The 71,414-nt window shown below is 45.9% G+C and overlaps 1 protein-coding gene and 2 long non-coding RNA genes across 4 annotated transcripts in view; all 3 read left to right on the top strand.

The window, feature by feature from the left end:
• The window catches only part of CD34 (CD34 molecule), a 22,748-nt gene extending 12,171 nt beyond the window's left edge, over positions 1 to 10,577 (top strand). The window contains exons 4-8 of one of the 2 annotated variants that reach the window (XM_081024572.1): positions 1 to 54; positions 7,556 to 7,706; positions 7,956 to 8,008; positions 8,324 to 8,491; positions 9,096 to 10,577. The exon at positions 1 to 54 is cut by the window's left edge and continues 27 nt beyond it. In XM_081024572.1, the coding sequence (XP_080880698.1) occupies positions 1 to 54; positions 7,556 to 7,706; positions 7,956 to 8,008; positions 8,324 to 8,491; positions 9,096 to 9,281 (612 nt within the window). In that variant the 3' untranslated portion in view covers positions 9,282 to 10,577. Of the gene's footprint in view, positions 55 to 7,555; positions 7,707 to 7,955; positions 8,009 to 8,323; positions 8,492 to 8,947 lie in introns of both variants that reach the window. The other variant, XM_081024573.1, reaches the window with a different exon arrangement.
• Positions 10,578 to 24,895: 14,318 nt separating this feature from the next.
• Positions 24,896 to 67,418, top strand: LOC308487798. The gene is made up of 4 exons (XR_013991759.1): positions 24,896 to 25,024; positions 26,080 to 26,361; positions 45,578 to 45,714; positions 66,374 to 67,418. It is a non-coding gene; the product is annotated as an uncharacterized lncRNA (long non-coding RNA).
• Positions 67,419 to 69,970: 2,552 nt separating this feature from the next.
• The window catches only part of LOC308487797, a 12,896-nt gene continuing 11,452 nt past the window's right edge, over positions 69,971 to 71,414 (top strand). Inside the window, exon 1 of the long non-coding RNA XR_013991758.1 lies at positions 69,971 to 70,504. This is a non-coding gene — a long non-coding RNA (uncharacterized lncRNA). The remainder of the gene's footprint in view (positions 70,505 to 71,414) is intronic.

Below are 71,414 nucleotides of genomic sequence, written 5' to 3'. Positions count from 1 at the left end.
GAAGTGAACTTGACACAAGGTATCTGCCTGGAGCTAAATAAGAACTCCTCTTGTGTAAGTCAAACTTCCCCCACCCCATCTCTATTCCTTTTCCCTCCCTCTCCTCCCCACAGATGCCTTCTGAACCTCCTGAAGTCATCTTGGACTGAATATACTTTGGTGGGTGGAGGACTTAAGCTTGGTCAGGCTGCTTCCAATACTGAGCTTTGGGTTTAGGGAGTAAGAAGCCCCATCTGGTGGACAAAGAGGAAAAAGACTATTTAAATTTATTAAATAGTTATTTTTTCCCCTCCTCTGAAGTGCGTTTAATATATACAGTCAAGTTTAAGTTTCCTTTTATGTTAAGAAAGTCCTTTGTGAAATATAAATTAGTCACCTAAAATATTAATTTATTTGTTGTTTTTATTTACATGTAATTCTTTAATCCATACAGAATTTCTTTTGCTGTAATGCTGTATTTTCCATATAACCATTTTTCCTAACATTATTTATTGAGTGGCCCTTTCCTTTGTTGATTGGAATGCTTCTTTTAGCTTACATTAAGTTTTCATATGTCCCTGGGAATATTCTTTAGAGCTTTTTTTATTTGTTCAGTTTGTCTTATTTTTTGGCCAGTTTTAAATTTAAAAAAATATATTCTACCTTTACATTATAATACTTTTAATATCTAGCCAGGAAGGTCTTTGCTCATTATATTATACAAAATGTAAAGTATTTTCATCTATTCTTTTAGAAAAACTTTAGGAACATCTTGTCCAGACAGAAAAAAAATAATTAAAATTTTAATTGAACTACTCTAAAATTCCTCCATTTTTCCTGATCTTCTCTTGTATTGTTGAGCATCCTGTTTTTTTTCAGTTTTAACATTTTTTCCTTATAGGTTTTATAGATTTCTTAAAGTTATGTATGATATAGATTTCCCATTATATATTCCAATTAATTGTTGCTAGCATATTAGAAAGTTCATTAGGTTTTACATTTTTATCTGAGGTTTAGCCATTTTCTTTAACTTGCTTATTAATTCCAGAAGCTTTTTAGTTGATTCTTTTCTGTTTTTAAGGTAAGCTATCATGTTATCTACTACAATATGTTGTCTTTCCCCTCCTTTTTAGTAGTTATGCCTCTTGTTTCAGTTTTATGTCTTATTGCATTGGTAATAATGTACAGCAAGTGTTAATTTTTAATGATGATAGCAGACCTCCTTGCTTTGTTTCAATAAATTCCAATTTCCTGACAGTAACAAGGCTCTAGGTGAAGGATGGGACAAGAAGAAGAGCAGTATTTACTTATAGAAAAAGAAAGAAAAGAAAACATTTTCTTACAAGTTGAGAATACATTTAAGGGAATGATATGTATGCTCTGTGACATACATAGATTGGAAAGGTCCTGGGTAAAGACTAGTCTGTAGAGGGCATTAAGTTACTTATTTTGTCCATTCTAACTATTAATATCGTACCTGCAATTATCAGTTGGGTGACTCTGACTCAAAGATCTTTTAAAACTATACCTAAGAGAAGAATTTAACCTGAGACTTTAAAAAACAACAGAAATTGTGAAGATATAGCTCACACGATGGAATAACTAAATACAATTTGCAAAACAGTTAACTTAAACATTAACATACAATGTGCAAGAAATACTGTGTGTTTCTCATGCTGATTTTCAACTCCAGTCATTAAAAAATATTGCCAAACCCTTTGCCAATTGTAGCCAAGGAAACTGACCATCTATTTTTTCTTCTATTTCTGCCATCTTGGTTGAGCATGTATTTTCTTGTGTATCACACAGGTCTGATCCAGAATGCTAATTCTTTGTGCCAACAATTTAGAGCTAATTGCAGTGTCTGTCTATTGCTCTTCAAAGCTCACGTTTAACTAGGGTCATCATATAAAACAAGTGCCAGAAATTTACTGTTACTCCAGAAAGAGTTCCTCTTGTGTTGCTGTGGGCTCTTTCACGCTGTCGTCTTTACTGTCTAATCTATGTGTATTTTGTGCCACAGATGAAAAGGTCTTCACTCTCCTCTGAAATTTGGGGAGGATCTGTGAGTAGTGATAGGGAAAGAGGGCAGTTTCCCCAGTGCCCTAAATAAGGCTCTGCACTGCCCCCAGTGAAGCAACTCTGGTAGCACCAGGGTAGTGCTATTGCTTCATTGTCCTTCCACCACTTTTGATCCTCTTTTCTTCCTGAGGGCTCCTCTTCCTCAGACCCAAGCAGCAGTGCCTCGTAGGACTCCCCAAGGTCATTTTTCCTCAGTCAGCCATACTTGTTCCAGAATTTTTAGCCACAGCTCCTGATTGTGTCTCAGATTCCTTTTCCTTGAGTCCTACTGCGTGATTGTCTGATAACCAATCTGTTCCAAAGACTGTAAGTAGTGTAGCATTAATTTTCCTTAGGTCGCATTTGTACTTTTGGTGTCAGAAGGCTTTCAAGTACTGGTTCTAACCGTGGAAAACTCAGGCCCTACTCACAATGTCATGAGAAATCCAATCTCATGAGAATTTGGATTTCCCTATCATCACATCCTTGAGTACTTATGGAATGTTAGCATGCTCCTACATCTATATTCCCATAATAGAAATATGCGTGCATTGTTCTCAGCTCTCCAGATACTCGTTCTGCGTTGGTACCTACTGAGCATCCAACAAGTTAGCTCCCATTCTGTAGATTCTTTAGACCTTTTTTCTGTACCTGCTTTCCGTAGACATTTGTATTCCAACCACTCCTTTTGTTCCCCATCCTTCATCACTAGGCAGAAGTCACCTATTTCATCCAGGGAGAGAAAGGAAAGACAATCCCAGACTTTTCTCAAGCCCCTGGTGCCACATGTCAAAACGTTCACTAGCAGAACGTGTCACTCTAAGTCTAACTTTCATTTTCTCTGCCACAATGTCAAGTTAATTAAGTTTTTGTGCTTGTGGTTTCTCAACTAGTCTATAAAATGTGCGAGTACCTTATTCTCTTATGCTATACCCATTATACCCATATAGTCCAAGGGAATCCACACACACACAAAAGTTTAGTCGCAGTAAAATACACATAACATAAAATTTACCACCTTAACCATTTTTTAAGTGTACCGTTCAGTAGTGTTATGTACATTCACATTGTTGGGAAGCCAATCTTCAGAACTCTTTTCATCTTCCAGAACTGAAACTCTACCCCTATTAAACAATTCTCCATCCCCCATCCTCCTAGCTCCTTGACAACCACTGTTCTACTTTCTGTCACTATGAATTTAATTACTCTGGTACCTCATATGAGTGGGATCATACAGTGTTTACCTTGTTGTGACTGGCTTATATCACTTAGTATAATGCCTCCAAATTCCATCCATGTTGTAGCATGTGTCAGAATTTCCTTCTTTTTTAAGGCTCAGTAATCTTCCATTGCATGTGTATACCCCATTTTGTTTATCCATTCATACACTGATGCACACTTGGGCTGCTTCCACATTTTAGCTATTATGAGGAATGCTGTTATGAACATAGGTGTATAAATGTCTTTTCACACCCTGATTTCATTTCTTTTGGTTATATACCCAGAAGTGGAACTGCTGGATCATATGGTAATTCTTATTTTTAAGTTTGAGGAACTGCAATACTGTTTTCCATAGCAGGTACACCATTTTACACTCCCATCGACAGTGCAAAAGGGTTCGAATTTCTCCACATCCTTGCCAACACTTGTTATTATTATTATTTTTTTAATACAGTAGCCATCCTAGTGGGCATGAAGTAGTATCTCATTGTGGTTTTGGTTGATATTTCTTAATGATTAATGCTGTTGAACATCTTTTCATGTGTTTATTGGCCATTTGTATGTCTTGGAGAAATCTCTATTCAAATTCTTTGCCCACCAATTTGGTTTTTAGAACTACCTTTCTTTGGAACCACCTCTGTTTATATGCAGAGGCTTTATTTACTCAGCTAGCTCACATCACATTTGTTCTGTCACACTGACTTCATCTGAGGCAGGCTCCCTCCAGCCTCCAGATTATATCCTCCAGGCCTACGCCTTCCTTGCCCTATGCCCAAACACTAAAGGTCAGTTTCCATGCAGAAAAAATAACTTACAGATGGAGGACTAATGAAGATAGTGTGTCTCCTGGAAAGAGCCTGAGATCTGGAGACAGTATAACCTCACCCTCGGTCAGCTGCCCACTTTTTGTGTAGCAGGTCCTTTAATTATTCCATACCCTATATGAACATAGAGGTTGTGCCTGCACTTTCAAATTCACACTAAAGTAAACCAAATTATTGAGAGAGAAAGAGAAAGAGGGAGAGAGAGAAGAAGAAAGCGAGGGAGAGGGAGAGAGAGAGAGAGAATGGGGGCAAGAAATAGTCAGGATTGGGAAATATCTTAAAGGTCATTTAGAAAAAAATACCTGTCTTTCTCTCCCCACTCCAATGCTTAACATTCTTCCTTAATATGTTAAGAGTCTTTGCACAGTTTGAGGGTTGCTAGAAAGTTTGCATAGTTTTATTATTGTGGTTATTCTTTTTGCAAAGTAATGTGTGCTAGCAGATGTCGTTAGGGGCTCGCAAATCTGATTCTCATGAGCAAAATGGCGAGGCTGTGAGTTCCTCCTGCCCACTCTCCATGATGTCTGCCCACAACCTCTCTTGGGGGAGGATGTTTATTTCAAGCATCCGGAGAAGCATTGTGCTTTGTTCAGGATCCACCTGCTCCTCTCCAGGCCCAAACACAATTCACTGATGCCGTTGGATTCCAGAGTGGGAGGCTGGCTGCTGTTATTCCCTTGAATTTAGTCCAAGAAGCTAAGCAAGGGGTGGAGGGACTTTGTGTGAAGGCCAAACCAGTTGGGATGTTAGCTTGAACAACAATTCACCGAGTTCTTGTGTTTATTTGGTGCTGTGCTTCGTGCAGTCTGGGTTCCAAATTATATAATGTACATCCACTCCCCACACTAAGGAGGTTTACAGTTTAGTCAGAGAGAAATCACAACAACAATAAGGCAGAATATGATTAAACACCAACATGTGGATTCTAGATGATACAGTATATAAGGTATTGCGATTATTCATAGTAATAATTGCCATTCATCCAGTACTCATTAGGTTCCAAACACCTTGTTGGGACTCTTCATACAACACCTCCTTACTCACCACAACAGCTCAGTCTTCAGCTGAAGAATCTGACACTCAGACAAGTTGCATGACATGCAAAGAATCTAGTAAATAGCAGAGCTAAGGTTGATGCCCAATCTGATGGGCAATAGGACCAGCCTCAGGAGGAGGTGAGATTTGAGTGGAGTCTTGAAGAATGGGAATCCAAAGGAGAAGGCCGTGTTCTTCATTCTCCTGTCACAGGCTCCCACACCCTGGGCTTCCTCACTGTGGTGCCCACAGTCAAAGGCCTCTCCCGCCACCCCTGGCTTCTCCTGCACACATTCTGCCCATTCTTCAAGGCCTATATTGAGATGTTTCTGATAACCTCAAACCAGATGTATGCTCACCCTCCTTTGAATGTCCATAGCGCTTTAGTTGTACCTTTCTTTGGTACTTGCCATGTAACTAGCTCTGTGACCTCTTAGTCTCTTTGTGCCTCAGTTTCTTCATCTATAAAATAGGCAGGATGATAGTACCTATCTCATAGGGTTGTGTAAGGCCTAAATGAGTCAATATGTGTACACACTTAGAGCAGTGCATGAGACAGTAAACACCATTTATTTTCATTGCCATGCACACACACTGAGAGCTTGAACCATGGGGAATTCATAGCTAACACACACACACACACACACACACACACACACACACGCCACCATGACACACACACAGAGGTTTTCACACAGTGTCTTATATTCAGGGCTTGATACATGTCAGGACAGCTGAATCTGGTTGAGGTGCAGCTTCTTAAGACTCAGCAGAGTGAGGGAGGTGCCACTTCGTTTGGCTTGTTTACATTGTGCAGGGTCCCTGTCCCTCTGCCCCTCTCAGGAAAGGGACATATTTCAACCAGAGACTGTCAGAAACCCAGAGTCATCCAGGCAGGTCTTCCATCCTTATTCAGGTGGCATGGTGTTAAGGAAGGTGTAGTGCTCAAAGAGAAGCCATGTAAGTCTCTGAAGAAAAATGGGCCTAGAGAGGAAGGTGACTATTGATCATAGCCAATGTAGTGTGCGGACTACCTACAGAAAATGCAGTTTTAAAGACGCAGATTTCTCTAGAATCAGAGCCTTTATCCAAGGGAGACCTGAAGAATCAATCCTTTTCCTGAGGGGTGAAGCAGCAGTGGCCTGAGAATTCATTTCTCTGAGACCTCGGCTCTTAGGGACCTTCTGAGGCTACCGTTGGACTCATCCTTCCGTGACTTGGAGGTTATGTAGCCCTGCTCCCCTAGCCTCATCCAAGCCCAGTGAGTTTCACTCAGCTCCCTGATATTCCAGCTGATGGAAGAAAGCTGGCATCTGAGGCCAATGTTGACCTTGCCTTGTGCAGAAGCAAAGAAGCCTGGGTTTTCCTGCCTTGGGCCACAGCAGTAGGAAAGTACCCAGGCTGCTTTCCAAACTAGGAGGGCCCTCTGGCCTTGCCCATGAAGCAGTCCTGCCAATAAACAGGAAGCTTTCTCTTCCATGGAGCCTCAGTTCTTATGGCCCTCACATACCTCAGGAGTTTTCCCCTAACAGGAAAGTTGTCAGAGCTGTTCAGGCATTTCCTCCTCCACCATCTGCCATCTGGACAGAGGAGAGAGTCTTGGTTTCCATTCCTTTCCTGTGCAGGGGAGGCCACTCTGGTTGGAGGCTGCTGGAATAAATCCTGAGAGGTATGAGAACAACATATTGGAAAGGCACAGCTAGTGTTTCTAGTTCATCCATTTCCTGGGGCTCAATGTTGAGGAATGATCAGAGTTTATCCTCTGAGTTGGGTTCCTGAGTCCTATTGTCCAGTCAGCAACCTGGAGGAAGATCTATGAACTTTAAAAACATGGGTTCCATGCTTTTAATGGAAAAGGGGAATGGAGGACTAAACAAAAACACCATTTCCATTTGAGCCATAATCTTTGTGAGATCCCCTTGGAAAGTAAGAGGAAAGGGACCGAGGATCCCACTGAGTCTATCGTCATGGATTTGATCTCTACTCATCACTTTTCTTGGCTCTCCTTCAATATTTGGAAATACTGTAATGTTGAAACAAAGAATTTTCTCCTTATTAGTATTACACTATTAAGATTTTCTGTTATTTGCAATTTGTTCTGAATTAATTTGAATAGTATATGTGTACATGGAAATCCCTAAATAAGAAATTTCCTAAATTTGTTCTCTGGCGTCTTATAGATGCCATCTTACACATAAGACACTAGCAGACATGGTTTGGTACAGAGACATTTTTGAGTTTTTTTTTCTTATTATGTTCTTTCACATATGTAATTCGTGATTTTTTTTTTCTAGTTGGAATTTTATAAAAAGGATCCTTCTTGTTGAGGAGATAACAGTGTGAATTTAACCAGAATTATTGTCAAGACTCTGAATGCAGTTTAGGACATCCTAGTAACTTCATCTCTTGCTCGTCATTTTTCTCTGTCTTCACAGGAGGACTTTAAGAGGGACCATGGAGAGGAACTGATCCGAGTCCTGTGTGGGAAGGATCAGGCTGAGGCTGAAACCAGGAGGTGTTCCTTGCCCTTTACCCTGTCTGAGGTGAGGCCTCGCTGCCTGCTGCTGGTCTTGACCAACAGAGCAGGTAAGGTACATATTTGTCTTGGGGGCTAGGAAGGGAGTGGGGCTAAGGTTAGAGGATGCTGAGTAGAAATCAGGCATCTTAGTTCAGAGAGTGCAGGTGCCAGGGAGAAAGGCTGGGCTGACTTCGGTAGAGGCCCTCCTGAGATGAACCACCCTGGTCATAAGAGCATCTTCTAGAACAACATAGGAGGGTAGAGTAGGATGAGCTGGTCCAACTTCGAGATTCAGTACCTCCTGTTTCTAATTCTAGAACTTTCCAACAAGCTCCAACTTCTGAAACAGCACCAGTCTGACCTGAGAAAGGTAAGTTTTCTAAGATGATGTGTCGGGCATTCACTGAAGTAAGGGGGAAAATCATTATCTTCTCCAGACCTGCCCTTCCTACCTCTGTATTCTTCTCCAGCAGTCTTCACCTTTCTATGATTGAAACAAACTTTTACAGTGCACGTTAGTTAAGATGTGTCAGCCTTGAATCCTATTTAGAAAATCCTGGAGGTCAATGTCTTCTTGTGTTTGTGCACTCTTGAGTCATACCCAGGGGTCTAGTATAGGATGAATTCTTTTCTAAAACTCACATTCCACAAGTAACTAGGCTCTCTTTTCTGTCTTCTCTTCAAGCTGGGGATCCAAGACTTCACTGAACAAGATGTTAGAATCCTCCAGACTGATTCCCCCCGCAAGATCCTGATTGCACTGGTCACCTCGGGGGTCCTGCTGGCTGTCTTGTGCACCATTTGCTATTTCCTGATGAACCGCCGTAGTTGGAGCCCCACAGGAGAAAGGCTGGTCAGTCTTGGGGTTTAGGCCAAGGGAGTATGGAAAATAGTGGTGGTCTGGGGAGGTCCATGGACAAGTCAAAAACATATAAAGCAGATTGGAAAGGGGGCACTAATTGGGGCCAACCCACATCACTGTGGTAACAGATGGTTCGTGTCAACTATTTGTTATTTTCCCTGGGATAGTTCACCTGGGTACAATCAGAACAGGCTGCTAAATCAGCCACTTATTTGCAAGCACATTAAATGGCCACAGGTACCACTTGGCTCACAAGAAGGGGACATGTGGAGGGAAAAATCTGCTCTTGCAGTGTTCTGGATGAGGAAGGACAAGGCTGGGGTTTGACTCTTGGTTCTGGGCTGGGGAGGTTGTGATACCCTGGGGACTGCCTGGTTTCTGGCGGGAGCTGGCTATTGAGCGGCAGTGGCATGGTGTGGTGCCTCTCCTCTGTCCTTTCTCCTCTAGGAGCTGGAACCCTGACTGCTCTTCAGGAAGAAAGGAGTCTACACATGCAGTTTCAAGGCCCCCTCTCCCTCCAACTCCCTTTCTTTTCCCACCAGTGTCTCACTCCCCTGCTTACTAGATAATGCTCCTTTATTTATATACCGTTTAGGGTGAAGACCCTTATTACACGGAGAACGGTGGAGGCCAGGGCTATAGCTCAGGCCCTGGGGCCTCCCCTGAAGCTCAGGGAAAGGCCAGTGTGAACCGAGGGGCTCAGGAGAACGGGACCGGCCAGGCCACATCCAGAAACGGCCATTCAGCGAGACAACAAGTTGTGGCTGACACCGAATTGTGACTCAGCTGGGTGGGGCAAGGCTGGGCAATGTCTGGGGAAGGGACCCTCCCAGCATCTGACCACTGCTTCCCTGCTGGAGGTGCCATCCCTTACCTTCTCCCTTTTCCACTGCACACACCCTCCGAGGCTTTTACTAGGGCCCTGTACTGCACCACCTCGGGGTTCTCTCCACCTTGGGGAGAGGCAAGTAACCCTACCCTTTACACATTCAGCAATCTGACCCCAGATTTGGGTCTTCTTTGAGTAAAGGCATGATGGGGAAAAGCCAAGGTTCAGAGAAGCTCCCAGTGGGGGTTGATGATCTTGCAGCATTCACACATGACCCCTGCTCTCTCTGCCTTATTACAGAAACTCCCAGGGGAAAGCATAGGTTTTTCTGGGCTACAATGTCCTCCCAGGAGTCTCTGTCATTTCTGTTACTTCCTTATATTTTTGTTCTCTACTTTAGGGAAACCAAACCCACCCATTGCACTTGCTCCTTTGCAATGATATAACCAGAAGAACTTGGTCTTATGTCATGTCCCTTATGTTCCCTCCAAGTCACTGTGGATTCAGTCATCAGCTTCCCTCTGGCTCTCCAAGTTCCCCCCGAGCTCCACAGGTTCCCCTCGCATCTGTGTATAGAGAGCTACCCAGGTTTCTGGCTGAGCCTGGAACTGGGCTCTGAGGTTTAGAACAATGTCCTGGGTCTCTGTGTTTGGGAGAAAAGGTGGAGCTGAATGAACACACATGTTGACACTCATGGGGACAAATGGGAGAGAGTATACGGCTCAGTCTTGGTCTTTCTGGAGCTTTGCAGGGCTTCTGTTTGGGCTCCTCTTTCTCCCTGTGGTTAGACTGGACAGGAACATGGGACCAGATCTTTGAACCAAGCCTCTTGAGCTGTGTGTATCTGAGGAATCCTCTTCTTCTTAAGCTAGGTCTTGGCCCTGTCCTCTGATCTTGATGGCTTCCTCCTTCTTCCCCCTGATTCCTGGGGTGAGCTGTGTCCTCAGTTCCCCGGTAGATTCTTCTGTCTCTGCCTTCCCCACCCTGACCCCCTTCACTGCCCTGCACCCCATGTGTTCAGGGCCTTGGGATATCTCCAGAGAACCCTCACCACAAGCCTCCTCCTCTGTGGGTGAGCAGGTTCTCTTTTGTTTTTGTTTTGTTTTTTCCAGAGGGGGGAGCAGGGATCCTGGTTTCAATGACGGTTGGAAATAGAACTTTCCAGAGATAGGAAGATTGGGTGGATTTTTTTTTTCTGAATAAAAAATGCTGTGTAAATACTGTAATTAAAGTGATAGTGAAACACATTTGTTCTGTGGCTCTGTCCCAACTGAATATGTCTAAATGCCACAGCAGTGTGTCTCTCCAACAGATCTGGCTGCACTGTGCAGTGATGTGGTAGGGAGGGGCTAGCCAGGGAAGGGGTGGGACTATGTCAGAGGACCCAGGTACCAACCAGGATGCTGCCCCTTGGGCTAAGTCTGCGAACTACTCCCCTCTCTGCGGGGAGACAGAAGAGGCTGACATAGTAGCTGGACGACCCTAATCATAGAAAAAAGGCAGACCAGAATGCAGCAGGGGCCTTCAGGATGGGGGATGGTATGCTGAGAACTTAAGAGCCATACCCTTGTGAAGACCTTTCAGAGAAGAGTCACATTCTGGTAACTGTATGCAAAAAAATGCAAAACAAAGAGAAGGCGCCATGCCTATGGACCCTCTATTATTGCAGTCATCCCCTGCCCCTAGCTGGGAGCAAAACAGTGAAGGACAATGTGGGGAACTTCTGCTTTAGAGATCTGGTTACCAACTCCAGGAAGGGGTGGTCTCCTCCCTCAGCCTTTAAACAGCTGGCCTAACTGCAAAACCTTCTGTACCCACACCACCTCCAAGGCCTAGACATCCCCACCCCCACCCCAGACCATAGGAAGTGGGGGAGGGCATGCTGACGGACACAACTGAGTAGCTTCAGGAAACACTCCGGAGTGTGTCAACAGTGGCAGAGGCAGTTGGGGCCAAACAAAGGACCCTTCCATTCTTATCTCACCAAAGCCAGACCTTCCCCTTTAGCACTGCCCCACCCCCACATCCCCCTAGCTTTCTCCAAAGCTCTAACCAGAGGTTCCTCCCTAGGAGGTGAAGAGACATCTAAAGGCTTCCCTGGAAGGTGATGGCTGATTGTGGAAGGGTGGAAAAAGAAAAGATGGTAATCCGGAAAAAGAAGTCAGGTTGGCCTACATCTATCTAGTCACACATCCTGCCGCGAGAGTGACAAGATGAGGGTCTGGCCAGTTAGGGGTGACAGGGAAAAGGGATGAGTACAGGGTACAGACTCCCAGGAAACGTGGGAAGAGGAGAAAAAGCAACTGGGTCTTTGAACCGCCTCCAGCCTGAGGCCCAATAACCTCAGGGTATTTTACCCCGAGTATGTCAGAGTGTACAGACTTTGGGAGGAAGGGGTGCATGTGTGTATATTTAAGGGGTGGTAGGGTGGTGACTAGTTCTCTCTGATGGCTGGACTACTTGTTTTCTAGAAAATCAAACTTTCCCCTTTGGCCTGAACATCATGGTGTGGCAATAGCTCCACCTGCTGGTCTTCCTGGGCTCCTACCGCTCAGCTTCAGTTCAATTGCCTCCATGTTGGGTTTCTCCACCCTTGAACAGCCTAGTCCAATTCATCCCATAAACGAAGCTCATATAACTACAGAAATGCACCGCTGGAGAGGACTTCAAAGATGCATTCAACTCAACTCCTTATGGTATAGTTAAAGACAAACTAAGATGCAGAGAGGGCATGTGGCTTGCCCAGATCACCTGGAATTCAAGTATCCTGAATCCAAAGTGCTCCCTTTCCTCATATCATCCCCACTCTTCTCCTGGGGCCTCAGGGTGCCTCCAGTTGGCTGTCATGAAGCTGGTGAGGACAGTGTCAAAATACTTTAGGGGCTTAACCTCTGGAGCATTTCATCAATGTGTGCTCTTCCAGGCCTGGCCAGCCAAGCAGGACCTGAAGCTTTGGGACAAAGGAGAGGCTGAAGATGCTGAAGACTGGGAGGCTCAGCCCCATCTGCTGTGCCTGCAGCCCTCTCCAGAGAATTAATTCTGGAACGCATATCTGGAAGTATCTTCTGCTAGGTTTTCATCTATGTGGATAAATCAGAAAATTCTGTAAGTCTGGGAAATAGGTATTCTCCATCCCATCCTCTCTAGGTAGATCAATCCCACACCTCCTCTTCACACAAGCTCAGTAACAGGTAAGCAGTTGTGTGCAACTTCAGGATGCTGCTTCTGTTCCTAAAGTCCCCATTTGAGGAGTTCACAGCCAGCATTTAGTCATTCAGCCAGTCTTAGGGAACACCTACTGTTCTAGAGACTGGGGACAGAGCAGTGGACAAGTCCTCAGAGAGCTTACAATTCTAGTGGAGAAGAAAGATAATAAACAAACATTTATCTAAGTAAATATGCTCGTGTGTTTTCAGGTTGTATTAAGAGCTATGAAAAATATAAAATAGATTAAGAGTAATGGTTGGTATTTCATACATACCAAGGAGATAAGAACTGAGAGCATGGCTCCTTTGAATGAATGAAGTGAGGAAGAGACTATGCTACACATGGGAAATAGCAAGTTCAAAGCCCTGTGATGCAAAGCCTGGCAAGTGCAAGAAGTATAGCTGATGAAGGTGGACAAGAAGGCCCTTGAGGCTGCATCAGAATGAGTGAGGGCAAGAATGACACAGGTCAGATCACATTAGGCCTTCCAGGCCTTGGTAAGGAGTTTGGGTTTTATTAGGAGATCAGGAAACCATTAAAGGGTTTCGAGCAGGGAAGTAATATGAGCTTCTTTATGTTTTAAAAATATCTTGCTGGCTTCTGAGTGCAGAATAGAGTTAGAGAGGCAAGAGATTGGAAGGAAGGTGAACAGGTAGACGGCAAAAATAATATCAAAAGTAATATTCATGGCCGGGGCAGGGTGATGATAGTGGAAGCAATGAGATGAAGCAGAATTTAAAGATGTTTGGAAGGTAGGGCTAATGGATTTGCTCCATTCATTTATTCCTTCCAATAATAATAATGACCACAATAATAGCTAACATTTACTGAGTACTTAACATATCAAAATGAAATGCTATACCAAAATTTAAATAGTGTGTTTTATTTAATATTCACAGAAACCTTATGAAGTAGGTATCATTATCTCAGAACAAGAAACTGAAACTTGGGGTGGCCGCCTAGATCGGTTGGTTAGAGAGTGGTGCTGGTCACACCAAGGTTGCCGGTTCGATCCCAGTATCGGCCACTGTGAGCTGCACCCTCCTTAAAAAAAGAAAAAAAAGAAACTGAAACTCAGAGTAACAAAGGGCTGTGCCAGCAGGTCAGTGGCAGAGGCAAAGATCAGTAAGACATGAGTTTATTGGAACCCAGAACACGACAAGGGCATGAATACAAACAAAAACAACAAAAACAAATGCAAGGCAGAAAGTGAGAAATAACACAACACTAAACGTGTATCCAGAGGTTGGCAGGACTCCTTCTAGCTGGGGAGATCTGGGGCTGGGTCATGGAGAAGTGATATCTGAGTGGGGCTGTACAAAAGGATAAAATTTGGATGATGAAAATGGGTGAGGACATTTAAGGCTGATAAAAGAGCATACATGATATGTAGAGAGGGGAAGTATAAGCTACTTTCAAAATACAATGTGTTTTCCAGTATGGCAGAGAAGTAGGATGCGTGCAGAGAAGCTGAGTCCAAAAAGGTGTGTGTCAATTTGTGTAGGGCATTTAATGTCAGGCCACAGAATTTAATTTTATTAAATAGAAAAGAGAAAATCACTGAAGAGTTTACATTTATTCATTGATTTATTCATTTATTCAACAAATATTTTTGAGTGCTTATTATGAGCCAGGCACCTGGGATAAGACACAGTCCCTTCTGTCAATTCTTTACACTAATGGTGGGAGGGCCAGATGACAGAACAATTAGCATTGAGTGTAAGTACAATGGTGTAGGAAGCTTTGAGTGGGAGGGACATGGAAGCCACGTAAGGATTCCTAGAAGAGGTGACATCTCAGCTGACCCTAAGGAACATGCAGATTTAAAAAGGAGAAGAGGACAGAGATGGGTGTTCCAGGAAGAGGAAGGAGCCTTGGCCCAGGTGCAAAATGAAGGTTGTCGTTCCCGAAATGTGGATTGTTGTTTTAAGGCCCAAACAAAGAACATAATTCTTTCCTATGTCTTCTATTTCTGTGCTGAGAGTTTCTATTTGTTCTTTTATTTCAAGCGTGTTATAATTGCTCATTGAAGCATTTTTATGACAGCTGTTTTAAAATCCTTGTCAGGTAATTTCAAAATCTCTGTCATCTCAATGTTGGCGTCTGTTAATTATCTTTTCTCATTCAAGTTGAGATTTTCCTGGTTCTTGCTATTATGAGTGATTTTAAATTGTGTCTTGGACATTTAACATGTTATGAGATGCTAGAGCTTATTTACATTTTCTGTTTTAGCAGTCCCTCTTTGATACTGCATTGGTGGGGTACCTCCTGGTTACCACTAGGTTGGTGTGGAAATCCAGGCTTCCCATTCAGCTGTTGACTGTTCACTGTTGAGGGAGGGGTACCTCATAATTTTGGGGCCAGAGAGAAAGTTCAGGCTCCCCACTAGGTCTCTGCTGATACCACCCTGGTGAGGTGTTATTCCTTGAGTTATGAACTAACTCCACAGCCGCCTTCTCTTTACCGTTCAGCATCTTCTTATGTTTGTCTTATAGATAATGTCCAGGGCTTTTAGAGGTACTTAGCCAGAGAAAAAGGAAGAAGTATATCTGCTTTATCTTGTCTGGAACTGGAAGTTCATGCAAAAGAATATGAGGGGGAGAGGAATCACTAGCCATGAGGCTGGAGAGGTAGGCAGGCCCTAGACCAGCTGTTCTCAAAGCCCTCCTACAGCATTAAAAGTTACTGAAGACTTCTGAGAGCTTTTGATTTTGAACGTTATGTCTATCAATAATTATTGTATCGAAATTAAAACTAAGGAAAATTTAAATTATTCATCAAAACGAATATTCATTTAAAAATAATATTATCTCATTATGTGAGTATATAAGTAGCACATATTTTAATGAAAAATAATGGTATTTTCCAAAACAAAATCAATGAGGGAGAAGAATGACATTGTTTTACATCTTGGCAAATCTCTTCAATATCTGGCTTAACGGAAAACTGCTGATTCTCGTATGTTTCTGTGTTTAATCTGTTGTCATGTTCCATGTCATGTACCTCTGGAACATTACACTATAAATTTGTGAGAGAACAAAAGTAAAGAAAGCAAATAACATTTTACTGTTGTATGAAGATAGTTTTGACCTTACAGACCCTTTGGAAATGTTTTGGGGAACCCCAGGGAGACCCTGGATCACATTGGAAGAACTGGTGCTCTAGAGGTGCACTCTTTCCATAGCCATCAGCCACATGTGACTACTGAGCACTTGAAATGTAGCTAGTGTGAATGAGGAACAGAACTTTCAATTTTAGTTAATTTTAGTTAATTTCAAAATTTAAAACTGGAATAGTATAATTTAAAAAAATATATATAACCTTGTTTGGTAAGAATAAGTTTCACTTTAACCCTTGAAAATGTAGCATCTTTATTGGTATGTGCTATACATGTTAAATACAGAGCAGACTTTGAGGACTTAGAAAAAAGAACATAAGACATCGCACTTAACTTTTTTTTTTATTAGTTTCAGGTGCACAAGACAAAGTAATACTTAGATGTTTATCATTTATATCCCTCACACTGTGGACCCCCTCCCCCCATCCACTGTCTCTCTGACATTGCACACAGCCATCACATTTCCACTGTCTCTATTCCTAATGCTGTACTCCGCCTCTTGTAAGTATATACATACATATATATACATATATATATATATATACATATATATATATATAAAATTATAGTTGACATTCATTATTGTTCAGCTTCAGGTGTACAGTGCAGTGATCAGGCATCTACATCATCCCTGAGGTGGTCTCCCAAATGGGACATGTGTCCATCGGATACCCTACAAAATCTTTACAACATTATTGATTACGTTCCCCAAATTAATTTTCAAAACCCCATGGCCATCTTGTGGTTACCGACTGTTTTCTAATCCCCTCACCTTCCCCCTTATCCCCACCCCGCTGCCCATCTAGCAACCCTCAGTTTTTCCTCTTTGTCTCCAAAACTGTTTCCGATTAGTTCAGTCACTTATTCTTTTCTTTAGATTCCGTATATAAGTGAGATAATATGGTATTTGTCTTTCTCTGTCTGACTTATTTCACTTAACATAATGTTCTCTAGGTCCATCCATGTTGTTGCAAATGGTAAGATTTCTTTCTTTTTTATGCCTGCATAATACTCCATTGTATAAATGTACCACAGTTTCTTAATCCAGTCATCTACCGATGGGCATTTTGGTTGTTTCCATGTCTTGGCTATTGTGTATAGTGCTGCAATACACATAGGAGTGCATAAAGATTTTTGAGTTCGAGTTTTAGATTTCTCCGGATAGATACCTAGTAGTGGAATTGCTGGATCATAAAGTAGTTCCATTTTCAGATTTTTGAGATACCTTCATTTAACATTTTTCATATTGGGTTTATATTGCTATGATAATATTTTAAATATATTGGATTAAATACAATGTATTTTTAAAACTATTTTCATATATATGTATATATATTTACTTCTTAAAATGTGGCTACATTAAAGTTACATGTATAGCTCATATTCTAGTTCTACTGGGCCTTGCTGCTCTAGCTGAACTAGATGATGGAGTATGTTTTTTATTTTGAAGGTTATAAATGGTAATGTGGAGCCATTGAGAAGCCTGAAGTAGGGAAGTGACATAATCAGATAGAAAGTTCACTTTGGTAGAAGTTTGGGCATGGATTAAAGGACGAACCAGCTAGGAGGTGACTGAGCTATGGCAGAAAAGGGAAACTTGTGGCCTGAAGAAAGTGGCTAACTTGGAGACAAAGTGGGAAGATGTAATCAATTGTTTTTAGTTCTTAGGTGTAATAATGGCTTTGTGGTTATATAGAGGCATGTCCTTACTCTTAGGGGAAGCATGCGGAAATCTTCATGGATGTCATATCATAATATCTACAACTTACTTTATCTATCTATCTATTTTTTTATTTATTTAAATTCCACTGAGAACATTTTACTGGCCTTCTGGATAGAAACGGGAATTTATTTACCTGGAAGAATGAACCCATCATCCTTCTGCTGGAACCGGCTCACAGCCACCTCTTTGCTGTCTGTATTTGGCCCCAATGTAGCCTGTTCTGTGTTTCTTGATGAGATGCCGAAACCTACCACAACTTAGTTTTAAATACATCATGTTCACATAGAAACTTCATACATATACACATTGTACATCCATGAGAAAATGAGAGTGAAAAGGCAAATAACATCTTCGTATTATTTTGAAAAAAATATTTGTATATGGAGAGAGGAGGAACAGAAAGCAAATGTGACATAATGTTAGCAATTATGAATCTAGATGAAGTAATAAATAAAAGATCATTTTACTCTTCTTTTAACTTTTCTGTAGGTTTGAAATTTTTCAAAATAGAAAGATGGGAAATACAATGAAAAAACAGAGAACCTGAGTACACTGATTGAATATGAGAGAAAGGGGAAAGGGTATTGAAAAATGATTTTCTGGTTTCTCACTTGCCAACACAGACAGTGTTTTCATTCTTGAGATGGAAACACAGGAGATGAAACAGGATGGTGAGGATGATGGTAAATTCAGTAGTATGGAAAGTGTGTGCTTTGAGGAACCTTTGGGATACAATAGGCATTGTACAAGCTGAAGTTTCCAAGAGATGCAGACTGGGTGTCTTTAGAACAAGACCGAAATTGGAGGTATTGGAGAGCGCTATGGTGTCAAGTGTGTGTGTGGAGAATATGAAGAAAGGAGGTGTGAGGATGCAACCCAAGGGAACACTGACTTTGAAGGGTCAGCTAGACAGCCTCCAGGAGGACCCCCAGTACTGCCCTCTTGTATTCACACCCTTGGGTAGTCCCCCTCTCCCTCATTATACCCACCTTGGTCTGTGTGACAAGGGCAGAAGTGATATTATGTCACTCCTGAGATTAGGTTATAAAAGACACTGTGGCTTTCATTTTGGCCACATATGCTTTTGGGTGGGGAGGGGTGGGTGATAGGTGGGGAAATCACTCACTCCGTGGGAAGCCATCTGTCATGCCCTGAGCAGCCCTGTGGAGAGGTCCATGTGGTGAAGAACTGAAACTTCCTGCCAATAGCCATGTGAAGGAACTTGACAGAGCTTGGATCAGGTTCATCAGAAGTGAATGAATGAGTAAAACTACAATGTCATGAGACATCCAGAGCCAGAAGAACACAGCTGAGCTGCTCTGCCCAGCTAAAGTGTTCCCAAATACCTGACCCTAAGAAACTATATGAGATAATACTGCTTTAAGCTGCTAAATATGGAGGTAATTTGTCATGCAGCAATAGATAACTAATATGGATGCCTCAATGGACACTTAGAAGGGTGGTCAAGGAGATATGAAAACATTGAGACCGGTCCTGAGAAATCAGGGAAGAGGATATTTTATGGAGGAAGGCCTGGTATACAGTGCCAAATGCTACTAAGCAGTAGAGGAATGGAATTGTCAATGAAAAGATGGTTGGTAACCTTGGTGAAAGCAATCAGTAGAATGTGAGAGGGCAGAAACCAGATTATAGTAGAATGAAGAATGAGTAATAATAAAAGCTATAATTTTTCCATTATCATACTCAATTGGGGGAAAAACGTGTGCTTGTGCTAAGTATCATAATCCCCATTTTAGGCATGAAAAACACAAAGTCACATTGCTACTTTGTGGTAAAATCTGCATCCCTCACCCCCTCCATTTCGGTAAGCTCCTTCCATTTCCAGTGATGTTTTTGCATCACTTATAATTTGGTGCCTCAGCCAGTTACCCAGCTGGAATGGATGGTCTTTCATCTGCTTCTACCTAGCTCACCCCTCTAGCCTTAGGTAAGGTCTCGGGAAGAGAACTAACAAATTAAAGTGAGTGATGAGCATTCTTTCATTCAGTCCAGAGTTATTTACTGAGGTCTTTGTAAGAGCCTCAGCTACCTGGCCAGCCTTCTTAATTAAATACAGATGGGCTACCAATGTGATGTTTTACAAATAAAATCAGCACTCCAGAAGCAAAAGAAAATCAGCCTTGTCTTTCTAGAGAGGGGGCCCCTACCCCAGGTTGAATGAAGCACAGCAAAAGTCAGCGACTGCAGCATCAACGAGTGAGGCAATGAGAGTCGTCATTCAGTGGTGATTAATAGCAACAACTCCTCTTGGGTCTCATACATGAAGCTATCGATATGTATCTGTTTCTAGCTCTAACTCTGTTTTTTAATGGTTTTGGCTTTCAGTCAATCAACTCACCTTCCTATGACCCACACTGGCTCCCCCACAGAAAGATTCCCTGAGAAAGGTTTGCCCTGTAAGTAGAAACTACCTCAGACCTGCTTGAGCTGCATTAAGTCACCGCATGGTGTCATAGTCAATCTTTCTGGCTTTGCAATCAGGCAGGCCTGCTTTGGGAGTCCAGCTCTGACGTGAACTATGTCACTTTGAGTGGGTTAGTTTTCTAAAATCTTTTTCAATTCTCAGCTCCTTGTCTGGGAAAAAAATAAAACAGGGATAATAATATCTATCTCATAGCATTACCACAAGTATAACAGGAAAAAAATTTTGTGTTCAAATATGACTGACATATCTCTTCATTCTAGGATAAGGCAGGACTCATGTCAGAAGTTCCTGGCTCATTTGACAAGGAAAACACTTTGGTAAACTTTTGTGGCTAAGAAAAGCAGCTGACATTCATCTATATCTTTAGATTCTTCTCTGACCCCAAACTAAGAATAGGCCAGAATGGAGACGTTTGTTCAAAAGACATACATTTCTCTGTGTAATAAAGTAATAGCAATTCGATGTTTTTAGGTAGAGGTGAGAAAAAGTGGAGAGTTGGAGGGAAAAGTGGCTGCAGTCAGGGCTCTGGGTAGCAGAAGAGCCAGGAGAGAGAGAGCGCTGGGAGAGGGAGGTGGAGAGCTTCAGTGTGGTGATTTCCAGTTATCACTTGCTTTGAGCGGTGCTATAACTGTCCTACATTGCCTCAGACCATCAGCAAAAGTCTTCCATGCAAAATTGTCCTATGTTCTGGGGGCTTTAGGGATAGAAGGAAGAAAGGAAGGGGTTCAGCTTGCTATGAGTGAGAATGATGGGACAAGAGGATGGCACTGTCAGGTGAAAGAAATTGAATTTAGCTGGAGCAGGAATTCATAAGGAAAATTGATTGTGAAATGTCAGCACATCCCCCAGTAGTCCTTGGAAATCTTGGGGAGAAGACAGACATCTCACAAAATTTGGTATGGGGACTGGAACTTTTCAAGAAAACATGTTCCAAGAAGGCTGGTAAAAATCAGGTTACATAGGATTAAATGAGAAAACAATTAGCTCACAGCCCAGCCTGGAGTTAAGCACTCAGCTAAAGGTAGCTTCCTTTGATTTAGGGAGCAATTTACTCTTTTCTTCATCTATTTGAACTTCAAGGGCTCACCACCTACTTGAAAATTATTATATAGCCATTCTTTTATTCTACTAACATTTATCAAGTTCCTTCTATGTATTATGTAAGAGAAATAATTTCAAGCAGTAATGATTATCATAGCTAATGTTACTGAGGGTTTAGCATGTGCTGGGTACTGTGCTGAGTGCTTTACCTGGCTTGTTTCATTTCATCCTCGCAACAGTCCTAGGGAGGAACAATTATACTCCCATATCCCCAACGACGAAACTGAGGCACAGTGAAGTTAGGTGACTTGCCCAGCCCACGTAGCTAGCCAGTTGGAAAGCCAAGGTTTGAACGCAGGCAGTCAATTTCAGTGCATGCTTTCAAACTCCACGCTACACTGTTTGAGTGCAACTGACGCACGTGTGAATTATGGCATACCAAGAAGGAGTGGTCATGGGGGGGGGAGGATCACGGCGAGGTAAGCCTACACTTACGGGTAGGATTCTCTTGCCTTCTTTTTCCTCCTACCTCCCATTCCCTTTCCAGCTCTGAGTTCTCAAGATGGGGTGCCATTAGGATCCCAACACTTAGTATCTGGGCAGAGCTGCTCATCAGCTGGTTTGAGTTCTCTCATTCTGCCTGTGAAGATCACTAGCAAGTGGAAGGAAGAGAAAGAAGAGAAGGAAATGGCCCATTTGAAACAACAAATAGATCATTAGAAGCTGACTATTGTACCATAATGCAGCACAACAGCAATAAATAAATCAATCATTTTGGGGGGTGGCAAATGACTTTCCTATAATTGACTATTAAAGGCTTACACCACTAATTAGTCTATCAACTACAACTGTTCTTGTCCTTCCGCAAGTTATCAGCCTGCCAAGACAGAGAAAACTCAGCCCCCAGGGCAAGAGATAAGAGAAGTAAGGAGCAGCAGATTCAAACAGCTGGGCATGTGTATGTTTTAAAAGCACAGTGCTCGTTCCCCGGGGCAAATCCACCTGCTAGTAGGAAAGGAACGTTTATCAAAAACCAAAGGGCTGTTGTCTTTGTTGAGCAGAAAGGGAAAAATATGATTTAATCTTTAAAGAGAAAAACCACCATAACCACATACGGGGATCTGTGAAGGGCAGTTCCACGGGGTGTTCCCTGGGGCACTGGACACAGTGAGAAACAAACATGCTTTGTGTGAATGCAGTGTTACCAGAAGACCCAGGCGCATGGGGGCTCCACGCCCGACATCAAAGACTGCACATCTTAAGGAACTAAGACATATTGAGTTCCTACTATGTGCCAGACACCACCTTTGTTCTTTATGTTGATGACTTCATCAACATTCTTAGAGTGCCCTAAGTTATTTCTGGGAGTCCCCCAAAAGGAGCCTCATATGAACCTTCACGGCTGTGGTCTGCAAAACATGGCTGCTCTGCTCTTCTCTTCTCCTCCTTCCTGGCTCCCAGTGGTCCAAGTCCCCTCCCTACCAAGAACTTGGAAAAGCTTCTCATCACTGCGGCTGACCATTGCATACAAACTCAAAGGGTCCAGTAACTCATAAGTCACTCTTGAACAGTTCAAACAGGCTCTGAGCCCCACAGCTCTCCCACATCCTCGGGAGTGGCATGATGGGGAGGACTGTGGCCTTTGTACTCTGTTCCTCTTTTTTCCAGCCCTTCAGCTCCTCTCTACCCTCCCGTGGTTACCAAGCAGACATTCCCATGCACTTGAATGAAAAGTAGCAGATACAAGTTGGGGTGTTGGAGGCAGGTGTCTCCACTAGCAATGGCCTACCGACAGCTGTTAGGTTCTCTTGTTTAATCCTCACAACAGCCATGTGATGGCCGATTATCAATCCCATTTTGCAAAATGGGGAAACTGCAGCTCAGAGAGGTTAAATCATTTGGCCAGGCTTCCACAGGCAGGGATAAAGCACTTAACAAGAGCTCAGGAAATATTTGCTGACAGACAGAATTGGAAATATCAGGCAATAGAAGATCTCCAGTTTCTGGGAAACTCAGAGCCCAGAAGAGTCCAATTATGTGGTGAAAGGGGGCTGTCCATCAACGTAACACCTCTATGGTGGGAGAAGGAGCTGGGATAGGGAGTATAGTGTGAACCCCAAGGTCAATTTTTCCCAACCCCACTCCTTCCTGCCCTGATACCTGTTACATAGTTCACTCCTACACTACCCTACACCCTCCCCAAAGAAAACCCTTCAAAAATGGTAAGCAGTGATATTTATGAGCTACATGATCCATAGTATGCCAACATTGCTTCCTACTTTGGAGATGGAAGGGAGGGGCATGGTGATGTGTGGAGAGAGCCTGGGCTTGGAACCCAATGACAAACCTCTGTTCCCTGGCAACTAGCTAGGTGACCTAATGCAAATAGCTTTACATTGTCCACCTTCAGTTTCCTCGTATGCAAAATGGAAAATAACAGCTGCCTACCTCAAAATGTTGTGAGGATCAAGTGAAGTAATATAATACTACTATTATGTATATAAAAAGAGAGAACTTCAAAATTACAAGTCCTTCCACATGTATCTCTGGCAACCTTCAGAGCAACCCTGAGGATTAGAATCCCTATTTTACAGTTGAGGAAATAGAAAACTCGGAAAGATTGAAATTCACTTGAAAAGAGGGGGTGGTGCGATTATTCTGCAGGGCTGACTTTCGGATCCTACAGCCCCACTGCTTTTGCCTCAGAGTCTCTCATCTGAATCCACGTCATGTTCAAAGCTTTCACTCATTCAATAAATATTTGTTGCATTCCTACCTGGCACCAGGTATTGTGCTAGGCATTGAGGATACTATTGCAGATCTCTTAGTGTGCCGGGGAAGCAGACATTACTTAAGTGAGGCACAATACTGTGCAATGAATGTTATTGCAAAGGAAGGACAGGGTGATGTAGGAGTAGACAGTGGGGAAGCCTGAATAATGAGTAGGACAGAGCCTCATAAAAAGTCGGGGAAGGGTTCTCACCTCAAGGTGGGAAAGAACATGGTGTTTAGGATGAGGGAAGCATAAAGGGTAAGAGGGAAGTGGCAAAAGAAGAGGCTGGAAGGTTAGCTGAGGACCAGAGTTTAGAGGTCTGGCATAAAGAACATGCTCCCAGAAAAACCAGGTCGCAGAGGGCACTTCTGAAGGGAAAAATCAGGGAGGAAGAGGCTTAGAGCTGATTTTAAAGAGAGGTGGGGTTTCTATAGGCAGAAATGCAAGATTGGGATACGGAGGAGATATTCCTGAAGGAGGAAAGAGCATGAGCAAACATAGCAGGGGTTCAGGTAATTACCAGTCTCCTGCTGTCTTAGGCTATCTTAGGCAGAGAGGGAGTTATTAAGCTGGGGGGCCATGGAGATTTGAGATGTCTGAGAATTCCGACTATGCAAAATTGTGTTTATGTACGCACGTGTACTTTCCTGGAGAGAGAGCCCACAGCTCTTTTCCAATTCTCAAAAGAGTCTAGATCTGAGAAAAGGTTACAAAACTGTACTCCAAATCTCGCTCCCCAGTTAGAATTTATGGATGGGCTGGGGCATCCTTTTTTTTGTTTGTTTTTTTAAACAAGCTCGCTTGGGAAGTGACCTGTGCACACCTCGTATCTCTCTAGACAGGCCCAAGGAGGCCTTGGAATGCTATCCTCCACGTGAGCTTCTTGCGCTTTGCCAAACCTCTGCCCCCCTACCCCCATTGTACCCGGGTAGTCACGACCTTCACCACAGTCTCCATTGCCTTGACAGAAATATGGAAGCAAGGTCGGAAGTGGGGGGTGGGAATCAGGGAATCCTGCAAGACGGAATTTCCTTCAGGGATAGAGCTGTTCTGCCCTAAGGCTGGAGATGGTCAGCACGGCCTGCCAGTCCTCCACCCCGCAGTAAACCTAGGATCAAATTCTGGGAATTTCCAAATTGTTCGGCATGACTGCGTCAGATTTTCCCGGACGCCAGCGTGCCGTGCCCACCGCGGCCGCTGGGTGGCGCGGCGCGGGCGCCGAGCGTGGGAAGCGCGGGCGCGCCGGCGGGCTGAGCTCACACGCCCGGGAAGCGGCGGCGGTGGGGCGGGCGTCCGCAGCGGCTGCGCATCTCGCACCTTCCGCGGGGCGCTCGTGGGGCTGCCGGGCGGGTGGCGCAGTCTCCCCGGAGGGCAGCCGCAGCAGGAGGTAAGACCGGAGCCTGGGCCAGGTGGGAGGGGGCACCCTAGCCGGGCCTGCAGGCGGTCTCCGAAAGCCCCGGGGCAGGGGTGGGCCCCTGGGGGCGATGCCCCGGGCCTGCCGCGCTCCGGGCGAGCCCCACCCCCGCTGCGGCGCGGCCTCCGGGCGCAACTGCCCGCACCGCGTGGGTAGGAGCGGATCGGAGCCCGGAGGAGCCCCGGGTGGCCCCGAGCTCTGGGGCCGGGGCCAGCTGGGCAGGGAAGGTGGAGGAGCAGCCCCCTGGGCCCGGCCCGGGAGCCCCTACACACTCCCCACCTTGCATGTCTGCGCTCCGCAGTGGGCGTGGTGCCCCTTTGCTGCAGAGGGACGCCCGGAGTTGAGGAAGGCTGTGGGGGATGGAGAGCGCAGAGACAGGTGGTTGAGGGGGCGAGGGATGGTGCGCAAAGGCTGGTGATTTTAATGCGTATTTCTTTCTTCCCCCTTCTTCAGGGGGCGCGGAGGTGCGTGTGCAGGAGGAGACGGAAAGGCCAGAGGCATAGCTTGTGAGAGGGCAGGAGCTGCTGGAGATGATACCCCGGGGCTCTGTCTCTGTTCAGTATCCCCAACCCACCCCCCCAAAAATTAATAAAGTGGGTGTGGTGGTGAGGGTGGCGGAGTTTGATGAAGACCTGGGCCAGAACTACCCTAAACCGCCCAAGCCGGCCGCCTGGCTCCCTCATGCGTATCCGGGAGCCCCGTACTCCGGAGTACTCTGCAGAGGCTCGGGGTGGAGGGTGGGAACGCCAGAGCTTGAAGCTCCTGCAACAGAGACAGCTCCAGAGATCAGGGCTGGGGCTGAGGGCAGTAGGAAGGTGAGGAGGAGTCTCCAGGCCTACAGCCCAAGTTCATAGGTTGGTGGGTTTGCCAGGACATAGTGGGAGGTGGGAGCTCTAGGGAAATTGGGTATGGTCTTTAGGACACCCTCCTTTTAGCTTTATTTGCAGCCACAGACCATTGGGATCCATCCTTTGCCAAATGTGCCTAATTTATTTTTTCTTTCCCTTTCGGTTTGTTTTGTTTTTTAGAGGAACGGCAAATGATAGAACAGAGGGACAGCTTGCCCAGCCAATCCTGGAGCTGCTGCAGCACTTGTTCCCCAAACAAACCCATTCTGGTGCAAGGACAGAGAGGAGGGGGCTGCTGCCCTCCCCCACACCTCCCATCGCCCCCTTGCTGCTCCCCTGTGGGAAGGGCAGCCTGGCCACCTTAGGCTGAATGGACAGAGCTGCTGTGGGCCAGAGTGGTGATGGTGCTGCGGCCCCTCCCTGTTGCCCGGGCCCGGCGTGGGAAGAAGAATGCAGAGCCAGGCAAGTCTCTCTCTGTGTCCTCTGGGGTAGAAGGAGCAGGTATAAACAGGGCTGGAGCAGCCAGGGCCTGCTGTTGCTTTGGCATTGGTGGTGAGAGGGCTGTTACCTACAGTCCCTTGGGTTTGGTTCCACCCCTGGCCTGTCCCTGGCACTATGTGCTTATTGGTGCCACCATGTTATATAACGCTTATGTAACCTCCCAGGGCAAGCACTGTGTCTCCACTCTCGGGTCACACAAACACTGTGACCGTGGAGGAAGCAGCATTTGTGGAAGCTTGTGGGCGGACCTACTCCCGCCATCCTCAGCCTGGCTCCTTCTCCTGATCCCGGGCACAGGAGGGGGAATGGGAGAAGTGGGGCCCACTCCACACCAGTGTCTGGGGCTGAGAAAGAGGGGTTGCCTGGGCAGCCTTCCTCACCTTGTTGCCCAAAGGATTGTCTGATGGAATGGATGCCATTCTCGTGTTTTGAGGCCAGCTTTTTGTTCTTGGGACCCCTTGGCGTGGCAGATGGGTGTGGTGAGATGACCCCCAGAATGTTGTGGTGGGAGAATACATGGTACATAGAGTTGGATAAAGAGAGGGAGAAATTAACTCTGCCTTTGAGCTTTTGAGCCAAAGTGACTAGAAGGATGGCGGTGGCATTAGAAGAAGTTTGGTGTAGGCCTAGGGGCTAGAGGATGGTCAGGGAAGGGTGTACAGGGAAGTGGATCAGACAGCAAAGATAAACATGGTGTTCTTTTACTGTACTCTCCACTGGGCTGTCCCTGGTTACCAGGGCAACAGAAGCAGTGATGAAAATCATGCCTTTCGTTCAGTGGAAAAATCTGGCTCCTCCTCCCGTCTCTTCCTTCTCTAATCGCCTGTGACCCACTGGGAGGGTGATGGCTCCAGGGATCAGAGACCTCAGCATATCCTTGTCATTCCCCCCTTCCTGAATTGTTTTAAATCATCTCCCCACTACCTGTATCCCCTGTCTCCCCCAGAGCTCAGCAATTGCGTAGGAGTTGGAGTGGATAGAGGGGGAAGGGCATGGACGTCATTGCAGAGCAGAGCGTGGGCAGCGATGGATGCAGGAATGAATGGCACATGAGGAGGGTCACGCATCGATCAGCTAGATAGAGCTTTTTTCTGAGATGGTAGGAGCTGCGGGTGGGAAGGGTGGGTGAGATGGTGGAGGGCTGCAGAGCCTGGCAGTCTGGGTTTGCGGGAATAGGAATAGGAAGGTCCTGAGATTTCTTGTGTCCATGGCTTGTGATGAAAGCTAGGATTCATTCATTCAGCGTTTATTGGGAACCTACCATGTTAGATCAGCTTCTGGGAACTGGGAAGACAGGGACATAGGAATGGGCCTTGACCTTGAAGAGATTGTGGTGGATGGGAGAAGGATGGAGATACGGGGAAAGATCAGCCTGGCCTTGTTACAAAGTTAGAATCTGGGCCCAAGGCAGAAGACTGGCAGTATTCCAGACTGGAGGTGATGGACGAGGGTGGAGCCTGTGGGAATGCAGAGGAAGAAGTAGTTCAGAGAGCCACTTTGGCTTGGGGACAGGACATGGGGAAGAGAAATTTTCAGCCTTAGTGACTGACAGAAATAGAAAAATGAGGGTTCACATTTATTTGGGGGAGTTCTATTTGATTTGCTTTTAGACATATGCCTTCAAGATGATGGCGGGGTGTCAGGATAGAAACGTTTATGGTCAGGCAAATAAAGTTCACAAGGGAAGTCAATTCTGGAAAGAGATTTGGAGGAAAGTGTTATGAAGCCTTGAAGGTACTAGGTTGCTGAGAGGGTGCGTAGAGAGAGATCCCAGGGCCTGGGGTATCAGCCTAGAACCGGGTGAGGCTGTGTGTCTTGTACTTGTTCATTACCCCAGTGCCCGCCCAGATGGCTGGACCAGTTTCTGCTAACGAACACCCACGTCTTCTACCAAACCACACCCATTTTTGAACTTAAGATTTCTGTTTAAGTTTTGTTTTCCCTAGTAACTATGACCAGGAGGATATGTCCTGGAAAGTGTGTGTGTGTGTGTATTTTACGTCTCCAAGCTTTCTCCTTGACTTTTGTGCTACTGTTCACTTAGAAATTACTGAGAGTCCCCAGGATGTGGTATGGAGATGTGCCATAGATCCTTAGCCTTTACCAGCAAAGGAGGTGGTTCTGGTTCCTTTCCAGTCAGCGCTCTGGAGAGGAGTAAGAGCACTATAAAGAGTCAGAAGGCCTTGCCAACTACCTGATCTTGGGCAAGTCACTTCCTTTTCCAAGCCTTAGTGCTTGGTCTAAGAGGTCTAGCTCCTTCCAGCTCTAAAGCCTTCCGATTTGATGTCCAAACACCTTTGCCCAGGTTTCTGATGCAGACCAGTCTTTTCGAACAAGCAGCCCCAATTTCCTTGGTGTCTTGTGGGAGATAGTAGCAGGAATGGAGGTCTTGGCCCCTGTCTCCAGAATGGATGGGAGCCCTCCAGGTGGAGGGTGGCCTCTATTCTTCTTGGGATTGTAGAAATGCTGGAAGGGCAGGAAAATCAGGAGTTGACAAACTACAGCCCATGGGCCAGATGCCTGCTTTTGTAAATAAAGTTTTATTGGAACACAGACATGCCCATTATTTATATATTGTCTATGGCTGTTTTCATGATACATTGGTGTAGTTGAGTACAGCAGGTTAATGTTGTTTTGTTATAAGATCGATGAGAAAAAGAAAGTCGATTCCTGGCCGGGGCCACTGTCTGTGGAGGTTGCACATTCTCCCCACATCTGCATGGGTTTTCTCCAGTACTCCCGTTTCGTCCCACATCCCAAAGATATGACCATTAGATGAACTGGTGTATCTGAATTGTCCCAGTCTGAGTGAATGTGGGTGTGGGTGTGAGTAGCCTGTGACTGAAGGATGTCTTGTCCCGTGTGGGGTCCCACCCTGTGCCCTGAGTTGTCAGGAGAGGCTCCAATCACCCACGACCCTGAACTAGAATAAGTGGGTTAGAAAATAATGATCATACTTGTTTTCATTAATCTTTCCTGAATGTATGTATAACTCGCGTTTATTTCAGTGTTTAATATTAGAAGTGTTTTGGGTCTTTATTTAGAAGGTTAGTGATGTTTTTGTGACCAGAAATATGCTGTTGGAATTTTTAACTCGTTTATATCAATTAGCCTATGGTCCATTTGGTTTTGTTGTATGCTTAAAGTCGCAGCTTCCAAGAATCTACCCATGACACTAAGTGAGGAATTATTGTAATTGCAACAGAGACGATCTGACCCGCAAGCCGAAAGTATTTCCTATCTTGCCTTTAAGAAAAAGTTTTCCAACCTCCGCCCTCCACCACCAGAAAAGTGCTTGGATCTCCACTGGGGATGCTTACTACAGCTGTTTCAGATTTCTAGGGTTCTTGAAGAGTCTGCCTTGGGCCTTCACTTCTGATCCCATGAGAGGATGATGTGGCAATTGAGAGTAGATTGTTGGAATCCACCCAAAGATGGTATCCTGTATCTAGGAAACCCCTTTTATTTTCAGCACTATCTCTGGAACCTGGAGAGTGCCCTCCCCCTCCCCCACACACTTCTTTGAGCCTGGAGGCCTGAATTCCTCAGCAGGAGTAGGGTGTGGCCTTGGTGTGACAAGCTACCCTCCTTCTTATTTCCCAAGCCCCTACAGACAATGGACCAACCCAACCCAGTCTCTGGTCAGGAGGAGGAGAGGCTCATTGGTTCTGCCAAGTCCTGCAGCACATTTCCCTTAATATCTTTGCTTTGACATTTCTGGCCCCACTGTCCCCTTTGGTGGCAAGGCCCTAGACATTCAGCTGCAGAGAGAGCCTGCAACCCACCCTGGTCTGTCAGCCTGAACCTGAACGCTTGTCCATTCTGTGGGAACAAGGCTCTGCGGCTTGGAGTTGGGGTGTTGCTGTGTTGTCTTGGGACCTGAATGACTACTCACTAAGCTTGCAGCTAACCGTTACGGAGTCCCCTTGTGTCCTGGTTTCCACCTTTTTTGACCTGGTCTTCAAATTGGAGTCTTGGTGAAACTTTTGGCAGAAACAGGACTAATTTAAAGTTCTTGCTTTTGCCAAACAGCAGCACAACAATCTGGTCACTTCTGCTCAGGGCTGAGCTAGGGAGTGAGACACTTGGGTGGCAAGAGGAAACTGTGCTTGGAGCAGCAGGGGTGGGGTGGGGGGCTGACTGACGTTTCTTCCTATTGCAGCTGGAAGGGAGGAGGCTGGCAGTGGGAGGAGGGAGCAGACGACCCAGAATAGCAGAGGGCACCAACACACCCAGAGCTGCTTTTAGCTGGTAATGGTCAGCCTTGGCTCTGGGAGGCTTACTTCACACCTCACCTACACATACTTCCCCAGAGGCCGTGAAAAAAAAAAAAAGAAGGTCCTCCTCAAAACTCTAAACACCTTTCCTTGGTAGAGTTTAGGGTAACCTCATACTACATGGGCTTATGCTAATGTGGGGACTAGGGCACTGACTTGGAGAATCATTCATTTACCAGATGTTGATTAAGGATCAATAAGAATAAATGAAGGCTTCGTAGTCTGGTCTGGAAAGCATAGGGACAGTTGAACCAATTTGAATACGATCTGCACTAGATGATAAACTTCAAGAGTGCATGTGTGTGTGTCTTGTTCATTGCTGTCACCCAGTGTGGGGTACTGTGCTTGGTACATGGCAGGCACACAGATGTTTAAGGACGACCCATCCTTGTTTGATCTGTCCTGGAGATGTGCAGGAGGGATCTGAGGAAGTGAGTGGAGGAAAAGAGGAGCTCATGGCAGCGTGCGTGACACAAATTTGGGAGAGGATGGCTGTACCTGGACATACTGATGATGCCAATGCCATTAAGGAGAAAAGGATATCGAAAGATTGATGCCAGGTGGGAATGAGAGAATACTTTGGCATTAGGACCATGGGAAAGGAGGAGAACGACCCAGTACAAAGAGGTACGTTGGCGGCAGCCCAAGTCATTGGACAAAGCAGAGGGTTGGGGAAGTAAGAAGAACCAGCTCGTGGCAGGGAAGGTAAGGTTGGGACGGGAGAGTAAAAACCAGTGTGAGAGGAAGCAGATGCTGTGTGTTAGTTTCATCGTAAACATCTTGCTATAAGCATGTTTGCTGGTAACTAATTGGCCCTAAGGCAATTTCATTAAAAAGATAAAAGAATGAAAAATAAAAGAGGGACATGTAGAAGGACATACTGAAACATGAGAAAGTCAGTAACAAAATTAAAAGACTGAAAAATGAAAACACATTGTCTTTGAAGTCTTTCATTCATAGTATCATACATTTTCTTTTTGCTTGATTCATCTCATTCAGAATTGCACTTTTTTCGCTAAAATTTCTTCTTCCTTCATTAAAAGAGGGACCATTTCCAACTACAGAATTGATAATTAACGCTCTCGAAGACCGTTCTGAATTAGCAGCTGCCTCATTAACATTTGCATAGCTTGGTAAACTTTTGGTTTTGACAGGTGGGAGGGCTGACTGCTCACCGAAGGGTTTGCAAACTGATTTTGTGTCATTTTCCAGCAGAGAATGCAATCTGGGGTTACACGGAGCTTTGCAATCTGCTTTATACATACTTGTTACCATCCACTGTTAAGGCCGCCACATCTACTCATACAGCCCATTATGAGGGCTGAGATTTCTGTAACATAAAAATGGCAGTAACGGCAAGAATTTCATCCATGGAGAAATGAAACCAGACTGATAGCTAGCTTAAATGCATGAAGTCTGCCAAATGTAAACCAAACTGTCAGCTGGTTATTTTGTCTTTTATGGTGAAATCGCCTTAGTTATGCAGTGAAAAGGTTTGCAGCAAAGATACTTATGGCAAAACAACCTAGAACCCATAGAGGCATCTTCAGGCCCAGAGTGAGCACAGCTGAAGCAGGTCAAGGTGATGGAAGTGACAAAGACAAGACCAGAGGACTCCCAGCTCTGTCCCGCCGGTCTCCTTGGAAATGACCATGTCCAGGTATGACTCAAGTACCCTGCGGTGGGGCAGGTGCAAGGAAACTATAGTTTGACATCACAGTTACTCTCCTTTTTAATTTTCTTCCTGTGGACATTTTCACATATATATGAAGGTAGAGTGAGTTAATATAATAAACTTCAGTGTTCCCATCACCCAGTTTCAACATTTAATCAACACATGGCCCCTCTTGCTTCATTTATACTCCCACCCACTTTATTCCTTATTCACTCCTTAGATTATGTTACATCAAACCCCTTAGATTATGTTACATCAAATATGGAGTATTTCATCATAAATACTCCATGTGTATCTCTAAAAGAATACCTTTTGATAACATAACCCCACTAGTACCATGTAACATGGTAGTATCACCCCTTGAAAAAGCACTGTGTTTCCTCATATTACCAGTTATCCCATCAATATTTAAATTTCCCTGCTTGTCCCAACTTTTTTTTTACTAGTTGGTTTTGTTTGAATCAAGCTCAAAAAAGATTGACACGTTTCCTTTCGTTGATGATTAATCTCAAAGTTTCTGTTAACGAAGATTATGGACATTCTTAAAAGAATTTGTTTTGCCATTCTGCCTTTTAGATTTACTTAGCTGACCCCTCTGTCTCCAATCAGCTGTCATTATCAGTTTTCCTGAGTTTTGTTAAACCATTTTGTGATTTTTGAGCATTCTTCATTATTCCTCATCTTTTGTGGTTTAATGTAACTAGTAATTTCTTTCTTCCTTCAGTAAATATTTCTTGAGAGCTTGCTCTGTGCTGGGCACTGTACTAGGCACTGGGCATATATATGGCTGTGAAAAGACAAGCAGTCTGACCACGTGAGAGCTGTTGTGGGTCTGCTTGCTGTCCCTTTCCCTACGTGTTCACCCCAGCTAGGTTGGGTGACAGTGGATGTCACTTCTATGCTGAAAGGTCTGCTGTGTTCTAGGACTTAGTATTCATGTTCTCATGCTGTCATTTTATGTGATTGCTAAGGTTCTAGGTGGCTTTTGTGGCAGGCCTCTTTTTCATAGCTATTGACTGGATTCTAGCAGTGTCACCGACTGATTTTTGTGCATATGCATTTACTCAAGCCACTCTTGGATTGAGTCTGTCAAGCTAAGCAAGTTAAAATTGATGTTTCTGTGTCTTTGTGGACTTCAGGTTGGTTTGGGGCTTTGCGTATTCTGATTAGGCTCCCGGCCTAATTAGGCCCACTTTCATGATTTGCTGTTCTTTGTTGAGCAGTATAGTATCGGGTGGCTTTGCTGCCTCAGAGGCAGAATCGGATGGTACAACTCAGACCCACCTTGCTAATATGACTATTAACTGATGTGCATTGCTCTATGTAAATAAATAATCAGACTTATGTTTGTTCCCGGTGACATTGATTTTGAGAATAGTCTGTGATTCTTGTATTTTTTTCTGTTTGCAGTTCTACTGCATTTCTGGGTTATAGTGTCTGAGACTTTAAAAAAAAATCTTGGTTAATAAAATATATATATATATATATATACATATATATATATGTATATATATATATATATATAATCAGATACAAAGAGTAGTATTCCTTTACGTTGATCTTTTTATTGTATACTTAAGATAATAATACAGGACATATTAAATACGAGGTCTGACAACTAAGTTCGCGAACTTGTTGCAACGATCTTGCTGTCCTTTTCTGATCTCAGAGGGATTATTCGTTATGAATTTGTACCAACTGGCCAAACAGTTAACCAAGTTTACTATTTGGAAGTGCTGAAAAGGCTGCGTGGAAAAGTTAGACGACCTGAACTTTTCGCCAACAATTCATGGCTCCTGCATCACGACAATGTACCACCTCACACGGCACTGTCTGTGAGGGAGTTTCTAGCCAGTAAACAAATAACTGTACTGGAACACCCTCCCTACTCACCTCATCTGGCCCCCAGTGACTTCTTTCTTTACCCAAAGATAAAGGAAATATTGAAAGGGAGACATTTTGATGACATTCAGGACATCAAGGGTAATACGATGACAGCTCTGATGGCCAGTCCAGAAAAAGAGTTCCAAAATTGCTTCGAATGGTGGACTCGGTGCTGGTGTTGGTGCACAGCTTCCCAAGGGGAGCACTTCAAAGGTGACTGTAGTGATAGTCAGCAGTGAGGTATGTAGCACTTTTTCTAGGATGAGTTCGTGAACTTAATTGTCAGATCTCATATACCATGATATACATGTTGGTCACTGAAGGCTGCTTCCTTTATTTTCTTGCAATTAAGAGGTCTTTAATTATTTTGATTATGTACTCTTATTGGTTAAAACTTGAGCAGATCCCCTTATGGTATGTGTGTGTTTATATACAGCGTTGCTGTACTAATATTTTATCTTTCATAACGTATCTGTACTAATGCATTATGAAACACAAAGTAAAATAAAAAGTTGTGATATGCTGTGTCCTCCACCTTCTCCCAGCATAACCCATCAAGGTCCTGTCTGAGGGCAACCGCTGTTCTTTGCACTAAATTTCAACTCCTCTTCCATATTCAGGAATTGCTGTAGGACTTCCCTCTCCTCCTTGCATCACCTATTTTCTCTTCTGTCCTGGATCATTTCCATATGCTGTTCTCATGTGAAAAAAGTCTTCTTTGACCGCACCACCCCTCCCAGCTACTGCCCGTTTCTCTGTTCCTTAAAGAGTTTTCAGTTCTTGCTCTCTTCACTTCCTCTCCTGAATCCAGTCAGGCTTGTCCCCACCACTCTGGGTGAAAGTGGTCTTGACAAGGCTAGTAGTGACCTCCATGTTACAAAATCTAGTGGTCACTTCTTAGTCTTCATGGTAGTAGCTTCAGCAGTATTTGGCACAGCTGGTCGTACCCTTTTCTTTGAAGCTCTTTTTTTCACATGGCTTCCAAGACACATATTTCTGGTTTTCCACCTGTTTCATTGACTGTCCCTTTTCAGGGTCTCATCTCCCCGACCTGTAAACATTAGAAAGCCCCAGGGCACCTCCTTTTCATCTTCTCTCTTTCTCTTTGTCATCCTCTCCCGACTCATGGCTTTAAATACCATCTATGTGAATGATGTCTAGAATTTGCTTCAAAGTATTCCTGGGAGATAAACAAGATGGACCATGAGTTGATAATAGTTGAAGGTAGGTGATGGGTACTTGGGGGTTTATTATACTGTTGTCTCTATTTTTATTTATATTTAAAATTTTCTAGAATGAAAAGTTAAAAACGAAATCTACATTCCCCCAATTATTTGTCTCAAGCCCAGCCTCTTCCTGAACTACAGATCTGACCTGTGTCTCCATCTGCCTGTTTTAACATTTCAACTTGGATGTTAATAGATATTTCACATTTAATATGCCCCAAACTGAACTTCTGATTTTTCCCATGGAAATATATTTTTTTCTACAATCTCCCATCTTGGTAATGGGAATGCCATCCTTCAAAATACATATGAGCATGACTTCTCTCTCTTCTCTCTTACTGATAGATTGTCCATTCAATCTATCAGTAAATCTTGGTGACTACCTGCAAAATATATCTAGAATATGGCCAGTCGGAACTGCTTCCACTGCCATCACCTTGGTCGAAGCCACTAACATCTCTCACCTGCTTCTCCTTTGCCTCTTAAAGGCTGTGGTCCTCACAGTAGCCAGAAAGACCCCACGTGACATGTCACATCATGCCCTGCCATGCTCAAAACCTTGCAGTGGCATCTTTCCTCATTTAGTGAAAGCCATGGTCCTTAGAGTGGTCCACAAGACCCTGTAGTTATAAACACCGTCCATTAGAAATGTAATGGGAGTTACACATGAGAGCCACATATGTAATTTAACATTTTCTGGTAGCTAAATTAAAAAAGGAAAAAGAAACAGATGAAATTAATTTTAATAATTGAACCTAATATGTAAAAAATGCTTTCATTTCCGATGTATGTGCCGTGGTTTTTGTCGTCCTAAGTCACACTCATAGCACATCTCAGTGTGGGCTAGGTACATTTGACGTGCTCGGTAGCCTCCGGTGCCTAGCGGCTGCCATATTGGAAATGCAGGCCTATACCGTCTGGCCTCGCTTTACTTCTGTGTCTGGACCAACTGCTGCTCTTCCCTTCTTCCACTTTGCTCCAGCCAGCCTGGCCTCCTCGCTGTTCCTCGAATAAACTAGGTGTTTCCGGTTTTAGGCCTTTTACACCTCCTGTTCTGTCCATCCTTTTGGAACACTTTTCCCCAGATAGCCCAGTAGCTGACTCTTACTTCTTTTGGGTCTGTGCTCGCATGTTACCTTTTCGGTGCCCCACCTCATCCCCACACCTTTGCTAGCATTTCCTGCATCCCTTCCCTACAGTGCTCTTTCTCCATTGTGCCATCACCATTTAGCATACTGTATATATTTCTCCTACTTTGTATGTTTTCTCTCTCCCCCTACTGGAATGTGAGCTCCATGAAAGCAGGGATTTTTGTCGCTTGTGTTTCCTGCTGTATTTCCAGAACATGAAACAGTACCTGGCACATGTAAGAGGTAGGTAGATGTTGTTGAAGAATTAAATGGAGTGAATTATTGAGAATGATTCTTTTTAAATAAGAACCATGCGATTTAATACATTTTATTGTTTTACGATATCTTGGTGTCTTATTTTTCAGTATAGCAGTTTGAAGGTCTGGTTCAAATCGGTATTTTGAAAGAGGTTTTTATGGGTTTATCTTTATAAAGAGGTTATTATGGGTTCAATTTATAGTATAAATGAACTCAAGACCCGTGAAACACTGCATTTCAATAATTTCACTGAGAGATTTAAAACAAGTTTGGATATTCTGTTTTAATTGTGTGCACAGGTAAAAGATTTTAGAGCTTACTTCCCTGCATCATCACATAATGGTGGAAAGGATTTCCAAGTGCCTGTTTCTAAAATGCTCTTTCTGGGACATGTCTCTTTCAAAAAGTAAAGGCGTTCTTACCCATTTTTAAAAATGTCACCTTTGCTTTAAAGGGACAGATTAAATATTTATTTATTTGTTGAAAAATATTCAGTAGCATTCAACTGACAGTCACTTACTATATAGGAGGTCAGCAATTTTTGGAACCTTGTTTTCCGGTTAAAAAAATCTTTGAGCAACTGTTTCAGGTGACTTTCCCGCGAGATAACCAGACTGGGTGGTCAGATGATTTGCTGATCTTACCCTCTCATTACAGTGGATTGTCATTTATTTTATTGAAGATGATATCTTTAAATTTGCTTAACTGGGCACATGTAAACTGTACTAAAGTACACAGACAACTGGGGGTACCACTGTTCATCCTTTGTGTTTTGGATCTCCTACTCAGACACAAGATGCCTCCTATCCCTTATATGGTGGAGACCACCTGACACAGACTGAAGGAATGCACCAGTGTCAATTCATATATTAAATAGTAGTAAATTTTAATTCCTTATTTTTAAGTAAAAAATAAATATAAATAGACATTCTAATACTTTCTTCTTCATCCTTATGGATCTTATACATGCCATGTCAAGTGTGGTTGCTCTGATTGGTTCTTCTATGTTAATCTCGCCTCCCTAACCAACCTTGAACCCTCCACTTGAGACTTAGGTCTTCTCTTTTCTGTTGCGTTAGGCCCTAACAGTGCTGGGTTTCACCAGTGTTTGTGGACTGAATAGTGTTGGTCCATTCTCTGACCTCAGTACGGTAAGATTATATTTGTTGGACAACAAAGTCTGCTATCCAGATTTCCTTGCTGGCTTCTAGAGCCATTTCTTTAGCAGTGTGGAAAGCATTGGTGACATTAGGGAAAGCAGCTTTGCAGTCTTGATGCCTCATTCTGGATCTGACAGGTGGGAAAAATGGCAGCTACTTGAGGCACCGCCATGTCATGATTTAGGAGGTAGAGGGTTTTGCTCAGACACTGCTCTGGACATGAGTGGGCAGAGGTTGCTGGAAGAGATGGCCGAGGTAATTAGAGTAGCCAGCTCTGTTCTTAAGAGAAAGAGGTGCTATGTCTTTGAAGCTAGTGTGTCTTCCACCAGCTCACCTATATGCTGAAAATGCTTGTGCTAGCATGCTTTTCATCCACTTTGACAGTTCAGGAGGTATATCAGCTGGATATGTACACTTGGAGTTATTTTCCAACGGCCATGACCAGAAGCACAATTTAAAAGATGAGTGGCTGAAACGAGAACTGCAGGTTATGGCCAGGCACAGAGCCCTGTGTACTTCCTGCTGCTTAGATACCGTCTTCCATGTCCCCTGGACCCTCCTCAATGAGCAAGGCTTGTCCCCAGTGGGCCAGTCTTTGCTTCTTAGACCACTAGCTAACCTATCAGCATCCATTCGTGGATGCGCATTTGTCCAGGGCCTCCTGTCTTACAGCTGGAGTGGGGTGGGGATGGGAAAGGAAGGAATATGCCAACATGAATGAAACGTGGTCTCTGTCCTCAGGGAGCTATGGTTAGTGAGGGAGACAGACACCCACACTAAAATACAAGACAAAGCATAAAGAAGATGCAAATGGAGTGTAAGAAAGGGTTACATTAACTGGCTGAGGCAGTTGGGAATTGGAGGGTATCTCTTGGAACATGAGGAAAATCTCATCCATCTTGTTCATGGCTGAACCCTTAGAGGCTAGCACAGTGCTTGGTCCCTATCAGGTGCTGAATAAATGAGTATTTAACAGTTGGGTACCGGCGGAGTGGGACTTCACCCAAAAGTGGTCGGCGTTCTCTGAGAGGATATGTGTGGCAGCAGGGGGATTGTGTATTGCAAAGTTGAGGGGAGTCTTGGGAAGGCCTTGACCAACTTTCTAAGAATTTGATTTTGGTGTTTTTTAACCTCTTTTTTGTGCCTGTTCTCATTAGGAATTGCAAGGAAACTATAATCTCTTTCTCTAGGGGGAAAAAAAAAACCACAATAGCACATGATTTGGCATCTATCATCAGAGGACTCACAGATCCCAAGTTATAAAACCCTGCTTATCGAGCTCTTAAAATGGGATAAGACACTTTGTTTTTCCCTGGCATCTTTGGAAATTGACTCAGATAAGTGTGTACTGTGCAGGCATTCTGGGTGGTAAGGGCACCGATAAGTGGCAGGCACAACAGTGGCCCCAATGAGCTTTGTGAACCAGTGGAGAGTGAGTCATGAATGGAGGGATCCAGTGTTCACTCCATTTAGCACGGGATAAAAAAACTTTACCTTAGAGAAAACTGAACCTTTAAAACTTAACTATTAGGTTGGTGCAAAAGTAATTGCAGTTTTTGCAATTTAACCTTTTAAACTGCAGTTACTTTTGAACCAACCTAATAATTCAGAATATGGAATGCTTATGTGAACTTGTTTTCTGTGATATGGTGTCCAACTTAGATACCCAGCCAAGCAGTAATTACAGATATAGAGAAGCAGTGTGTTGCATTTCTGGGAACAGTGACTGTGGAAAGGAGTTGTGAGAGTTTCTTGTATTACCAGTATATTGGGTTCGGAGAACTCCTTAGCTGTCCTGATCCATGAGGGAGGGCTGCCTGGAAGAGGAGGTGGCAAGATATCACGGGCTGCTTGGAAAAGTAAAATGACTGGGCTGAGGATAATGTAAAATAGGATTGTTTTTGTTCCTGTTGTCATGAAAATTCCCATAAAGAGTATGTGTGTACCTTCAGTTAAAAAGTACATTGGTGAGGACGGGTGACTCGGTTGGAGTGCGAGCTCTGGGCAGTGGGGCTGCCGGTTCGATTCCCACATGGACCAGCGAGCTGTACTCTCTGCAACTAGAATGAAGTCAATGAGCTGCCGCTCGGCTCCCAGGTGGCCAGATGGCTGGGTTGGTTGGAGCATGGGCTCTCAACCACAAGGTTGCCGGTTCGACTCCTCGACACCCACAAGGGATCATGGGCTCCGCCCCCTGGAACTAAGTTTGAACAGGGCACCTTGAGCTGAGCTGCCGCTGAGCTGCCGCTGAGCTCCCTGATGGCTCAGTTGGTTGGAGCGTGTCCTCTCAACCACAAGGTCGCCGGTTCGACTCCTGCAAGGGATGGTGGGCTGCCCCCCCCCCCCCTTCAACTAGCAACGGCAACTGGACCTGGAGCTGAGCTGCGCCCTCCACAACTAAAACTGAAAGGATAACAACTTGACTTGGGAAAGTCCTGGAAGTGCACGCTGTTCCCCAGTAAAGTCCTGTTCCCCTTCCCCAATAAAATCTTTTTAAAAAAAGTTTCAAAAACCAAACTTCCTGTCCTCTAGGAGTTTGTAGTATCTGTTTGGAGATTTAAAAAACCCAGTGTTGGTAGCACAGCATTGCCATTTCTGCCTTTGTGTGTCATAGGTACATTCATTCAGTGGAGGGGTGGGGTCGAGGGACGGTGAGGCAGTGCTTTATCCCAGGGCACAGTGTTTGAAAACTGCCCGGCGATGCGGATGCTGGCAACACCAGAAGACACCTATGGAGGTTCAAGGGGAGAGCGCTTGAGCTCCTGCACCCTGAACACAGCAGAGGGCAGACTTGGGGACCCCTGGGGAGTGGCCATTGCTTGATGCAGTGACACAGGCTTTTTCTCCTCTTGCTGTGGCTCCCCACTCGGGTGCTTAGTGGGGCTTTGCTTTGTGTGGAGGTTAGTCTCTGAGGGAGTTTTAAAAGTTCTTTCAAGAGCTCTCCTATTGAGCTCAAGAGTGGGGTTCAGACTGCAAGTTCAGACATCTTAATGGGTGGTAAAATCAATTTAATGGGTTGAGACCAGCATTTAAAAAACAAAACATAATAGAAAACATTAGATTGCATAGTATGTAGTAAAAGTGAGCATGATTTCATGAAACTTTGTTTCAGTTTTATGTACACATCTACATATACACAAGTGCTTGTGTATGTGTGTACTGGGTCACCTTGTAAACTTTATTTCTAACTGTGGGTTAGGGTCCAAAAAGTTTGAGAAACTCTCCTGGAAGGATTTCTTTGCTCTGGGCATAGACAGCAGGTTCCAGCCTCTTCCCCAGGGGCCATCTCTGTGGAGACAGATGTGGTGAGAGAGCTGTTTTTAAAGAGCAGCAGAGTCAGGCTCTCACAGCGTGATCCAGGCCGGTCTGCGGCTGCTCACCCACTCCTGCGCCTTTCCCTATGCCAGGTGTTTGCTGCTGCAGAGGGCTGTGGGGAGAAGCCTGGAGAACCTCACCAGGGCATGGGAGCAGAGGCCGGCTTCCTCTCCGTGTCACCAGGTGTGACTCCTGGAGTGAAGTGTGTCCAGACCCTTGCCTCGTCTCTCTCTCGTTTCCTGACTATTAGCTGTTTCCATATGCAAGTCAGGGCAGGGAGAGGAAGGCCATCCCGACTTACTATTTTGCCCTGTTATGTTTCTCAGGTTCACTGGGCGGGAGGTTAGTGTTCCCACAGTTGGGGAGAGATTCCTGATATAGATTGGAATGAGCTAACTCCCCCTCCAGTGATCCCACTTAGAGACCCACTGAGTCTCTGGCTCATCTTCCCCCAAAGGAGAAAGGAGTCTTTCTCGATTTTAGCCGCCTCTCCTTCCACCAACTGTGCTGACTGGCCTGCAGAGCGCTGACCCACTTGTCGTACCTCAAATAGAGGTTTAAATTAGGACCTTTAATCTGTAAGAGGCTTACAGCCTGTTGGTGGCCAGCTGCTCTGGACATCCATGTGGGGAGAGCTGGGCTTTGCCTGGCTGCTGCTAGTAGCTTTAGGGACTCATGGGGGTTGGTGGCTTCGTGTCAGAAGTGGCCAGACACGTGGCCTCACTCGTTGAGGCCTGGGAATAGTAGGAGTCCCAGGAGCAGGGTTGTTCACCCAACATTCCTTTTGCTGCTGGCACTTACACACACAGGCGCTGAGAGTGGGTCGGAGGGGTCTCCCCGGATGGAATGGGGTCGTGGTCTGTCCTTGCAATGATGGAATGGAGAATCCAGAGTTCCATGGCCTTGGGTATTAGTCCTGCTTGGGCGCTGAGTGCGGCTCCTTGCAGGTGTGCATTTAACTGCTGGCTCAACCTGTGTTTTCATTTCATAAATATTTATTAGACAAGAGTTGTGTGTCCAGTACAGTTCTCAGTACCATAGGGGACACAGAGAAGCGTGAGAATTGGGGCTGCCCCCAAATTGCTCATTGTCTCTTTGAGGAGACCAGACTAGTACATAACAAAGCATTCATTCATCCCACAGGCAGATACTTATTTGCCTGGTACCTGTTCAGGATAGTAAACTATAAAGTTCCAAAGTTATAGGCATGGGGGAAAGTATTGTTGAAGACCTGAGAAGGGAGAAGGCTCTGTGCTGGTCGGAGATGGGCCCTGAATGGTGGGATTTAGAAGGATGGTGAGGAGAGGACATTGAAGGTGGAGCAGTGTGAACAGGGGCAGGTAGAGTCGGTGGTCCCCCTAAGGGCTGTGGAGTCTCTTCCCCATCCCACTTGTTGGAATAGCCCCCGTTTCGGTCATAGAGTAATAGTCCCACTTTCAACTCTTATTTCTCCGAGATCATAGAGACAGCTCTTGTGTGTCCTCTCATTTCTTCTCCTCTTTATAACAACAGTGATAATGAATCCAAACTTCCATTGAGCACTAACTACCTACCATAGTTCTGTGTGCTTTATTGTCAGTGCTCTGAGGCAGGTGTTGCATATTATCATGTGCATTTTACAGTTGATGCAGCTGAGGCATAGAAGGTTAAATAACTTGCCCAAGGTTGCGTAGCAAGGAAGTCACTGGGTCAGGAGTCCCCCAAGGAGTCTGAAGGCAGAAGCCCATGCTCTTAACCCACTGCTTCTCGAACTTGTCTGAACATTGGAATCACTGGGGAAGCTTTTAATTTCCAAAGCCTGGGCCAGTTACATTACACCTCACACCTACCACATCACAGTCTCTAGGGGGGCGGGAGGGACTCGGCATGGGTCTTTGTTTTGAAGCTCCGAAGTTGGTTTCAGTGTTCAGGCAAGTTTAGAAACCACTATCTTAACCTCTGAGTTTTAGTGCCTGTGAATCTTTGATTGAATACATCTTTATCTGCAAGGAAGAAGGGCCTTCCGCCTGTCTGTCCTGAGGGTGTGTCTCTCTGTCATCCACCATTCCACAGGGTGTAACTCCAGCTTCTCATCTGAGGGACAGGACCATCTCTTGATACCTGTGACCCCCCCCCCCCCAGTGAAACCTGGGTGGGGTGGAGTTGAGTGGGCGGAGGGAGGGGTGTTCTGGAATCTTTGCCTCCTTTTCCCTCTGAGTACCGCCTTGGGGCAGAGCCTGCTTTCAGAGCCATAGAGACCTCCGACTGGTGTCTCACGTCTTCTGCTCCTCTGGGCCCCTGACTTCAGCGGGGAAAGGAGAGGTCACAGGAGGGCAGATCTCTTCTCGACAAGTCCCGCTCCTCTCTGCCTGTCCTCGGGTGAACCTGAAATGGACACGAAGAGAAGCGTTGTTTGGGTGACTGGGAACAGCACTAAATTTAGCAAAACTGTAGCTGGTGGGGGGCCGACCTGTAGTGAGCCAAACCCAGCCCCAGGTGGACGAGATTTGTAGTCAGTGACGCAGCCAGTGTCCTTTCTGCTTGGGCAAGTCTGGTTACATGGGACCTTTTCGTTTCTGAAGCTCGGAAGCCTGTGAGCCTGTCCCTGAGGAGTCTCCCTGGCACCGCCCCTTCCAGACTTGACTCCGCCCCGCTCGCTTTGGGGGGTTTGGTCTTCAGTCTGCCTATGTGTCTGGAATTTTCACTTCAATACCTTGGCCTTGGCCTATAGATTCTTTCATGACTCTTGGCCAGTGTGCCAGCTTTGATTCCCAAGGCCCTGCAGAGCAAGACCTGAGCTTTGGTAGGTTTTTCTTAGGGCATCTGGTATCTTAGCAGACCTTTTGATCAAGAATGTTGAATGAAGTAAATGGAAGAGCTGGAATGGTTAGTTGAAGAGGTTTTGAGGGACTGAGATGTCCGTTCCTTCCTCCCAGAAATTTAGCCATCCAGATACATGGCATTTGCATACACAACACTCATCCTAAATTGGGATTTGGAGAGAGGGTAGGTGGGCCGTAGACTGACTTTTGATAGCTGGGGGTTTCTCTGGTTGGCTTAGTCTTCTGCCTGATGTGGACTGTGTCTGGGAGGATGTGGGTTTTGTGGGATTGGAGAATGAAAGTCTGCAGGTGACAACATCTTACCCGCCTGGACCTCCTCCTGCCCTGCTCAGCTCTGATGGTGGCGGCTTGCTTGGGGGGCTCTGTTGCCTTAATGCCCAAAGAGATAATGACCAGGCTACGTTTTCTCAGCCCTTTCCAAAGTGGGTGACTCTTCTTTGGCCAGGGCTGGCGTCTTGTCTATGTGAGACTTGATTTGTTAGTATAAGGCCGTAGTAGTCAACCAGGGGCAGTTTTGCCCACAGGAGACATTTGGCAATGTCCAGAGACATTTTTGGTTCTCACACGGAGGAACAGGAGAAGCATTATTAGTATCTAGGGGCTAGAGGTCAGGGGTACTACTAAATATTGTACAGTGCACATGGCAGCTCTCCCCACAGCAAAGAATTATCCAATTCAAAATGTCAGGAGTGCCGAGCTTGAGGAACCTGGGTACAGAGGGACAGTCTTGTAGAAATGGCCCTGAGAGTTCATTTTATCCAGATCCTGCTTCTGTTGGAAATGACTTGAGAGCTGTGTGGCTGCTTCCTTGTTCCTCCGTCCCCCTGCTTCCCCTCGCCTCAGCGTTTACAGTGTATTATAAAGTTGAGGTCAGGAGGTTTTGTCCAGAGAGTTGCTGAAATCTCTGACGGTACAGTTTCCCCTAGAATCCCACTGTCTAAGCACACGTGTATTCCGTGGTGGTCATGTACACGGCTGGATGCAACCATGTCCCAGGTACTCCTAAATAAGCTGTGATGTTGGCATATTTGGATGCTGATGCCTTTGAGATGAACTGTAAGGGCAACGTGTGGGAATAATAGGAGTCTAGCCTAGAGCTGTTTTCCTTCATTCTCCCTGTTGCTGAGGTGTTTGCTCCGCCTTGCAGAAAACTGAGTTCTGCTTGCTAAGTGCTCTGAAATGCAGGAACTCCTTGCCCTGGAGAATATGATGTTGCTTCCCAGATAAGACATCCAACCTGTTGCCAGATACCTCAGCAGCTTAGCACATCGCATCTGCCAACGCCGTTCTCCTGCAGTCGGCAAGGCTGCTTTAAGGCCAGAACAGGGAAATGAGAAGCCTTCCAAAGTGAGGCCCTAAGCTTACTCTCAGTGGTGGAGGGACAGTAGCTGTGTGTGGATTCTAGAATACACTGGCTTATTACATTTCAGGACAAGGATCTTCCTGTGTGACCTCACCGCCTGGACTCTTATTTGGGACGTCAGAGAGTGAAGGCGGAAGCGGAACTTGGGGGAAAGAAGAGCTGGCAGGCGTGGTGGCTGAGAAGGTTGGCAGGGCAGAAACCAAGGTAAGGCCAGGCAACCTGAGAGATGTGCTCTCCTGGGGGCATTTGATAGCCTCGCCCCCAGGTCACTTCTCAGCGTTGTTCCTCTGCCCCTGACACAATCAATTTCCATGTGTTCAAGTGAGACCAATATATTTTTGGATTAATACAAGTGATGTTGGGGGTTACTTTTTTTTTTTTTTTAATTTTGAGTTTTCGGTCTCCCTTTGTGGAAATCACTAGGGGATGGATTATATGGCAAATCCTGATTCTTCTTCAAGTTGGGTGTCAGTGTCTCCCTTATTCTTGTGTCAAGGACTAAGATGATGGTTATGGGCTGAGGAACCAGGTTCTAGATTACTGCTGTCTTAGCTGGCAACTAGGGCAGTCGAAACCAAAGCCTCCAAAGTCCTGTTGAGTGATGGTAAACATTTGAATCGTTTGCACAGATGAATGTGTGTATATTTAGAAAGTCATACCTAAGACAGAAAGAACCTCCAGGTAAGCCTGGCTTGCTTATCCCAGCTGCAGGTCTGAGCACACCCCAGATCACATCCTTTTAGTCCTTGATCGGCTGAAGTCACTTCCTTATGTACCCAAGGCTGCCCACACCCAGCCACTGTTTCCTGCAGTGCATCCGGAAGTGCAGGTCACGCCTCTGCTAACCTCTCGGTAACTTATAGTCATCTACCAGCATTCTGGGTTCTTTTGCCTCGATCTCTGAGCCTCCTTACAGTTTAGCTGCCATCCTCCTTCCAGATCCTGAGCTTGTCTTTGAGTCCCTGGCTTTTGCTTGGACTTCCCAGAGTCATTTCAGTGCTCTGGCAGCTGCTGCAAATGTCAGCCCTGGGTTGCTGGTTTGGAGCTGTTGTTGTCCCCTCAGTCTTCTTGGGTTTCACTCCCTTCACTACTGCTCCCCCACCGTTTACTTCTCATTGAAAAATCTTGTTTCTCAAAATTACTTCATATTTCAACATGCATCTATAAAACCCAAATGTATTTTCAAGCCGTCTCATAGAACATGAAGCTCGATGAGTTAATTTGGAGTGTTGGAAATGTGTTTATTTTATATGGTTTTCAAGTTATATATAGTCATATCTCTGCCATTTACTAAAAGGCAATAGGAAAGTGATCAGAAATGTATATGTATCTTTTAGATTTCTTGGAGACACTAAAATCTATTGGTGTTGGGGCAACAGTCCATTTTTCCTAGGTGGTTTTTTTTTTTAATCTTTCTCATTAGGTATGTATTTTTTTAGTACATTTTTACTTGACATATAAGACGTACAGAAATGTGAAGAGATCCTAAGTGTTTTAGCAAAAAGTATGCACAGTTTGTAACCAGCACCCAGAAGTTAAGCAAAGCAATAGAATATTACCAGAACCCCCCAAAATGCCTTGTGCTTCTTTCTAGTTACTGACTCTCCTTCCAAGGGTGACCGATACTTTGCTGAAATTACAGATTAGTTTTGCCTGCTTTTCTACTTCATATAATATGGATCACACAGTGTGTTCTCTTTTGTGTCTGACTTGTTTTATTCGTCATTTGTGACATTCATCCATGTGTGTTTTTGTAGTTTCCCATTCTTGTGGCTGTGTAGTATCCCATTTCATTAATAGACCACAATTTATTATCTATTATATGGTTGATGGATGTTTGGGCTGTGTGCAGATTTGGGCTATTACTAACAGTGCTACTATGAACATGTTTGAGTATGTCTTTTGGTGAGTGAATATATGCACATACACACATATGTGTGTATGCATATTTTATATATGTTATCGTATACATACATATGTATATTTACGTTGGGTATACATGTGGGAGTGGAACTGCTGGATAACAGATTGTGCCAAAGTAGTTGTATCAAGTACACTCCTACTAGCAAAGTTGGAAAGTTCTGGTTGCTCTATATTCTTGCCAATATTTGATATTATCTTCCCTTTTCATTAGCCTCATTCTAGTGGGTATGAAGTAGTATTGTACAGTGGTCTGAATTTGCATTTCCATGATATTGGCCATTTGGTATCTCTTTTGTGAAGTGCCTGTTCAGGTCTTTTGCTCATTTTTCTATTGGGTTGCCTGTCTTTTTCTTATTGGTTTATAGAAAGCTCTTTATATATTGTTACAATACAACAATATATGTATTGCAAATATTTTCTCCCCTCAAAGCTTTTGATGTCCATACCTTTAGTGATATCCCCAAGGTTAACACGTGTGGAGTCGTTAGGATTCTATACTGTGCTTTGCACAAGGATCTTTTATTCTTTGTTAGCAGTGTTGAGATTGGGGCTTCATTCTGTCAATACTCATTTACAAAGGCACTGTTGAGATACTGGTCATGTAGGGTGACCCAGGGACTCTTGAAGTTCTTGGCATATTTAGGTGCTGGCATCTTTTGGGGGTCACATAAATATAAAAGTTATTAATATCCAAGTGCTTACTGTGTGCTATGTGCTGTTGTAAGCATTTTACATGGACTGTCTCATTTATTCCTCAGACAAGCTTATAATTTAGTTACTATTATTGCCCCCTTTTTCAAGTAGGGAAACTGCGGATCAGAGAGGTTTTGTAATTACTGGAGGTCACATAACAGATTCTGGCTGTGGAGCGTATGCTCTGTCACCATGGCCTGCACAGAAGGTTACACTTCCTAAAACTGATGTTTTATTAGAATGCCTGGAATGGTGCCTGGCACATAGAAAGTGCTTGATAAATACTTGTTGAGAGAAAGAGTTTGCCTTGGACGAAGTCCTCATTGAGTAGGGAAGTTCGGATAGTGGGATACATTGGCGCGAGAAACACTTTGGTTCCATCCTGATGCATCTCTTGCCTGGAGCAGTGCTTGTGGTGGAATAGACATCACAGTGAACATTTGTGATTTGGATGATTCAGTCACAGACAGATTGTAAAACCAGCTTAGCAGCAGGGATGAACTCAGAGGACACTGCAGGGACCAGGAAGGGCCAAGAGCGGCCATCAGTGGAGGCCATGGTGATGGTCCGGGGAGAATCCAGAGTTCGGCTAGCAGCATCCTCATCGTACAGCCACCAGGCAGCCCAGTTTATGGTACCAGAGCAAGGTCCAGTGTCAGCAGGAGAGCTTGTCCCACTTAATGGGCAGTCAGGTCAGAAGAGGTCCCAGCAGCAGTGCAGGGCTGGCAGAATCCAAGGTCAGGTAATCCAAAGTCACAAGGTTGCAAGCAGTAAAAGTTCAGGCTGGCAGGAGAGAGAGCCAAGGAACGCTTGGAGGGAGCTGTCGCCTGAGCCGTCTTCCCCTCCTGAATGAGGCCTTTCTTCTCAGACTGCTGAGTGCCTGCAAGGAGTACACCAGACCTCTGGCTGGGCTGGGTAGGCTGAAACAGAGACTTACCCTGTGCGGGAGCCAGAAAGAGCCTTCATGAATGTCTTGTCAGACTCTTCATTTAACGGTGAGGAAATTAAAGCTTAAGTGCGAGGTTGCCAGTGGTAAAGCCGGCATTGGAACCAGGCTCTGCAGAGTTTCTTCCTACTTCTTCATGTTTTCTATGAAAAATTCAGAGGTGGTAGAAATTGTGATACTGGGAAGGAGGAGGGGCTGAGGTGAAAGCCTTAAAGAGAAATGATGGAGGGGACTTGGATACGGCGGGAGGGACAAGAGGAGTCAAATGTCTGCAGTACAAGCCCGGAGCCTGGCCGTGCAAGTGGTGGGCCTTTGGGAAGGAGCTGCTGGGATGGCCTTCACAGTCTTAATTCTAGAATATAAGTTCGGTGAGGACAGGATCATTTTCATTTTTATACAAGCATTAATATACAGAAAAGTTCAGAGGACAAGGGCTTTTTAGTGTTTTTACTGTGGTTAAGTACATATGACATAGAATTTACCATCTTAACCATGTTTAAGTGTACAGGTCAGTGGTATTAAGTGCATTCACATTGTTGTGCAGCCATCAACACCGTCCATCTCCAGAAGTCTTTTCATCTTACAGAACTTAAGCTCAGTTCCTATTAAACAACTCCCTGTTCTTCCTCCCTCTAGCTCCTGGTAACCGCCATTCTACTTTCTGTCTTTCTGAATTTGACTACTCTAGGTACCTCATAAAAATGGAATCACACAGTATTTGCCTTTTTCTGACTGGTTAATTTCACTTGACATAATGTCTTCAGGTTTATTCACGTTGTAGCATGTGTCAGAATTTCCTTCCTTTTAAAGGCGGAATAATGCTCCATTATATGGATGTACCCCACTTTAGTTATCAGTGCATCCATTGATGGACACTTGGGGCTAGAACTTTTATATGCATTGCTGACCAGTGACTTTGTAGGCACTCAACAAATTACTATTGAATGCATTTTAGTTATGTTAAACAGAACATGCCATGGGGTACCCAAGGGGGTTGTCCAACAGGTGCTTCAAGATGACTGAGGACTAAAGGTGAGATGAGGGATTAAGCTAGTGGTGTGAAGGTACTCCAGGCACAGGGGCCGAGTGATAGGAACAGAGGCCTGGGGTCAGCACAAGTGGGGCAGAGTCATGAAAGATGCAGGAAAGTGGTCTCAGGGTAGTGCCATGGACTTAAAAACAGGAAAGGGGGTTTAAGAAGGGGGTGCTGGGCAGCATCCAAGTCATGAAGGATGAGGTCTGAGAAAGGAACACTGGGATTGGCAAATGGTGGTGGAGCCAAGACTTGAACTCAGCTCTATCTGATGGTGTTGACCTCGGAAATAAGTTCCTGTACAGAGGTACAGGCCAGGACGTGAGATCGGGGAAGCATGCCTGAAATAGCCAGAGTTATTAAATGCTAGGTAAGTACTAGGGGCGGCACCAGGACTAGCAACAGGTGAAGCAGCAGGGAAAGACTTTTGAAGCACAGATGATTGTAAGGCTTCATGGAAGTCTTGAACTTGAGTGTGGCCATGAAGTGTGGCTGGGCTTTGTGCTATAAAGAAAGAGAAGGGCACCTCGAGTAGAGGAAAAAGTGAAAAAAGCTTGGTGGAAAGAATAGGGGGTGTGCATGGGGACAATAAAGAGACCAGATCAGTGAGGTGGAGGACAGGTGGGGGAAAGTGGGAAATGTAGTTGGTAGGGTTTCCAGGAGGGAATTTCTGCCCATTCTCAGGAATTTTTTTTTTTGCTTTCCCGTTCCCGAATCCCAAGATACAAACTGTTTTCTGTTCTCCACGATGAATCGTTTTCACAAAGTGACAGCCGATACTACCAACCACCTAGGTTCAAGGAGCTGGTTTTCCTGATTTCCCAACCAACTTTTCTCAGGATTCGGGAATGGAAAAGCGAAAAAAATTCCTGAGAACAGGTGGGAATTCCTGCCCAGAAACCCTAGCGATAAATAGGAAAAATGTCTAAGAGATACATTGTGAGTATGTTTGTTTATTTTCCATTGTGGGTATTACTGGGTTCAAGGAGCCAATTTTCCTGATTTCCCGACCAACTTTTCTCAGGATTTGGGAACTGGAAAGCGAAAAATATTCCTGCAAACGGGCGGGAATTCCCACCTAGAAACCCTGGTGGTTGGTACATCTGTTGTTTCCTATCTAGAGTTGATTAAGAGATGGTGATTGGGAAGCTTGAGTACATCTAAATGAAACATCTAGCATAACTCAGTCATATTCATAATTACTGGACACCAAAGAATCCCCAGGAAAACCAGTTAGTTACCCTGTAAGTTTAGCAGAATATTCTGTCAGGGACACTGGTAGTTGTCCATGGACACACCTGGTTGCATGTGACAGGCACACTTGGCTCAAATATGAGTGTGGCTGTTTCTGAGTTGTGTGCTAGAGGATCAGAGCCGCCATTCGGTGTAGTCTGCATTCACTGAGCTCCAGCTGAGAGCCCTGCCTGATGCTAGATGAAGACAAAAATGTGGAGATCTAAAAAGAGCTTGGACAGTTCCTAGACGTGCCTGAGTCTTAAAGACTTGACTTTCACAGAACCTGGGGGGAGATTTTGGGCTGAAGACTGAGAAAATAGATGCCCCAGCTGCCCCCCACCTCACTTTCGGCAACTTCTACACCAACGCTGAGCTGCCGACGCTCTTCAAAAGTCTACACTCTGATACATAATCCCCTTCTGAAAGAGCAGTTGGGTAAATTCTTATGTACACCCACCAGGTTGGCCTTGGATCTCAAGGAGATATTCTGCAATGGCTTGTAAAGATGATATCCAGCTAACTCCCCCAAACCCAGGCTGCCTGGAATATTTCTCTCAAGGAAAGTGCCTGGAGCATTTCCACAGGATGGAGATGAAGGATCCAAGCATGTAGAACATGAATCCTCTGTACAGGGCACCAGTCAGAAGCCACCCCTGAGTGCAGGAACCACAGCAGTGTGAGGCAGAGAGGCCCGAGTCCTTACTTGCTTCTCAGTGCCAGGGTTTTCCTGGCCGAGCCGGGAAGCAGGAAGCATCATCCCACCTGCCTCCAGCTCTCTCTGTGATGCTGAAGGGGAAGCCAAGAGACTGAAGGAGGCTTTGGATCTCCATGCTTGTGATTGTACTATCTCTGGTACCACTGTTCACTCCCGCCTCACAGCAGGTTACCTGAGCATGCAGCCTGGTCTAGCCCAGCACCTCAGAGACCAGGTTTCAGGCAGCCTTATGTACAAACAGAAAAATAACAGCTAAACTCGTCAAGTGTTCACTGGTGCTGTTTTAATTGTTTTCTATATGTTAACTTACTTAAGCCTCACAATAACTCTGTGGGATAACTGTTATGTTTGACAGGTAAGGAAAATGAGTCACAGAGAGGTATAGTATCTTTCCTGAGACCACCCAGCTAGGAACAGGTGGAAGCAGAAATTGAACTCATCTGCCTCTAGAGCCGGTACTGTTCAGGGAAGACAGACCCAGTGGGATATGCTGGAGCCACTAGAGGCCAGCAGAGAGGTCAGCTGCTGACCAGTCAGAGTCCTAGATCCGGTTTCTCCCTGTTGGAGCCGGCTGCTTCCACTGCTTCAGGGAGGGGACTGCTGCCCTGCTGTATTACTCAAGCTTGCCAGAAGGATTAGCCTCTTCCTCGTGTCAAAACAAGCCAAGCAGGAAGAAAACCAACAAACAACACATGACTTCCAGCAGAAAACGCTCTGCAGTTTCTCCAGCAGGAGAGGAGGCCCAAATGTGCCAGGTTATGTCCTAGTCGTAGGAATAGATCGCGGAGAGGGACCCTGAGAGCCCTTGTTTTACAGGTCAGGACAGAGGCCCGGCCCTCGGGGCACTCAGTCTCTGCAGCTGCCCACCTCCTCTGCGTCCCCCATGACATCGTGTGAGATTTGATAGCGTCCTGGACAGTCCATGGGCACCCCAGAGACCTGGGTCTCTCCCCAGTTCTGCCACAAGCTAGCTCTGGGACTGCGGCAATTCCAGTTTCCCATCTGTAGGATAATGAGATTGAACTTGAACAATGGTTTTCAAAGAAACTTTTTTTTATTGCCATGAAACATTTTTTTTTCCAAATAAAACATTGATGATGGGTGCAGAATATGAAACAGTTAAAAGCAGAGGTGTAAATTTTCAAAAAATAGACAAGGAAGAAAAACCTTAGTCCAGTTAGACTTCTCTGCGAAAAGTTCCCGGAGCCTCACGGTTATGCCTTTGTGCTTTTCTGCACATCATGCCTGCCCCTTGGGTTGCCTGAGCTCCTTTCATTTTAATAGAAGGTTTTGGATTCTTCAGAACCCCCACCTCAGCTTCTGTCTCCTTCATGGAGCCTGTTTGCTTCCAGTGAAAGCTGCCCCCCTGTAGGTTTCTGTTGTATTTATTAACTGTTTCAATCATTGGGCTCCCCATACTGCCTAGTGGTGGCTTAAAAGAATTTATATGTGTAAGACATTTGCATATACACATTATATTTACATATATACAAATAACAAATATTTCCATATGTACTTACTTACCTATATGTACGCATGCAAGTACACATACATACGCATATATACAGAGGGTGCCAAAAAATGTATACACATTTTAAGAAAGGAAAAAACTATTAAAATTGTAATAATCAATATATACCAATAATAAAAGATACATACAAGTCATGTGTATACATTTTTTTGTCATCCCCAGTATGTATCTAAAGAAAAGCCATGTCTCTGTGTCCCCAGCACCTGGCACATGATAGACCCCCAGTAAAGTTTTGAATGTGGGGATCATTGGTGTCCTGAGCGTCTTGCCCATATCAGGTACTCAGTAAATACTAGTGTCAGATGATTGTGTGATACAGTGTGTTTTGTACCTGGGAAGTCCTGCATATGAATCTTGGTTATGCCAGGTACCAGCTGTACAACTTTGGGAAGTGTACATATTTTGTCATCTCTAAGATGGAGATGATAATGCATGCCTTCCCCAAGTATGTGTCGAGGGTCTACTATATTCCAGGCACTATTATAGGCCCTGGGGATTCAGCAGTTTACAAAGTAGACCGAAGTCCCGTTCCTCACGGAGCTTAAATTCCAACCAACCCTAGGACGAGCCCCTAGGGTTGCTGGAGGAAGAGGAGGAGTTAGGAGTCCCTTCTGCTTGGCGAGAGGCAGAACTGCCACCTGGGTCAGGCTGCAGGAGGATGGAGTACAGGAGCTCCCTGGCTGGGATTTCTACTGTGAGATGAAGAGGAGGAAAGACCACCTGGCTTAGACTGAAGGGGCAGAGAGTCTCCACCCCCACCCCAGCCTTGAGGCCGCACGTTCTGCTCCCCACACGCACAGCCCCTGTGGGCAGCAGGAACACCAGGTGGAGAGGCCCCTGTGTGCGGGCCACAGCCCCCGCATCCATGCCCACCTGTGCGCGGAGTTGCGGCAGCGTCCTGTCCAGTCCTCCAGGGTGTGGTGGAGGCTTGCCTGGTACAGGCGCAGCCTGGCTGGCAGGGGCACGTGGAGTCTCCTGGTCTTGCAGAGGCTCACAAACACGCAGAACAGAGAGAAGAGGCCATTCGACACACCCCAGAGATCCCGCTCCCCAGCTTGCGGCAGAGGCAGGACGCTGGAGTCACTGAGCTCCCAGCAGATCTGGGCGTTAAGTTCCTCCACTGATTGGCCTGGGGTAAAGGTAGATGCTGAGTGGATTTGCTGTGGATTTGGGTTTTCTCTCACCTCACGCTATGACAATTGACCATTGCATTCCCTTCCTGCTTTCTGTTTCTTACTAAAATGAGGGAGGGCAGCCCCCGGGGAGAGACCACACCACCCTCTGTGGCAGGGATGCCCAATGTCCATGTATGTTTGTCCTTCACTTAAGGTGATTTTGAGTAAGTTTTACTTGACCTTTGCTGTGCCTCAATTCCTTCATCCATAAAATGGGACTGGATGGTAATAATTACACTTCTAGGGTTATTGAAAGGATTAAATGGGCCTGTAAAGACTTAAAATATACTCTGCTCATACTGTGTTTCCCCGAAAATAAGCCCCAGTTAAGATCGTCAGCCAGACATCCTCTTTTAGTATGTTATGACGATGTTCCAGAAGAAGATGACATGACTGTTTTGAATAAATGTAGATTGTTGTACATGAAAAAATAAGACATCCCCTGAAAATACACCCTAATACATCTTTTGGAGCAAAAATTAGTGAGATTTCCCTGGTCTTATGTTTTGGGAAATATGGTAGTAAGTGCTCTTTGTTAATCCTAGATTACCTGCCAATTTGTGTAGTATTGATGGGCTTGTTTGATTGGACCTAAGGCCAGGAGCTCACTGTGGGCAGGAGATGTCATACATATTCCTGTGATCTCAGTGCCTGGTACATGGTAGACTTTTGGCAAATACATGTTAAGAGAACAGTGATCTCAGGGTTTGGACCAAGGTGAGGGGAAGACTTGCCTTATGTGGCATAGGGGAGGGATGTGTGCCGAGGTGGCAGTTAGGCAGGATCAGACGGTGCAGTATGGCAGACAGATGAGAGAAAGTGAGGTTGGAGGGGTGGATTGGGACCAGATGGGCTGGGGGGCTTGAATGCTAGGAGAATGCCTCGGTAAGGCATTGGGGAGCCATGGGAGGTTTCAGAGCAGTGGAGGGACCTGGTGGTCCAGGATTTCCAGAAGATACTGGTAGAGGACTAGAGAAGAGAGAGCCTGGATCTAGCAGGTTGGCCAGTTAGGTGGCGGGGGGACGCATGGCTGAGTCATGAGCTATGGGGGCAGGCAGCGTGCTATCTGCTCTCCCCTCCCTCAGCACAGGAGGAACCAGGCCAGCCTGTGTGACCTTCCCCTGTCCAGCCCCGACTGTTCAGCCCTGGTACTCGTCTATTTGCGTCGTACTCACTCTGACACACCTTTCGCAGGTTGCCAGGTTACCGCAGCCTGGTGCTGCATGAGTCCTTGTGCTGCAGCTCCGATGCCACTTAATTTACTCCTAACTCTCCAGCCTCTGTATGTGTGTGTGTTTATTATTTTATTCTTAAAGTGAGAAACAGTAAGGTTGCTGGAAGTAGGCCATGTATTTGCTCTTCTCACCAAGGACAGGCATGTTCCCAAGCCCTGGGAGCAGAGACCGAGAGCCCTGGGAGAGGGAGGTGTGAGGCAGAATGTGCCGGGAGCTGGCGGCCCTGCCCCCTCCCTGGAAGGCACAAGTGCTCTCAGGCCGGCACGGGCCTGTGCGGCGGCCATTTTGTTTGTGGCCACGCCTGCAGCTCGGGGCCTTCGTCAGTCTCATTAGTCCGTGAACACGGTCGTCAAGGGCAGAGGCTGCTGCTTTAGCGTCGCCGTGGTTGGGAGCCTGGTCCCAGCTTCCCTGGCAGGGAGACAGGTCCTGGCCTCTGTGTAGCAGTTTGGCCCTGCCTGTGGCTTGTTCTCACTGTCTGCGTCCGGTGAATCTCGGACAAGGCTGTGTGGGAGGGATGGTGGCTACATAGAAGGAAGTTGTGTTTTGCCCACCTGTGTTAGCACCTGCTGCATACAGAGTTTTGTTTCTGGTCTCCACTAGTATACAGACAAATAAAGAGTTCAGGAGACACCGTAGTTCCTGCCTGGGCAGTGGAGTTGAATAAAAATAACTGCCATGTAACGACTGTTGATGTGTGGGCCAGTGCGCTGAGTGCTTCGTATACATTATCTCATTTAATCCTCATGGTAACCGCATGTCGCACTTGTTATTAGTACTGTTTTATGGATGAAGACACTGAGACAAGCTGAGGTTAGTTAACTTGCCCCGGGTCTCACAGCCAGTAAGTGTGTCTTCCTGAGTCCCAGGCCTCCGCTGTCAGTCCCGGTGCTCTGCCATCTCTTGCTCGGTGGGCACCTGGAACACAGAGGAGTTCGCAATCAGACGGCCTGGGGTCACTTTAGTGCTCTGCTGCTTACTCGTTGGATGATCTTGGCCAACTTCCCTTTTCTCACTTGCTCATCTGTAAAATGGGAGTCATTGTGTATACTTCACAAGGAGTATGAAATAGTGGTTTTGGAGACATTGGACATCAGGCAATGAGAGACAATGGTCTCTGAGAGATAGGAAATGAGTAAAGTCTCTTATGATTGTCCCCAGTTTATTGCCTTGAGACAATTTTCAGGCCATGGTGCAGAAAGGCAAGCCTGGCAGACTCTTCGGTGGAGGTGACAGAGCTACCGATTCTGGAAGTATCGCTAATTTGTCATAAAACTTCTTTGTACACTACAAGGAGTTATACATACTTTACATCTCATTTAAACGAGTCAATAGTAAAATCTTACTTTAAAAATACTTATTTACAGCAAAGGCACATGTGTGATCTTTTTTTTTTTTTTTTAAGGAGACATGATTAGTCCCACTTTCATACCAGTGATTGTCAAGTGTGAAATGGGGACAGGAGTTGGAAGGAATTCTCCTAAGAGGAGGATGTTCCTGGCTTGCCTCACACAGTGGTTAAGAGTCTGGGCTTGCGAGTTTAGTTACTGGCTGTGTATTGTTTCGCAAGCTGCTCAGTTCCTGCCCAGTAGAGTGGAGGTGGTGATAGCCCAGGCTTTGTAGGGCTGTCCTGAAGGTGGGGTGAATGAGCCGTGGTGCGTGCAGAGGGCCTGATGGGTGGTTAGGGCTTAGTGGATGTTGAGGTCCACGTTCATGAAGAGGGATGCTGTTTGGGCAGATAAAAGGCATTCTCGTTGGGGACGTGGCCTTATCTGGAGGCTATCTCAGAAGAGGGGCGAGGGCAACATCCATGTCTGGTGGGACGGGGCACAGGCCACAGAGCAACCTCCGGAGGAAGCCAGACCCCTTTGTGGGCTCTGAGCCAAACGAAGGCTCTCTTTCTACAGTTTCTCATCTCCCAAAGCTCGGGGTAGGCGGGGGTCAGGGCTGTGGCAGAGGGAGGTAACCCCTGTCTGAAGTCCTCCTACAGGCCCCAGGGAGATGGACGTGTCCTAGAGGTCAGTGGCCAGAGTCCAGCTTGAGCCTGAGGAGGTAGCAAGTGAGCAGGAGGAGGGATGCATTCCGTGGAGTAGTGTGGCTTCCTCATCTTGGCCAAGGAGCAAAGTTTACTCACCAAGAGTTCCTGCCATTTTTTAACTTGTTCTTGATTCTGTTTGTGAGAGGGTAAAAGGAGCCGTCGGGGCCAGGAGTGGGATGGGGTGGGAAGGAGGTTCATGTCGGGAGCAGCTTGCAGGGTCACATTGATCTCTTTCTTGCACAAAGGTAAGATAATAACTCTGGGTATAACCACATGGTAGGTAGTGGTCAGTATCTGGGCATTTTATGATTCCAAAAATGAGAGGTAAACGTTGACATTTCTGATATTTAGAAATAGGCCCCAGAGAAGTTGCACTGGGTTCATTTGTCCATTCAGCCAGCAGATGATTACTGGAAATGGATGTGCCATCCATGGGGGCAAAAAGGGCTGTGAGACGCAGTCCAGGTCCACACGAAGCTTCCTTGCAGTTAGGCTGTTTTATAACTGTTCCCAAATCATGTTAGCTCTGGAAGCTATTTTAGGAACTCCTTTGGTTATGAACCATGTCTTATATTTAATTTTGATTCTTTTTCTCCTCCTGTCCTGGATTCAGTATCAGCATCAACAAACACTGTGTGCCTGGCATTGTCTCAGGGGTGGGAAGTATTTAGAATAGTCAGATACCGTGTTTCCCCGAAAATAAGACCGGGTCTTATACATACTTGATAAGAGCTTGTTAATTAACTAGAGCCAGTACCTAGAACAGCCTGCCAAGGACTTCAGGCCTTCCCTGTGCAGTCACCACTTCTCATGTCTGAGGATGCTGGGCTTCTGTCTGGAGCCCATCAGTATCTGTGAAGTGCCTGGAGCTAGGCACACGGTGAGGCTTTGCCCCACTTTTCTTTGGTTGGTGCGTGTTCATTATAACAGCAAGAATCCCCCCTACTTCCCCCCCCCCCCAGAGGCACTGCAGGCAAGCAAGGCCGTGTCTTTCTACCCACCTCCTGAGGCTGTGGTGGGCACTCCTTTGCTCCTTTCTCTTCTTGGTCTGCTTCTGTATCCGGTGAGGAAGGCGTTCTACTCTTTCCTTAGTCACAGTCTGGTTAGTAGCCATGAGGAGCTAGGAGAGTGGCTGGTCTTTGATTCTCTGGATGAGAGTGGATTTGACAGTGCCTTCCCACCTATGAGATGAGGACAGTTGATTTCTGTCTCCTCCCTTCTCAGCCTCACATGGGGCCACATGAAAAAGGAGCCCGCATAACCGATCCCCTAGGTTCAGAGTTGACATTGCACTGTTTGCAGCCAGAGTAAGCAGCCCTTAGCGTCCTCCAGCCAGAGGATGAGGAGATCGCTGGTGTTTGTCAAAGGACAGGTCAGGTATCTCTTTGTTATTTGCGTGGAGACCCTTTGCAGAAGCTGGAGTAAGAGGACTAAATTCATGTTTGACAAATCTAGATCAAAGGAAGGAGAGAGCAGCAGAAACCTCAGAGGAGCAGTGCATACAAGGACCAAGTGAGCCCATTTCCGGTATATCTTTTGGGGACTTGGGGTGGTTGTGTTGACAGGGAGACCTAATCTAGCCTGATCAGCCAATCAACAAATATTGCTTGTGTGCTGCTGGGACCTTGGCTTGGGAAGAATGAAAGAATTCTACAGCTTGCCTGGTCCCTGTCTTTGAAAAGTCCAGACTTTAGTGGGATGTACCAGATGAGCACACATGATGAGACATGACAGGATATCATTAGTCTCTAAATCAACATGGGGTTACGTGTGTTGTTGGCGTTTGGAGAAGGGAGAGCAGTCAGTGTGGCAGATGAGTGGTCTGTAGGATTTCATCTGTCTGGCCTGGGGAAGAATGGAGAATAGAGTGGCATATCTCCCTTCATCTGGTAGAGACCATCCAGCATCAACAGTGTCAAAGCCCCTTGTCTTTGCAGGAGCTTGGCCAGGTTGCACCAGGTTGGCAAGGATGCACCAAGTGAGCCCTCATGAAAGGAGCAGATGAGCTCTGGGGCCGAAGAACAGGGTTCAAGTTCAAGCTCAGGGGGATTGAGCAGATTAGTGGAGATAATGTATGTGAGAGCACCTGGCTTAGTGTTTTCCATATAGAAATAATTTAGTAAAGGTTTATTGATTCATTCCCAACATCACGACTGAGAGAGTCCCAATGAAGACACCAGAACAGGGTTTTAAACAGGGTGTGGAGAGTTAGGGTGAGTGTGGAGGGGCGGGTAACCCATGAGTGGACGAAGCTAGAGAGAGGCTTAACGTCTGCTGTCCCTTGGCCTGTTCAGGCCACTTTTGGATGGTTGTGGCAGCTCTTGATCCCATTTAGGAGAGAAAATGTCAAACTAGAACAAATACAGAGGAGAGCTGCTGGCATGTGAAGAGTGGTTAAAAACATGGAAACATTTCCCCCAGAGGGGAGAATTTGGGCAGGAGCAGTGGTTTGCTGGGCTCCCTCTATGGCACTGCAGAGGGCAGCCCTGGGGCCAATGGGTAGCAGTGACAGGGAGGCCAGTGTTGATGCATGGAACTGGGTTATTTCCCACCACGTGAGCCGTGAAGGACATGAGGGAGGCAAGATGGGTGACCCTGGGAGCTCCTGCAGTGGGGCCACGGTGCTTACAGACAGGCTGAGTGACTGCCACAGAATGTTAATAATACAAACAGTAGGAATAGCTCCATTTGCTTGTGTATCAGGCAGTGTTACCAAGTGCTTTACTTATATGGATTCACTAATCATTACAACAGTACCGGGAAGGGGTATGAATAGCTAATTCACCCTACTTTATAGATGAGAAAATTTCGACTGAGAGATGAAGTAACCCACCCAAGGTCCCACACCTTGGCCTCGAACCCAAGGCCAACCTTTATTGGTGAAAGGTGAGGCCAGCTGACCTACAATGTCCTCACTCTAAAGGTTCCCTCTCGTAGGTCACCCCATTCCGTTTGGATGGGGCTGGGCAGCTCTGTTGGGTTTGGGGCAGGAGTGGTGGTTACTGCTGTCAGGGGACTTCACTGTGCATGCTTTTGCCTGGCTGAGAGGTCAATGGGTTGGGCTCTGCCTGCAAGGATGTTCTGTGGGCTGTTAGGAAATGGCCTCTCAGGGGAAGTGGCTGGGGACTCCCAAGCTTATCTCAGCATCTCATCTCCTCCTATCCGGTGTCCTCCAACCCCCTATGCCTCAGGGCTCTCCGAAGCACCAGTGATGCTTTCTTTCATGTCAGCCTTCTCAGAAGCTTCCTTGGCTGTGCCTTCAGTGCACTCAGCAGGCAGGTGTCCCCACCCCCACTCTCCCTCTCCAGAAGGGCACAGAGTGATATCTAGGTGCTGCAGCCTGGAGGGGTAGCAGGACTTCAGCTACTTTGTTTGGGGTTAAGGAGCCACCTGTCATCCTAGTGGATTCCCAGTTCACCGGCCTCTGGTGACGGGGAAAGCCCCTGATGGCCAAAGTTAGCGTTCTGAGGGGAGCGCCTAGCACTGTGCCTGACACATGTAGTCCCAAACACATTTTTTTGGGGGGGGCGATAAATAAATGGCCCATTTGTGTAGCACTCTCCTGCCTTCTCGGTGCTCCCCCTGACTCCTGAAGAGTTTGAAGTTTTTGGAGGGAGGGTGTTACAGAGTGGTAGGGTGCTCCTCTCACCTCAGGTTACATGGCATTGGTGGAAACTTCTGAGTGTAATCTGTTTTTTGTAAGGTGGAGCTATTAGTGCTGATCTGCTTTTGGGGAAAGAACTTTGACCCCAGAGGCCTGTGCTGGATTTTAAAATGAGAATAATGGCTGCCCGCCAGTCCCAGAGGGCTTCAGAGAGCTGACTCTCCTAGACTGTTGTCCCGATACCTTCCCTCTGTAAATCAAACGATCACAGACTGCCTGTCACCCCCGAGATTCTGGTCAACAACCCCTCCCTACTCTCCAGCTCTAGGCAGAGGATGTATTCACAGCATCAATGATTTTGTGGACCCTTCCTTTTGTTAAGGTTTCATGTTATGAAAGCATATAAAATGTGTCACAAATATTGCCCCAAAATATGACATTAAATATATTTTAGATTGCCCCCAGCCCCTGGCCGACCTGCCAGATGAAAGCCTCAGTCCTGGAGGCCCTGTCCCTGCTCCAGTCTCAACAAGGCCGGCCGTTTGCTGGAAGCCCAGACTTGCGCCCTGCCGTGCACGATGGCCCTGGCGTTTTCTCTCTTTGGCTACGGGTATGGGCACGGGCATGCCCTGAGTGGGGGAGAAGGCAGTATGGAAATTAAAGCTCAAGGCAGAGTTGTTTGGGGAACCCCCTGTCCTACTTGTGTTTGAGACTCCTGCTGTCTAGATCTGACTCAGCTAAGCTAAGCAATAGTCTGTTCTGGAGCAGAAAGACACTCCGTTTTTGAGTCACATGGTATAAGCTCGTGTGGTCAGGCAGAGGTCAGTACAGCCCAGCAGTCGCCCAGGTTCTCTGTACCCTGGAGACATGTCCTGATGCCCAGGGCTTCCCTCCGTGATCAAGACCAAGAACTCCAAGAGCAGCAGTGACATCTGAGGGTCCCGGCCTGTGCCTGGAGGGTGAATGGCAGGACCCCTGATTCTCCCCCTGCCCGGCCATGTCTGGCCTATGGCACAGACTGCAGATTCTACTGTTCAGGGATGGTGTAGAGCTCTCTTCAGTCTGACTCACGTGGCCCAGCCACACTCCATCCCTCTGGAAATTATTTCTATCTGTTGACAAGGCCAGGATTTCAAGAGCAGCCAGCCAAGAGGCGCATTGGGTTACTCCCTGAGTCCCAAGAAGATGTTGTCCCCCTGCCTTGGGGGCAGCACTAGAAGCCTGTAGTCCAGGGGCTTTGGCCAGTGGAGTGACCATGTTCACTCATCACACCCCTTCATCTGAAAAGCAGATGCCAGTCCCATTACCAGCCTGGGTTTCGCTTGAGGCCGAGCCATGAACCCTCTGGCATGGGAGCTTAGATTTAACGTCCAGTGGCCTAGGACAAGACAGACATTTGGCCTCTTTCACTTTCCTGGGAGGTGATGGGAGCCAGCTTGGGCAGGACACTTTTTTTGGATTTTTGGCCTGAATGGCTGACTGACTCAATCTGCCCAGGAGAAAGCATCTCCTTACAAACGGTCTATTGGTCACAATATCTGCCATTCCAGGCCTGACCTTCCCCCCAAACAAACATGCCTCATAACTGTACTGCGCTTGGGCATCTTCCATGCGAGTCTCTGTGGGTGCTGGGGTTCACTTCCGTTTGTGCTGTGCGTTCAGGACTTGACTTGGCCTTCGCTCGTCATCCTTCACCCTGCAGTCATGGGAGTCCTGTGTGCACAGGGTCAGCACCTGCCACACCACTTCCTGTCTGCTGCCTGGCTCCAGCTCCCTGTCTGTGGCGGCATTCAGTGTCTGCCTCTGATGTCACATCTGCTAGGACCTACCCTCCATCCCAGGGTGTCTGCATCCCCAGCTCTTGTCTCTAAGATTTTTCACTTGGCACGTGGCGCTGTAGTATGTCCTTGGAGTGTTTGTTGTCACTGCTGGGCCTTGTTTCGCTTCAGCTCAGCAACCTGGATGGAAGTGTCATAGTCCCTTGGGTTGGTGACTAGATGGGAACAACTCAGTGGCTCTGAGGCACTTGTTCCAGGAGACTGACGAGATGCAGTCCTTAAGGCTGACCGTATCATGGTCATTATTGTTGATGGAAGCTATTGATGACACTGTTCTTCAGGGACCTTCTCCCCAGGATGCCATCAATGCCATCAGACTTCTAAGCTTTGAGTACCGTTTCTGACACCACCCCCACCCCCAACTCCGACCCAGTGCATTTTCAGACTATTTCTGATTATATATATTTGTAGATTCTGTTTTTGTTTCTTTTTCCTTATCAAGTATTTAACTGTCCCAACAGTTTGCCTTTTACTTGTCATCTCTAATCTGTTTTCTCCAAGCCCCTCCTTTGTGTTGGGCTTTCCACCTGATCACACTGATCTTGTCTGCTTAGTTTTGTCAGTGTAAAGCTAGGTGGGGTTGTACCTGCTTAGCCCTTGGATAGAAGACGAAGAATGCCAGGGACTGTAGGTTTTTCGAGGCGTTATTAGGCCTTTTCTTCCAGTGTCTGGTATGGTCCCAAGCTTGAAATCATCATTATCCATCATCATCATCATCTTAGTGACAGCTGGCAGCAGTTGAGCATTTACTTTGTGTTGAGCAATGTGCTAAATGCTTCTATATCTTATAACATTTTTATCAAGAAAACCCCCAGGAATTGTGAATGAAGCTGAAACTAGAAACTTAGGTCAAAAAGTTATTCAAGTCTGTATAACTAGTAAAGAGGCTGTACTAGAATTTAGATTCAAACCTGTCTCATTTTAGAGTCTGTTTGTAACCATCGTATGTTCTCTTTGTGTTGTAGTATGTACTGAACACCAAGATTGCTCCGTCTCCATGGTATCACTAACCGATGGGGATAGCACCCAGCACTTTTTGAATACTTATAATGCTAAGTGACGTACATTGATTAACCCATTTAATTTTCATAGCTCAATGAGAAAGAGTTTCCCCCATTTTACAGAGTAGGAAACCGAGGCTGAGAAAGACTGAGTTAACTTGCCCAAGGTCACACAGCTAAACAGTATATACATCAGGACTTGAATTTATGTTATCTCTTACACAGTATGAGCCTGTCCTCTTGATCACTGTGTTACTATTTACAAAAAACAAGACTCATTTTTACCTCTGCTCCTTCTTGCTGCCCCTTTCCTTGGCTTGAGTTGCTTTTTGTTTGTTTGTTCCTGCTCATTCTGTTCTTTCTGAGAGACCTAGGCTGGGGTTCTCTTCTCCCACTATAGCTGTCCACATTGAACTCCCTTTGCAAAAATTGGCTCTTTGATTTGTGTTTTCCTAAATTTTACTTGTAGATAAATCCTCATCGTAAATCACCTGATTTAAGATTAGTGCTCCATAACTCAATATTAGACCTATTTGTCTATCTTATTTCTGACCAACAGAATGGAACAAGGTGCCCAGAAACAGACCCATACATATCTGGACACCTGATTTATGACAGAGGCCACCGCTCAGCAGTAGGGAATGGACAGTCATTTTAATAAACAGTGTTGGTGTTGGGGCAGTTGGATATCCATATGGAAAGAAATGAATCTTGACCACTACCTCACGTCACACACAAAAATAAATTTAGAGAGATCATCAATCTAAATGTGCAAGTTAAGACAAAATAAAACTTCATCTGCAAGGTAACAGAATAAGCTCATAACTTTGAGGTAGCCATACATTTTTTTAAAGAAGACACCAAAAGCACTGACTATAAAGGGAAAGGTTGATAAGTTGGTTGACATTAAAACGAGGAACTTCTGATCATCAAAAGACATCAATAAAAGAGAGAAAAGACTAGCAGAATAGAGAGCACACATGCAGTCCCGGTAACTGGCAAGTGGATTTGTACCCAGGATACATAAAGAATCCATAAAATCCATAAGGAAAAGAATCCCTTCCCCTCAAATGGTCAAAAGAATGTCTTGTACTTATAAATTGTGGACTGTGTACAGTTTTCTTCTCCCAATTCCAGGTTTTAAGCAGTTTGCTCCGGATCATTGGCACAGCCTGGTGGCGGGCCTTCGGAACTGTCTGATTCCCTGGCTCTCCTTTTCCTCTTTGTGTGGACCCTGGGCCCTTCCTTTGGCATGTCCTGCTTTGTCGGCTGTGTATTCTGCCACAACTGCTTCTTTTTTTCATGAATACATAATACGTAGATCTCTTCCTCTTTTCCTTTGGCTTGTTAACTTTTGATCAGCTATTTTAAGAGTATTTCTCCCCTGCTTTCCCCTGCCCCCCACCTCCTTTTTCATTTCCCTTTTTGTACCTCCTTGTGTAGCCTAAAAACTTGTGGTTGTAAAAGTTATCCTAAAATATCTGAAAGCCTTTGGGGGAGTAGACTTGTTCTGTGGGTTCCAAAGGTAGAGTGAAGAACTGAAGGCTAGTAAGTAGGTACTGACCTAGAGAGTGATTTCATCCCTGGTGTGTTCCAGTTGCCCGAGACTTCAAAGGTGCGATGGGAGTTACTGAGTCAAGTAGAGGCTAGATCACACTACCCCTTGGTCATAGTGTTGTTTATGGCGGGCCCCATGCCTTGGATGGGCAGCTGAATTATGGTAATCCCTTCCGATTTATCAACAAAGCTCTGAACAGACCCTTCGAGGATGTCCAGAGCAACAGCTCTCAACTGGGAGGCTCTTTTGTCCCTCTAGTAGGTCAGAATGGGCACAAACACTAGCACTTTAATGGTCATGGATATTTAAAAATAATTCTGAGGCATCCCTTTACCCGCAGCCCTCAATGTAGAGCTGGTTGACATCTACTGACCTGAAGGCTGAGAGTTCCCTCATGTTCCTGTAAGCTGCGCTTTCCTCCGGTAGCAGCTTCTGTGAGGTAAAGCTTTTCTCTTCAGTTATATTCTTTTGTTTCTTTATTTTATTTAAATCCTCACTCTGGCAGTGCCTGCTCCCATTTTTTTCATTGCAAATGTATCATATTTTGGACTCAGAGAAATTAACACAGAGAAAACTGGAAGCTCGGCAGGTTGTTTTGACATTTTACATTTTTGGACAATGTTTAAGAATCGAGAATTCGATGTAATCTGGATTTCTGTATTCTCCCGAAACACTGGATGATCTGGCCTCTTGAGGTCTCCATTCCCAGCTGGCCCCCACCAGGCAGGGCTGGGGAGGGGCTGCCCTTCTAGAAGTGAGTAAAATAGACTTTTGTGGGCTACCCTGGGAATCCAACCAATATTTTTAATATATTTAAATGGGAAAATGAATTCCTGCTTTTAAAGAAAAGTCTTAAAATGTCAAAAATGCACATTTGGGAATGCTTATAGGGTCCTCAACTAGAATGTGTGTGTTGTGAGGTGGTGGCCTGTATAGTTCTCCTATGCTGTATATTGGCTTAGCACCTGGTAGGTCGGTACTTAATACATGATTTCCTCATGGGGTCACTGAGTGCCTGTCGTCTGCCCCCTCCCAGGTGGTGAGCAGAAACACCATCTCACTGTGGAGCTGGGCCTGTCAGTTCCTCCTGAGACTGGTTGCTACCTAATCTATTTAGAACACCCACTCTAGCCCTAGATACTTGTGTGGAGTTTGGGATCAGTCTCCTGAACAGCTCCCCTATCTTGAGAGAAATGGTTTCTTTCCTGATTAAAGATCCTGTCCCTGTAGACTAGGCCCTGCTAAGGAGATGAGAGGACGCAGAGGCCTGCACTAAGCCTGCTTTCCGGGCTGATGCCCGCTGAACTGGAGTTTGTGGCCGTTACACAGTGCTTGCATTCCTAATGCTGGACAAGGGCTGGGTAAAAGTTCAGCTCATTCCCTTTAAAGAAAAAAAAAAAATTCTTCATCTTGGGCATTGCAAAATTTTGACCCAGATCCGTCAGAGGCCATGGAGAACTCACAATATTTGGAGAGTGGGTATAGTTTCCGAGGCCTGTAGCTGCAGAGAGCCAGTGACCTGCTGGGTCTGAGTGAAAGCCCTGCCTTTGCAAGTTTGCCCTGGCCTAGCCTCCACAGGCCTCAGAGTGTGGACGGAAGGAGCCAGCACCTTCCCCTCACTCAGAAGTTATCTTTACCCCCGAAATCAAACACCACATGCAGCACCCTGTAAAACTGCTTCCTTGTAGGCTCAAGCGTGCTTGCTAAGTAAACATCCTCTCGTGTTTTTGGAACTGAATTCATTTCTGCTTCCTGGTCATCCCGTTCGGGTTTTTCTGTTCTTGGTGCCACGCAGAATCAATAGAAGGGAGACCTAGAATTGGGCAGAGGCACCTAAAATGACTGTTTCAATCCTAGTAAAATTGTAAGAAGTGACGGGGTTGTGGGAAGAAAAAGAAAAGACTTAGATGAAAAGTGAAATGAAACAAAACCTTTCCAAATATAGTGCTGTCATAATGCTTTGCAAGTCACAGTTGGTCCCTGCCGAGCCCCTGAGATGGGAGCCTTTCTTTGCATGGACTCAAGCTCAGTGACCACAGTCGTCCTCTGTAAATTCTGTGGCTGTGTGTGGCCCTCTGACCTGAACTTGCTCTTGCGCAGTCTCTCGTGACTTATTTGCCTCGCTCACTTCCACCCACCCGTGACATCTCCATTGCCATGGCAGTGAGCAGCCACGTCATTCACCAAGTTCACCGGTGATGGGCCAACTCTGTGCTGAGCCCTGTTTCCCTCTAGTTCTCTGTCCTGAAGCAGGAGGCTCCCTGGCAGAGCTCAAAGCCCTTTGTTTATTTGATCCTGGGCTCTTGGATAAATCAGGAATGTCCTGACATGAACTTAGGCATGTTTTTCTTCCATGGAAAAGGAAACTACAGCAAATGGTATTTAAGTAGGCAGAGGACCATTCCGGGGGACTTGCTTTAGTGCCATCAAGGCCACATTCCTTTGGTCATCAGACCAGTAGGTGACTTCGTTATTGGCATGCTCTACCCTGGAGCCCAGAAGGTGTGAATTTGAAGCACTTTCCCCCTGCTGGGAGCTGGCACAGATGCTCTGGGCTTCTCTTAAAACCGTGGAGTACCATGGCTGTGTTCCAAGTGGTCTTCTTTCTTCTGGGTGAAACCTTGGACCAGAGAAGGCTGCTAGGGAAGCGGCGTTTGGGATAAGGTGGCTGCCTGGCCTGTCATTCTCGAGCCATCTTCCTGGAAGTTGCAAGGTTCTTGATATGATATACTTTATGAGTCAGCTGCCCCAGGACCTGAATATCTCACTTCCAGTCAGGTCTAGGATCATATAGTGCAACTGGTTGTCAGAAATCTTTTCGGGTCTGAATTCTTTGAATGTAGTGGTGTGGGACCCAAGATTCCCTGGGTGTAAGGATACGGGGTCCAGTGAGTTAGCATGGGAGCTGTTCTGGAAATATTTCTGGGTCCGGGAACAGGAAAATGTTGGGAGCTCATGCCTTGCTCTTGGAGAGACCTGTCAGTATCCAAAAAGAGCCTCGGGCAGTCTCCAGAGCATTGGTGGGACACCCCCATCCCCACCCCCTGTGAGAGTTTCCAGGTATGTGGATACCCATGCGTTAACATCGCATGGGCACTGCGGGTGGGCAGCCGGAGGCTCATCTCACTTGGCGGCCCACCCCCGGAGGGAAGAACCCTGTTGTTAGCCACTCCAGGCCCAGGCTTGGTTGCTGCTCCCGTTTACTGCTTTCCATGTTGTCAGAGGGTCTTCTTGGGAACAAATGACTCAGCAGCCTGAGTCTCTGGGACTGAGTGGCCAGAGTGCCTTTTGAGAAGTGATTGGAGGTATCCACCTAGGCCCTAAAATTCTGAGCCCAGGAAGAATGGAGATCCAGACTGGCTTTACGAAGGATTCTTCAGGCCGCAGTTCAATGTGGTTTATCCAGTTCCTACCCCTATAGAAGGATTTCACTCATGGGAGTAATAGGCAATGTTTTAATTACACTTTTTGTCTTTAGGAAATTCCAGGGAGAAAAAGGTCCTGGTTTGTGGCCAAAAGAGCAGGAAAGAACAATAATCAGCTATGGCTGTAAACCTGCCTGTGGCAGAAAGAGTTAAGAGGAGGGTGGTCTCAGGGTGAGGAGCGCTGTTCTCTTATGTCTGGGAGAAGCTCACAGGGTTCAAGAAAAGATGATGCAACATTTAGTGTGGGACAGCCCTGTCTGCCTTATGGGCGCTGTCACTCAAAGAGTTAAGCCAGTCTGTGGCTGGGAAGCCCTCAGGGAAGGCCTGAGCCTGGGGGGACCAGGCCCTTGATGCCCCAGAGCAATGAGGGGTAGGGTAAAAATGGGGCTGAAAGTGTGGCCAGGGAGTGGAGTGTAGGCCCAACTTTTTTCTGCCGTGTTTGACCAGCCTTGGCACTGCCCTCAGGCTCTCCAGGGGAAAAGCTGCAGTTCTGCTCTTGCAACACAAGGAGCAGACTGGAGAATTTAGATCTGCGTCACAGAGCTCAGAGAGAGAGAGAGAGAGAGAGAGAGAGAGAGAGAGAGAGAGAGAGAGAGAGAGAGAGAGAGAGAGGGAGGGAGAGAGAGAGAGGGAGAGAGAGAGAGAAGAGAGAGAGCGAGAGCGCTCTGTCGATAGGTCTGCTAGCAAGAGCTGTGCTGCAGCAGAGAGAGAGAAATCAAGAAACAAGTCATAGCAACACCGGGCACCAGGTTCTGCCAGCTCACTTGCCAAGCATACAGCAATCTGTCGGGGGCTGGAGGCCTCTGGGTAGCCTAGGCTAAGGAGATGGCATGCAAGGTGGCACGGGCGGTTCCCGTGGGGTAGTGGTGGAGTCAGTGGTGGCAGCAAGAGGTTGTGGGGCAATGGTGGAAGGTTTAACGGGACCAGTTTCTGGAACCTTCGGGACCATGGCACCTTACGGCTGGACCGAGATTTGGGTCTGCGCAGGCGACGATGGGTGGTCCGATGGACTTCAGGAGTTGATGGTGTAACCCCCTTCTTCCCACGTACGTATTTGCTGGGATCGGGGGCGATGTCTCTGCGTATGTGGGCGCTCTGTCTTTCTCACCTTCTTTCTCGCTTTTTGCTATTTTTTTCTCTGAGGGAGGGCTTTTTTTCCACTTTAATTTCTTTTCCCTTAGTGTCAGCTGCTCAACCCTGACGGGGGGAGAGGAGAGAGGAGCAAGCTGTCCCTGGCGTCCCACCTGACCTCCCAGCCTTTATCCTTATTTTCTTTTATTGGACAGACAGACAGACAGACTGGTTTTCCAGGGGAAGTGTCAGCATGTGTCTGTCCGTGTAGTTCTCAGGTGGAAGGTAGGGAGTGAGGAGGAGACCTGCTGAGAGGAAGGCCAGGCACAGTGTCCCAGGGGCTCCCTTACCGAAATGTTCAGCACTGGGAGTCGGGGGCTGGTGGGGAGTAGGTGGGCAGGATGGGGCCTGGGCTCGAAGAAGTGGGGTAAAGCTGGAAGGCTTGTCACTGCGCAGTTGGGAAAAGTGGGGAATGGTGACGCAGTCACTGTTGCATCTTGTTAGAAGCTCTAGGGGGACAGGTAGTGACGTTCCCAGGGTCTGTAGGGCAAGCTAAGAGGGCTTCAGATGAGCTGAGAAGGGAAGCTAGCATTTAGAGATTCAATGTCATTCTTTTGGCGTTGGAAAGTTGTTTACCTTGCGCTCTCTGTGTCTCCATGTTGGCACCCTTCCAGTTCACATGTGACGGCCTTCCTTGTACTGCTGCATCATTAACTAAGTGACTGAGCCGGCCTTCCATTGGCCAGGGGAGGGCTCTCACTCCAGACACTTCCTCGGATTGGTGGGTGGGCCAGTGGCAGGTGAAAACCTTTTTTTGATTGGCTTAGGGCAAGGTATCAAATCTGAATTTGCATTTCACTTGCTTAAAGGGGAGGTGGGGAGAAG

The sequence above is a fragment of the Rhinolophus hipposideros genome (assembly GCF_964194185.1).
Source record: "Rhinolophus hipposideros genome assembly, chromosome: 19".
NCBI classification, from domain to species: Eukaryota; Metazoa; Chordata; class Mammalia; order Chiroptera; family Rhinolophidae; genus Rhinolophus; species Rhinolophus hipposideros.
Note: the sequence above shows the minus strand (reverse complement) of the source record. Positions and strands in the feature narration are given on the sequence as shown.